We start from the raw sequence: 72,089 nt of genomic DNA on the forward strand, positions 1-72,089 counted from the left end.
CTTACTTGGCCAGAGTTTACTAATCAAATGACTGTCTTACTTGGATTCAGTCTGGAGCCTCTGTCAGAGAGAATCCTTCCACTTGGCTTTTGGGCAAACAAAGCTACATTAGAGCTTTCCCAAGCAGGACAGAGAAATGCCACCTTCTCTACCTAAGTCTTCTATCAGATCCTAGGAATTTTTCTCTCCAGATTTGCAGTTTGCTGGAATTTAGGCTGAAGAATTGATCTACCCTTGACATACTTGAGTGCGATACAGCTCCTATCATGTTCTCTTTAGGTTTGTGACGTTTTCGATTCTTCAGTGCCAAAGCTAGCAGTTGACCAGGTCAAAAGTGCCTAAAGATTGTAAAAAAGCTTAGGAGAAGAGGGGATCATAGCCTTTGCATAGCTCAGTCAAGCACTTAAATATACATTAGCACTTTTTGTACAACAGTCGTGTGGTAGGAAACCACTTTATCAAAAAAGGTGTCTCAGGTATCTCAGGCTTGCAAACCAGCATTCTGCAACTCCACACCTCCAAGGGTTTGAGTCAGTGGAAGGTTTCAGACACAGATGAGTAACATTCCTAACTCAAAGCTCTGTCTTAGCTGCATTCTGAAAAGTACTAAATGTGGAGAAAAAAGATTCTGTTAATACTGAAACAAGGTGAAAATTACCCATAATACTACATTAAAAACACAAGTCACATGAGGCAAGAAGTGAAAATCTTCCGGTCCTTTTGATACACCCCAGAGGTAACCGTGTATTTGGTGTGTGTGCTGTGGAAATCTTTCCCTGTGCTTATTGACACGTCACTATACTGCATAAAACATACTCAATTTTTATTTTACACAAAAATAGAATTACCCTGTACGTGATATATTTTTTTCATATAACTGACATTCTAGGCCATTAAGTAATTCTTTAATGCTCACATGGTTGCTTTGACCCTTCTGAGGGTAAGAGGGGTTTTGAGGAGAGAGCACTAGACCTTGGATCTCTGCTAACAGTTTCCTTACTTTTTATGACAATTCCTGCCCTCTCACAGGATTGGTGAGAGAATCAAATATGAAAAGAAGCAAGTAGCATAGAAAATTTGTACTCAGTTTTGCTTGTCTTAAGTCTCCATCTGCTGGCTCTATTTGGCCAATAGTCTGTCTGATAACTACTTCCTGAAGCTTGTCCGTAACGATTTTTTTTTTTTTTTTTTTTTTTGGTGGGGCATGGGAGTAATTTGGGCTGTTATTTAAATAACAGTTATTTTTAAGCTTTCTGACAAATACGTTTATATGGCAAACAACACGGTCATTGTGGAGGAAAATGGGTCTATAGCTACTGACAGAGCAAGCAAGAAAGGTCATCTAAAATGGCATAGTTTAGATTTCCCAAACACAAAACGTGAAGACTCCGTAAACACTTATGTAACCTAGAACTGGAAGAATACTTGAATTTCAACTCCAGGAAAAGGAGATGGACCTTGGAGTTAAAACGGAACTTTGTTCCCAGCACCACCACTTCCAAGCTTTGTGAACTTGGGCAAACGCTTAGGTAACAGCTGAGCCTCACCTTCTTCATCTATAAAATGGAGATAATACCTACCTCTCAGGGTTGTGAGGAGGATGAGATGAAAACACATATCAACATCCTGGTAGACATTCTTCTGAATCCCTTTTATGGGGATGATACTTGTGAAACGTGCATCTATCCTTCCAAACCATACGTACTTAATTTTACACCCTTTGCTTCCTGAAGAGAAAAAACATGATGAATCTTGGAGGGTGGTGGTTATTGTTATTTTGTCTATGGAGAAAAGCAGTATCAGTAAGTTCTTTTTTCCTCAACTGGATTAAGCTCCTTGGAAAGAAGAAACCATACTTCATGCATCTTTTAATCTTTCATATTATCTAGTATTTTTGTATATGGTAAATGCTCAGTATTTTTTTTTTTTTTTAATGAAAGCTTCTTTCTTTATGGCTGTGTTGGGTCTTAGTTTCTGTGCGAGGGCTTTCTCTAGTTGTGATGAGCGGGGGCCACTCTTCATCGCGGTGCATGGGCCTCTCACTGTCACGGCCTCTCCCTTTGTGGAACACAAGCTCCAAATGCGCAGGCTCAGTAGTTGTGGCTCACGGGCCCAGTTGCTCCATGGCACGTGGGATCTTCCCAGACCAGGGCTCGAACCCGTGACCCCTGCGTTGGCAGGCAGATTCCCAACCACTGCACCACAAGGGAAGCCCTCAGAGTATTTTAACATGGGCTGGACTGTTCAACTTCATCCCCTTCACCCACCTTCTGTCCGCTATACATGAGCGAGGTGGTTACGTGGCAGCTATGGGCCCGAAAGTATCAATGTTTTGCATTATTTCCCCTTGGCCTCAAGATGCGAAGGAACATGATCATTAAGTAAAAAGTATCTGCTATAATAACTTTGGGGTAGAGTGAGGTTAGGTTACCCTTAAGGATTTGGATTATCTTTAGAACTTTAGTATTTGATCTAATGCAGCTTAAGTATCTGCTCTTAAGTCCTTAACAGAATTGGGTTTATAGACCTGTGCAGTAAGGAGATAAGGGTTTTTATATACATCGAGTATCTCTAGAAATGCTAGCACTGCTTAGAACAGAGGAGAGAGCAGTTCTTCCAGGGAGGATTGAAGGTTTTACAGGAGGCAAAACCCCCAAACTAACACATTTAGCATCTAAACGAAATACCGCCAATGCTGGTGTAATAACCTTGGGGTGGGTATTTTAATCTCCGTTTTGATAGAGGAGTCATCTGAGGCTCACAGAGGTTAGCCACTTTATTTTTTTTGGTGAGAAGATAAAGGGTCTTTGTTTTTATTTCCACTGCCTCCGAGCAGGCTTATTCCATTTAGAGCATTACTTCTCTCCCCTTCTAGGGCACTGCATCAGAGCATGAGGGACAGAACAAAGAACCAGCCAAGAAGAAAAGGAAAAAGAAGTGAAATGCCTGAGTTAATGTGAACTTTGGGGCTTCTGCTTGCTTTTTACCCAACAAGCAACAATGCCCCCTTGTCCTACAGCCTGCACCAACGTTGGCATCTTGGTTCTGAACTCAATTGCACCGTCAATTAGAGGCAATCATTCTTGGCAAGTCCTGCTACTGAAAAATGGCTGGCCTTAGGCAAGCCCTTTTGTAAAAAGCACGGCTGAAAGCCTGAGTTTAGGAGCCTGCACCGCCCCGATGAAACTCCACGGGAGCAAATACAGAGCCTCCAGGCAGAGCTACCATCCAGGCTGGCTTCATTTTTCCAGGGAGCCTTTGGTGAGTTCAATTATCTGGTAAATATCCAGTGCTTCCCCCTCGGGAATCCCGTATCTGCTTTCCATCCCAGTTGGGTTGGAAGGGGTTTTACAATCCATGGTCACTTCCTTCCTGAGGCACCGGTCAATATCGGCTGTACTGAAGAAGGCGACTGACTGGGGGCAAGTCATTCAGACCCAGCTTGTAGGCAAACATGCACCTGGTCAAGAGGCTGGCGATCTGCAGGGCGAGGGCAGCACAGTAGCAGTCCTCCTCCCGCACCAGGTAGCGAACCTCATCATGGGTGCTGATGCAGAAGCACCCATCGATGGCGAACACCTCAAACAGCCACTTCATGGCCACAAGCATGAGGTGTAAGTAGTCCGCGGCGGAGCTTTGCACCGCTCGATTCACACAGCTGGTCATAAACGCCCCCCTGGACAGCAGAGGGCTCCAGGGCTCGGCTGCTGCAGCAGCCCAGCACCGGGGTACTGGTGTGTCAGACATCGCAATGCTCTCCAGCTTATTGAACGTTTCTGACTCTGTGTCCCCCATCCAGGCTTATTCAGCAACCTCCTCCCACTTCTTCCATTGTGATTTCCTAGAAGCTTCTCTGGATCTTGCGTAGATCCAGCAGGGAAACCAAGCCGTCCTCCATCCTGTCCACAGGGAGGTCCAACTCCCTCACCAGCCACTCGCCCTCATCTAACAGCCGATAGCTGCAGTGGCCCTTGGTGACTGCATACATCTGTCGGGCCTTCTCAGCTGCCTCCTGCCGCGTGAGCCAGTGGTTGAACTGCATTAGGAGGCGCTCAGCGAAGGGCTGCCCCCCCCCATAGATGCAGCCATAGTTGAAGACCTTGGTGTGCTCATGGGTGATGCCCACTGTGGCAGCTCTCTTGCTGTGTAGATTGGTGCCCCTGCTCTTCCTGCCCTGCAGTGTCATCCACCCAAAGGCCGTGCAGCCATGCACTCCAGCAAAGTGGGCGTCTCCAAGCACAGCTGCAATCCACAGCGCCTGTGAGCCCACGTCAGCACCCACGAGGGCGTAGCTGGGTGGGACCTGCACCATGGCCTTCAACTCACTGCCTACTCGGTCAGGTCGGGCGTTGCTGGCAATGAGCCAGGTGGGCTCTACAGCCCACGTGATGGGCTGTAGATGGTGATGGTGCCAGCGGTCACCCCCTGGGGCAGGATGGCCCCATAGCGGCCTTCCTCATCATAGTTTGGGTGCCTGGTCACAGCACGGGGCAGAGCTGACCTGGGCAGCCACACCACCATCTGGGACCTGATACATTTATGGGCATTCCTACAAAAAGAAATCATTTTGTTGATTTCCAAGGCACGGGGCCCACTGGCAACTCCTGGGCCAGCCTGCAGGGTGCCGTCCGCCATCTTGGGCAGGAAGTCTTTGGCGAAGGGGCTGCCAGCATTGCAGCTGTTACCATCCTTGTGAGGCAGCTTGAAGAACCAGCAGCCGGGGATATCCACATCATTGTAGGGTCCGTTGCCATGGTGATAAGCTGGCTGGCTGGCTTTTGGGCCACCAGCAGCAGTCAGAGCTAGGAACTGACCTGGAACTGCCACTCGCAAGTTCTCCATCCTGGCCTCGGCCTCCACTTCTAAGCGGCCCATTTCTCCCACCGTCTGCCACATGGCGCTGCTGTCAGTGAGCAGGAACTCCTCAGCCAGGTCTGCCTCCTGCGGCTCCAGCTGCTACTTCCCCTGTTCAAGACAGTGCTTCCTGTACAGGGACTCGATGGCTATGTAGGGGCAGGCGCCCCCAGGGTCGGCCACTTTTACCAAAGGGTTCTGGGATTGGAAGCCAGGTCTACTGGCTTTGGAGTCCAAATAGCCAGGAACTGTCCACGCTATTGCACTGCTGTGAAAAATAAACAGTCCTGCACAGGCAGGGGAAGGGAGAGGGAAAGAGGTCAACAGCAAGGAGGACTGCAGCAGTGGGCCAGTTGGGCTCCAGGATGGGAGGGGGTTGTAGGGCAGAGACGGATGGAGTGGTGGGAGAGGAAGTTGTGAGACACCAGTCCGATTGTGAAGTGCCTTACGGACCCTGTAGACAGACTTGGCATGCAGATGTTAAGCATACACGGTGATTTTTAGAAAAATGGAAGTTCAGCAGGTTTTAATTGTCTAGATAATTTCTCAAAGTGTGGTTTTATGTATTTTTAAATCAATCACCTGGAGTGCTTGTTTTAAATGCACAGTATTGCCCCGCCCCACACTGTACGATGAACTCAAATCTGTATGTCTAATAGGCCTCTCAGATCATTCTGATGCACCCTGGAGCTGAAGGATTTGAGAAGTGTTTCCTAATGGGTAGTAGGGTGATCAATTTCTGCTGATTTTATACTGACTAGGAAAGTTCTGCAGACAGCTGAAATTATGTTCTTATGTTGTTTACCTAAGAGGGAGGTGGAGCCTGTGTTGGAAAGGACAGCTATTAACAGTAGATTAAAAGTATATTCTTCCAGGGCTTCCCTGGTGGCGCAGTGGTTAAGAATCTGCCTGCCAATGCAGGGGACACGGGTTCGAGCCCTGGTCCGGGAAGATCCCACATGCTGTGGAGCAACTAAGCCCATGCGCCACAACTACAGAGCCTGCGCTCTAGAGCCCATGAGCCACAACTACTGAAGCCCGCACACCAAGAGCCTGTGCTCCACAACAAGAGAAGCCACCGCAATGAGAAGTCCATGCACCGCAATGAAGAGTAGCCCCTGCTCACCACAACTAGAGAAAGCCCACACGCAGCAACAAAGACCCAACACAGCCAAAAATAAAATAAATTTTTTAAAAAGTATATTCTTCCATATTAAAGTGAATATTGTCTCTCCCAAATTACAGACCCATTTTTAACCTTAGACATTCTTTTAAAACTGCCGCTCTGGACTTCCCTGGTGGCGCAGTGGTTGAGAATCTGCCTGCCAATGCAGGGGACACAGGTTCGAGCCCTGGTCTGGGAGGATCCCACATGCCGCGGAGCAACTGGGCCCGTGAGCCACAATTACTGAGCCTGCGCGTCTGGAGCCCGTGCTCTGCAACAAGAGAGGCTGCGACAGTGAGAGGCCCGCGCACCGCGATGAAGAGTGGCCCCAACTTGCCGCAACTAGAGAAAGCCCTCGCACAGAGACGAAGACCCAACACAGCCATAAATAAATAAATAAAATTAAAAAAAAACCCCTGCCACTCTGCTTCCCAAGCTTTGGACTGGGTCTCTCTTAAACACTTTCCTCGAGGAACAAAGTAGTTTTAGGCACAGCTGATCATCACAGTTGTCTTATTTCATTTCATTAGGGAAATGTTTAAGAGTAAGATTTTCATAGTGTTCCTTGCTTCATCCACCTTTGAATGCAAAGAAAAGAACTCCAGGGCTAAATCGTAAATGTCTTTATGAATCAGCAGAGATTACACCTCCTATCGAAGTATAATCTTCAAAAGATCAAACTTGACTGTTATACATATATAATGAGTATTAGTCAAATTTATTCACCTCCTTAATGAGGAAACTGATAAGATGGCAAAGCTGGTTTGAAGCAGAATCGGAGGAACAGGAATTATGCAGTCTACCAGGAAGGGTGTTTTGAAATGAGTGTGCTGAGTGATCTGAGCCCTCCAAAGTGAATAGCAAAGTCAGGCATGTAGCTCAGCGAGTCTCAAAGTTTTGTCCTCAGTATCCCTTAATACTCTTAAAAACTGAGGATCCCTGGGGCTTCCCTGGTGGCGCAGTGGTTGAGAATCTGCCTGCTAATGCAGGGGACACGGGTTCGAGCCCTGGTCTGGGAGGATCCCACATGCCGCAGAGCAACTAGGCCTGTGAGCCACAACTACTGAGCCTGCGTGTCTGGAGCCTGTGCTCCGCAACAAGAGAGGCCGCGACAGTGAGAGGCTCATGCACCGCGATGAAGAGTGGCCCCCGCTTGCCACAACTAGAGAAAGCCCTCGCACAAGAAACGAAGACCCAACACAGCAAAAATAAATAAAAAAAAAAAAAAACTGAGGATCCCAATGATCTATCAATATTAACCTTATTAGAAACTAAAACACAAATGTTTAAGTATTCGTTATCGTGGACCCTTGAACAAGGTGAGGGTTAGGGTTACCCACCCTTCCCACAGTCAAAACTCCAGGAATAGCTTTACCGTCCGCCCTTTGTCTTGGGTTCTACATCTCTGGGTCCAACCAACCATGGATCATGTAGCACAGCAGTTGGTATCTAAGGGAAAATATCCGTTTATAAGTTGACCTGCGCAGTTCAAACCCGTGTGTTCAAGGGTCAACTGTATTTTAAAAATAAAAATAACAAGCCCATTATATGTTAACATTTTTTAATGAAAAATAACTTCAGATATATTTTGAGAAAAAAGGCATTGTTTTACACTTTTGCAAATAGAACACTTAATTGGCTTATCAGAAGACAGCTGAATCCTGATATCAATTTCTGCGTTCATAGGTTGCAATATGTTGTTTTTGGTTGAAGTATATGAGGAAAATTTGGCCTCACAGAGTTATGTAGTTGGAAAGGGAGGACCTTACAAAATCCCTAAAGTGTCTTGGGAACCCTCAGCGGTCCTTAGATTACACTTTGAGAACCACTGCCCTAGATTAAGAAATACCCTGGCAGGCATGTTAAACAAAGCACCAGTATGACCTTGAAAGGACATGCTGTAACTGTCTTTTGGTTATTTCCAAGTTTTGGATGATTTTTCTTAATACTTCAAGGCCTATGTCATGCTCCTGTCACCAGAAACAGACTGGGTCAGACAGACCAAATTCCACTTGTGAACAGTGGGAATTGGGACTATATTGTAAACTCATTTCTTTAAACAATCCCCCTAAATAAAAACATCTTTTTTTCCTTTCATTATAAAATGCAAGAAATTTAGAAGATATAAAAACCAATTATCTTGAATACTTTGAACTTCTTGGAGATAAACACTGATACCTTCTTCCTTTTTTTTTTTTTTTTTTTACCTTCTTCCTTTTTTTGTTTTAACTTTTTATTTTATATTGGAGTATCGCCAATTAACAACGTTGTGATAGTTTCAGGTGCACAGCAAAGTGACTCAGCCATACATACACATGTATCCATTCACCCCCAAACTCCCCTCCCATCCAGGCTGCCACATAACATTGAGAAGAGTTCCCTGTGCTATACAGTAGGTCCTTGTTGGTTATTCATTTCCTTTTCTTTTTTTTTTTTCTTTTGTTTGTTTGTTTTTGTATGCAGACCTCTCACTGTTGTGGCCTCTCCCGTTGCAGAGCACAGGCTCCGGACGCGCAGGCCCAGCGGCCATGGCTCACGGGCCCAGCCGCTGCGCAGCACGTGGGATCTTCCAGGACCGGGGCACGAACCCATGTCCCCTGCATCGGCAGGCGGACTCTCAACCACTGCGCCACCAGGGAAGCCCGGTTATTCATTTTCTAAAAGTTCCCCAGGTGATTCTATTGTGCACTTAGGACTGAGAACCGCTACCTATCCTAACCCCATTTTCTTTTTCTCTTTTCTTAACATCTTTACTGGAGTATAATTGCTTTACAATGTTGTGTTAGTTTCTGCTGTATAACACAGTGAGTCAGCTATACGTATACATATATCCCCATATCCCCTCCCTCTTGCCTCTCCCTCCCACCCTCCGTATCCCACCCCTCTAGGTGGTCACAAAGCACCGAGCTTATCTCCCTGTGCTATGCAGCTGCTACTCTCTCACTTCATCCCAGTTTACCCCTCCCCCTCCCCGTGTCCTCAAGTCCATTCTCTACGTCTGCGTCTTTATTCCTGTCCTGCCCCTACGTTCTTCAGAACTTTTTTTTTTTTTTAGGTTTCATATATATGTGTTAGCATACAGTATTCGTTTTTCTCTTTCTGACTTACTTCACTCTGTGTGACAGACTCTAGGTCCATCCACCTCACTACAAATAACTCCCATTTCTTTTTATGGCTGAGTAATATTCCATTGTATATATGTGCCACATCTTCTTTATCCATTCCTCTGTTCATGGGCATTTAGGTTGCTTCCATGTCCTGGCTATTGTAAATACTGCTGCAATGAACTTTGGAGTGCATGTGTCTTTTTGAATTAAGCACGGGAGTGGGATTGCTGGGTCACATGGTAGTTCTAATTTCAGTTTTTTAAGGAACCTCCATACTGTTCTCCATAGAGTTTTTTTACATATAAGACATTTTGTAGTATTTCTGGTCTTTACAACAGTGCTTGAAAGTTTTCAAGGATGACAAAGCTGAGGCTGAGAGAGGCAAAGCAAACTGCCTTGGGCACACAGCTACTGACTTTTTCTATTCTAATCAGACGTCTTAGTTCTCAGATAGAATCCTCTCTAGCTAGTCTACGTGGGAAGGGATTCACAAAGGCTATTAGAAATTTGTGGAATTTCTGGAGAAGCTAGGTTGAGCTTCTCGGAACAACTCTCAGAACCACACCTCAGATCTGACCATGTAACGGAGCCCAGCCAAAACACATGGACTCTGCTGTGGACGCTGGAGACAGTCCCGTCACCACTTGACTTCAGAACTGGCTGCCTTTGCTGGCCTGGACCTTCTCTGTTTTCTCAGAAAATTCACTTTCAAAACAAAGTCTTACACATGTATATCTGATTGGTAGACTCTAACACACCTGTTGTGTTAATTTCAAAATTTCAATGTATTTTTAAAAAGTTATTCCAGATGAGGGAGGTAGGATTTATACTTGGAGAATTATCCAAGCGAGAAGAAGCTGTTTGAAAGATTCGGGGTAGGGACAGATGTCCACCGCAGTCACCCTCTGGAGGCCCAACATCAATGTACACCCTCCCTGCATCCTTAAGTCTCTAGCCTGCAGAACACAATGCAACAATCCCTTACACAAAATATGCTACTCTGTCCTCAAAAGGGGAAGCCCCAAATTTCAGTTGATTGCATTCAGCTCCATATTCAGAATTTTGATGTTCGTTCTTCTAATTTAAACACACTCTTTTCTTAATGCCCTGTTAGCCATGGATAAATTGTAAAATAAATCCACAGAGGCTATATACACTATATATCTGGGGAAGGGAGAGGGGAAAAATTTAACATATATTCTTATATAACGTAACTCACCTGAAAGGGGAAATATAAGGCTATAGTTGATATTTACCCACTCCATGTTACCTTTGCCCTCAGCCACAACTTGGTCTGTCTTTACCTGGTGGAGTGACCCTAACCTTCATTCCTGAGCATTTTAGTTCTTGGTGGCCCTCTACTTCTCTAAGGTTGCTCTAGTCCTGCTAACTTGCAGCATTCCGTGGGGAGGTACAAGGAGGACCCCTCAGTTTGTGAACATTGCTTCGGCCTGTCTAAGGAAGCCACTCCTATTTTCCCTAACACCCAAGATCAACGGCCTCAGCTGAAACGGTCAGCACTCCCCACTGCACCCCATCTTATTTGCTGGTTTAGTGGCGTGGTGCAAGGAACCTGAAATGGCCAAGTGCCAGTCTCAACTGGTAGAAAGATTCCCCTGGTGGAAACATTTCTCTTTCGACATTTTCTATATCACATCCATTGGCACTTAATTATCTTCCCTTTAGAACTGTTCTGCATACCCTGATTTTTTGAGTCATCGGAGAAGCCTAACCTTCAGGGTAGGTATGGAGGTATATCAAATGTCTAAATCTTAGCCCTAACGTGACTTCTTTCGTATTCAATAAATCCACCCCCAACTAAGGAAGATGCCTATTATTTTTGTCCTTGCCTTCACTAGTGTTTGAGAGATATACGGATAATGACTAGAGGGCTGGTAGCAGCAGGTGTCTCTGGAGAAAGGGATGAAAGAGATAACACAGCGAATTTTATGATATCTCAACCAGTCCTCCATCTTGGAAATAATCATATGGTCTTTTAACCTTGTGGCTTTTAGATCCTAAGCTCTCAAAGATTTATTTCTTGGCAGTAAGCAACATTTAGAAAATCTATCTTTATTGTTAAGTCTGAATATTCCAATTTATTATTTTGTTTAGCCCAGTGGAATTATTAGAGGACGTCAGTCATGCCCAATTGCCACCAGTTTATTTCAAACACTTATGAACAGAGAATTGCAAAATATCTTTTTTTCCCCTTGGGCCTATACGCGCTTGGTATTATGCTTATGCAAACAGAGTATATAAGCACAACTTCCTTTCCTGTATGTGCAGGCATTCGGCACATATTAGTGTCATGCCTGCTGCATTCCAGCTACACTCCATTCTGGAGACACAGTGGTGAAGCCCAGGCACGGTCTTTTTGCCATAGCCTTTCTATTCTAGTAAGGGGTGCTGGTACATACCACGTCTGGCTCTGTCTCCTGCTGCTAAATTAGGATGGCCTGTCATTTACCCAGAATACAGCAGGGGGCAGATAAAGCCCATCTTTCAAAATCATTTGCGGCAGCCCAACATTTTAGATGGCAGCAGACTAGAATTGTCACTTCAGTTTTTGAAGGAAGCTAGAATCTGGTTTTGCATTTTGCTCATTGCTTATCCGACTTCCGGTATCTCTGGTATCAAATCTGGGAAAAAGCCAAACTGCAGGTACATTTTCTCTTTCAGAGTAAATATATTTGGGAAATAGCTGTGAGGGACGCTTGCTAAGTAAAGGAATTCTACTCTGAATGCTTTCAAAAATAAAGACTATTCAATGGATTTAACATTAATTCAATTTAATATTTTCTATAAATTTGAATTTTCATTTAAGTATTTGCTTAAGTTGAACTGTAGCTGTGTTTTGATTTTTGCTGAGAGGATGGGTAAAAAGACCATCCTCATTAGCTAATCTTATTCCTATTTCAGAAATAGTAGCCACTCCTACATCCTTTCGGAGTGAATTAAGAGGAAATGTTAGAAATGTAGAGAAAGCAAATGCATGCGCGCGCGCGCGTGCGTGCGTGCGTGCGTGTGTGTGTGTGTGTGTGTTTGACATACTGTTATGGCCACAAGAATGGCATCAGAGGGGCAGAAGAAAGGAAAGGACCAAGGATGTGGGGTGTTGCATTTTGGGCAAAGGCGTCGAGAGAATATCCTAATTTTGGACTTTTTAATGGTATGTTAGGTTTGCTGGGTCCTTTAAAGCAATAAGTATTCAGCTGAGCTGTGAAGCTAGACATTGGAATTTCCTATGAAAAGGAAAATCTGAGCTAAAGAGAGGAGAGTTACCTGAGCAGATACCTTTTATCAACCAGCACCTTACTGGATCTTTTATTAATCTATGGTTTCCCTGGGCCTCCTGTTCTATTACTCTCTACGGGACAAACACAGGAAAACTACACCAACTCCCTCTGGCAAAGGCTCCTTAGAGAGCCAGTGGGTGAGTAGAGGTGGGAGGGGAGAGGGCTAAATCAATTTCTAGTGAATCTGAGAGCCAATCAAATCTTATTATTCTGTTGAATTATTTCTCTTCTCCTGTACATAGTAAGTTCTGTGGGACAGGGTCATGTTTATCTCGTTCACCACTGACTTTCCTGTGACCATGACATTTTTCATACACCAGTGCTTTAGAAGCAAAAATAACAGCCCTCCCACTGACCTCATTAAGAAAAGACTAAAGAGATTAAGAAACGTGGGTAATCCCAGCCATGAGTTATTTGGAAATTGTGTGTGTGTATGTGTGTGTGAGAGATTTCCAATCATCTGTCCCTGTTCACCTATGAATATGATGAAATGCAGAGGTACTGAGTAAGAATAGCTAAGGAGTTCTGAAATGCCTTCGAAGTTGACCTAATATTGTAGATTCCTTCAATTAGAAGGGCCTTACCCTGCCCCACCCATCCAGTTCAGGAATTCTGCAACGTCCCTAAAGGGAAGTCACCTTATTCTGCTGGAACACTCACCAAATCTTGAAGTAGTGATTCCATTACGAGAAAGCTCTTCTTCCTTTTTCTTTCTTTTTCTTTCTTTCTTTCCTTGTTTTTTTTTTTTTTTTTTTTTGGCAAGGGGTGTTTAAAAAATGTAGAAAAGAATGTAATGACTTTCACATGCCCACTGTCTAAGAATAAACAAGTACTAATGTTTTGTCCTTTTGGTCTCAGCTGTCCACTGTTGGGAAATAGTTCTCCATGGGTCTCTCACCTTTTTGTGCATTTGCGAGTGAACTACTGGGCCATCTTTTCCAGGGTGTTTGGATGGTGAACGACTGTGGAAGGTAGAGATGGTGGTTCCCTTCAGAATAAAGGGCAGGTTACTTATGACCTTGGAAGACAGAGTGTGTCTCGCAATGGAGCAAATGGCAGGTATGCTTAGTGCCCATTGTGAAATTATCAGGTTCCTTAAACCCAGGGTTCTTCTCTCCTGTAGTCCAACCACTGCATGTGCAGGTGTCATCTGGTCCTCTTCACATTGCCCTTAGGAAATTGGCACCAAAACGCTGATCTGTCTCTGCTGCTATTGCTGTGAGTAACAAGCTGCCTTTTGTCTCTGATCCAGGAGTTTCGTGCCAGCATCCATGAAACTGCTGTAGGTTACTATTTAAACCATCATAGGCCAGAGAAACAGGTGGAAATAGCTCCCAAGTAATATCAATATTAAAACTTGATGAGGATAGAAAAAGAAAACTAGAAAATTTCACTTATGAATGTAGAAGCTAAGATACTAAACAAAAATTAGTAAGCACAATCCAGTGAAAGTTACAAAAAGAATGAAAGGAAATTAAGCCCATGTTTATTTCAGGTTTATATAGTTTGAAATTTGGAAATTCATCAAAAAAATTTACTGTGTTAGATTGAAAGAGAAAAAACCTGTATTATTATAGCAGTAGAAAGTAAAAGCATTTGATAAAATCTAGCAACAATTACTGATAAAAATTCCATGTAAGTTAGGGATAGAATAAACCTTTTTAAACACGCTGATGACTGTATCAAACTATGAAATAGAGAAGCCATTTTAAAATCTGGAACAAATAGCATTGACCACTTGTATCATTATTTAGTGTTGTTTTGGAAGTTTCAAATAATGCAATAGGACAATAAAATATGTAAAATGTTGGAGAAAAACCAGTCACAAAGAGGCGGTATGAGCCAAGGAAAGATTAGGAACTTGAGACGCACAGACGTGGATCAGAATCTCACTTTGGCTCCATTTTATCTGTGGAACTTTGGGCAAGCTATTTAATTTTTTACAATTCAATTTTCTCTTCAGTGAAATAGGCATAATAATAATTTTTGGAGATCCTGCATGGATTAAATTCCCTGCTGTCTTGCTTTTTTTTTAATATTTATTTACTGGGACTTCCCTGGTGGTCCAGTGGGTAAGAATCCGCACTCCCAATGCAGGGGGCCTGGGTTCGATCCCTGTTTGGGGAACTAGATGCCACATGCATGCTGCAACTAAGAGTCTGCATGCCGCAACTAAACATGTCGCAGCGAAGATCTCGAGTGCCTAAATATTTATTTATTTAGGCTGCGCCAGTCTTAGTTGCAGCACTCAGGATCTAGGCCCCTGACCAGGGATCGAACCCAGGCCCCCTGCATTGGGAGTGCGGATTCTTACCCACTGGACCACCAGGGAAGTCCTCCTGTGGTCTTGTTAAAGGGCCCAGCTCAGTGCCTGACACATGTTCGGTGTTCCACAAATGTTAATTCCTTCTGACACTTTCAACCTCTGAGAATTTGAAAAAGAATAAGGATTTGGATGTCTGCGAAGCCTGTCACAATAGCAACCCCTGTGATTAAGAATAAAACCAGTATAGAGATGCCTAGTTCTTTTTGTTCAAGCTTCTTCCAGATACCTGAGAACTTTCAACAGTGGCAACCCAAATTGATGATTCTGCCTCTTACAGAAGAAAATCAATAAACATTAGCTCCTCTGAAGCAGACAAATTACAGGAACAACAAGTTCCACGGTGTTTCATACTCTTATGACAAACACCATCCAAGTTCCTGGACGAGGAATCTTTTCTTACCAGGATCCCACTGGCCAGTCCCAAAGTGGGCTTTGTCTCCCTCTCTTGGTTTTGTCACTTTGCTCATAGGATTTGTTTGCCCTTTTGCCTATTGTGAGCTTGCCTTCTCCTGGTTTGGTAAGTTCCCAGCACTTCAGAGGCAGGCCATGTCCACGGAGAGTCCTGGGAGGCCTCCTGATCTGGCCACAGCGATAACAATGAAGGTTTATTTCTCTGGAATATTTTTAAAGCCTATGGCTCAGTCTTCTCTGCTCATCTGAGAGAAGTATCTTTGAGTCAGCTTAGGGAGACACCACTCCCACTGTCAACTCTGGGATTTAGGGTCTGTCCTGGGCCACAAAAGAGCCTTCAGACCTACCCCTGCCTCAGGCAAGTCCTCATGTATGAGCTGGGCCCCATGTTCCAATCTGAATATGTTGTCCTCAGGCAGTTCTATTAGGAGTAGGGGTGCAGGGAATGTGAGGTTGGGGCACTGGTGGAGAAAGTTGGGCTGCTCTGGACATGTAGAGAAAGGTATAACTTGGGCTTGAGAGCAAAGGAAACAAGTCATGAAACTGACTCTGTGGCTCGATCATCTTTATTTATTTGTTTGCTTGTTTGTTTATTTATGTATTTGGCTGCGCTGGGTCTTAGTTGCAGCATGCGGGATCTTTAGTTGCAGGATGCAAGATCTTTTTTAGTTGTGGCATGTGGAATCTTTAGCTGTGGCATGAGGGCTCTTAGTTGTGGCATGCAGGGTCTAGTTCCCTGGCCAGGGATCGAACCCGGGCCCCCTGCATTGGGAGCACAGAGTCTTAACCACTGGACTACCAGGGAAGTCCCTGGATCATATTTATACATCACAGAAACGTCACTGGACTTGATAGCTGAGATAGCTCAGGCTCAGAGGGGTTAGGTGATTTGCCCAACACTGCACAGCACTGGAATCAAGACTGGATCCAGATCCTCTGACTCCTGGTCCAGTGCTCACTCCTTTCACTCAAGGTCCTGCTCGCCCCAGGTTTTGGTGATGCAGCAGGTAGGACTCAGCACATTAGCGGAGCGCTTGGAGACTTGGTTTGGTCACCACCTCAACACCTGGTGTGGTCACACTCTTCAGATCCTAAAGCCTTCAAGGCTGGGGTGATGGGGTGGGACAGGAAAGGGGAGGAGGAGAAGCAGGAGGGATTGGAGGACCTGTCAGGCGGCAGGGAAGGCTGGGGCTCAGAACTCTAGGTGATGTGCCAGAGGATGTCTGACTCATAGACAGCAGGGTGGGGTGTAGAGGATAGCCAGACAGACCCTCACTGTGCCTCCAGCAGGCCCATAGTTTAGGGAGGGCACAAAAGATGTGGAAGATCCTCTCTCTGCTAGCAGGACCTCTTCTGAGGTGGAATTGGCAGTGCTGGAAATTCCTGCCCAGGGTAGGCCCAGCTGCGTAGACCCTACTGCATGGCCGTGTCCAGTAGGTTAACAGGGCCATCCCTGGGCAGTGACATGAATTTGACCTTGGGGAAGGGAACCCAGGGCAGCATCCTTTCCCTTCATACATCTACTTCCCTTTTGACTGGCTTCCCTCTTTTTTTTTTTTTTTATTTTTTTGCGGTACACGGGCCTCTCACTGTTGTGACCTCTCCCGTTGCGGAGTACAGGCTCCGGATGCGCAGGCTCATCGGCCATGGCTCACGGGCCCAGCCGCTCCGTGGCATGTGGGATCTTCCCGGACCGGGGCACGAACCCGTGTCCCCTGCATCGGCAGGCGGACTCTCAACCACTGTGCCACCAGGGAAGCCCTGGCTTCCCTCTTGACCCACACCCCTGCTTTTTGCTGCCAAATGAGTGGTGAGGGCTGTGACGATAGTCACAGAGGATCACAGGCAGTTTTCAGGGTGTGCATTCACACCCTTTCCCGTCATTAGGAAACATGCAGTTTCTCTGAGATTCGACTCACCACGTTTCTTGCTCTTGCCTTCTTTCTCTTGAAGCATGGGGCCATCTGGGTTCATTTCTGCTGTAGTAGAAACATAGACGCCACCTCTTTACCGTAAGAAAATCAACACCGTGGACGTGATGACCAATGGCAGCTGATGCTGAGGCTCAGAGCTGGGGAGGCCACAGGACTGATGGCACCTGAAGAGGACGCATCCCACGGCGGGCCGTAGCTTCCTGGCACCCACCTCTAACCGTCATGGAAGCCTGCAGTCACCAGCTCTTTCTATTTTTTTAAGAGAAGCTGAAAATCTAAATTGAAAAACTTCGGCACAAAATTGGCACAAAATTTCTCAAAGATACAGATAGAACGAGCAAAACATGATTTGATTTGAAAGCGGGTTCGTTTGTAACTTCTGAGCTACCTGTTCTTTAAAAAAAATTCCTCCCAGGTATTTCACCTCTGGGCCTCTTCCTCAAAACCCATAATTTTAGTCTATTCTGAGACAACATCAGACAACCTGAATCGAGGGACAGTGTATGACATACCTGACCAGTAATTTTCACAATGGTCAAGGTCATGATAAACAAGGAAACACAGAAAAACGGTCACAGATTGGAAGAGACGAAGGAGACATGATGACTGCATGCCATGTGGGATTCTGGAACATTAATGGAGAAATGGGTGAAATCTGACTAATGTCTGGAGTGTAGCTGATGTCAGGGTACCAATGTTAATTTCTTAACTTGGACAAATGAAGCGCGGTCAGGAAAGATGTTATCATTAGTGGACACTGGGCTTAGGGTATATGGGAAATGTTGGCACTACATTTGCAACTTTTCTGTAAATCTAAATTTATTCCAAAATCAAAAGCTTATTAAAAAGAAAAAGTCCCTTCCAGGCCTGAGATAACCTCTGGTTGTTATGGTTCAGAAAATGAAGCCAGGTTTCTAATGTCGAAACAAATGCTGTCCCACTGGTGTTCTCCCTCCCGCCCTGTGAAGTGTACTTAGTACAGTGTCAAGTTCTACTATCATTTTCTTTCAGATCAAATGGGATCAAGGACTCCTAAAATGGGCCTGCGGCTTAGCCCAGAAGCATGCAGGTGATCAGGCAACTTTACAAAATGGTGTCTCTCTTTCTACCAGAAAGAGAAACTCTGTTTAATGGCCACACACACTGCTGTGCTCCCACTCTACCTGCTCTACAGTGACTGGAGTTTGAAATTCAGAGGCAGAGTTCTAGGTGCACTCCCAGGACTGACATTTGCCTGAGGATACGGTGGTTGGACCTGCCAGCCAGGCTGTGCCACTGCATCACTTTCTAAATGGCTTCTGGCATTGTGTAGTAGGATCCAAGGAGAGCCCCCTCCTTTCTAAGAAAACATTTTCAGCATCAGGAACATTGGGGAGAGAGAGAGAGGGGCTGAAGTGAGCTGTCAGAGAGAGGAAGGGGCCAGCATGGGAGTGAGAAACCTTGACAAATATTTTCATCTCTGTAGAGGAGTCAAGTTTCTCCAAACGAGTGGTTCCTCCAACTCCACAGGAATTGTATAACTCTGCAGTGTTCCCAGGCAATTATTCCTGCTTGCAAATCTGAGCCTCCCCTTTCAGGATCCAAACAAGTGACCACAAATCAAAGAGAGCTTGGACTCATTCCACTAATAGCATGGAAAGCCATTAGCCGAAGTTGTTTGAAAAGGGAAGTGGCTCAGATATCTCTGGTCTCACAAGAAAAGCTTCTGTAATATCAGATTATGGTTACCAAATGGCTTAGGGACTGAGGCATCATGTTTCTCATAACGAGAGGTTATTTATTGCACCATTGAACCAACACTCTCCCTTGCTCACTTGCACAAGATATGATGAAGAGTCCTTTCAAGTTGAATTAAGTTTAAATGGAAAAGTAACACACATGCTCCCAGCTAATGCTTGGGTTTAGCTCTGGTGGTGTGGGCAGAGAGGGTAGAGGGCTCCCTCTGTGGGTGGTCCCGGGGGCTCTGCAAGGCTCTCTTTGCCCCGGTCTCTAATGCTTGAAGTTGAACTCATGGGGATCATTCCTGTTTCCAAGAGAGTCTTTGTCACAAATGTTGAGAATCTGGGCTGTTCACGATCATTAACCTAACAGGGGCCCCCACTTTCTTTGGGGAACTATTTCTCCCAGTCCCCCTTCCCTGTGGTTCTGAGGGGCTGCCAATCCCAGAACTCCACGCTCTTGGCCAGGGCTTAGGCGTGTACCCATCCCTTGGGCCACAGTGATTGGTTCAGGGATGGCAGAATCTGGGCCAATCAGAGGCCCTGTTCTAAGAGCTAGTGGTGAAGTCATCCTAACTCAGGGAGGTTGGAGGGATGTTTGGGAATCTAGAGCCCCCCAGGCTATGTTTTCAGTCACGCAGAGAAAATCCGTCTTCACTGGAGTAATAAAGACGAGTAGCGGTAAGGAGAGCGGGGAGCGGAGAGAGAGGGGAGGCGGGGAGAGAGGGGAGGCGGAGAGAGGGGAGGCGGGGAGAGAGGGGAGGCGGGGAGAGAGGGGAGGCGGGGAGAGAGGGGTCTTCATGGCGTCGAGGCCCAATTCTAGGCATCGAAAGGCCAGACATGTGTCTGGATGCTCCAGGAGCTTTACAACGAAGCTGCATCTTAATTAAGCTTGTTTGTACTGGGCTTCTACCACTCTCAAGAGAGAACATTCTAACGCTTTCATCAATGTGCCCATCTTCCACGGCTTTCCATAAACACCATTCCTGCAAGAGCAAGAGAAGGCTGCCTGCCGGCCTGGCTTTACAGTCTCAGAGGGCACACCGTAGGCGGGCTCCGAGATGTCAGGGGCCCCAGCTGGTCAAGATGGAAGGGAGATAAAATCAAAACACCTGGGCTCCATAGATGCGAAAGCGGAGGGCTTTTCTTCCTGGGGTTTCATCCGTTTTGTTCATTGGGTTTTCTGGTAAGATTGTTTTGAAGAAAGGACTCTGCAGCTAGAATAGTTTTACGTTCACCCTCTTAGAGGATCTTTACCTGCCTCTCCAGGGCTAATGTTCTTTATGGTTTCACTTTCCTAGTCCCCTGGCCTGGGCATGATTCACGTTACAGGCCTAAGAGCTTGCTATGTTCACGGGCGGGGTAGGCCCAGGCCCAGGGGATGCGAGCTCCCACCCAGGCCCTCCCGGCGGCGTCCGTTTCTGTCCCGACTCTGCAGGCCCCCGCTGAGATAAGCCTGGAGTAAGTCAGTCTTGTGGAGTTTCCGCCTCAGCTGGCCATTCTCATCCTTGGATGCCCCATCCCAGTCGGAAGGGTATGTGTGGGCGCCCCGGGTGGTCTGCGATTCCGGACTCCTGGAACAATCCGGTGGGAAGGTGGCCGCTGGCCAGCCCAGGTGCCCTGAGGCCCCCGCAAGCCGGAGAGCCTGCTGTGAGTGCGGCAGGATGTCAGGCCGGAGGGGGAGGCCAGAGGACAGAGGGAAGCCTGTGGGGTGGAGAATAATAAACTCCTTCATGGCTCTGGAGGCTCGCCGAGACTGACGTTCAATTATAAATAATCCCAGGATTTGTTCAAAGCTCACCAGCAGCCCTGAGCGCCCTACAGCTGGGCAGAGCAGCCCACGTAACTTTTCAGGTCTCAGGGGTGTGACAACCTCCCTGATGGCCTTTGCAGTGATGCTGGGGGGAGTGGGTGGGTGCGTCTGAGAACACAACTGAGAGACATTTATCGAACTGAAATCGAAGTTCCCACCACGCATGTTTACTGAGTTTTTGTGCAGGTGTGTTAAAGAACTCTGCGCTTTCAGTGGAGAACTTTTAATTTGTACAGCTAATCTTTTAATTTTATTTTATCTTTTTATATTTATTTTTTAACATCTTTATTGGAGTATAATTGCTTTACAATGGTGTGTTACTTTCTGCTGTATAACAAAGTGAATCAGCTATACGTATACATATATCCCCATATCTCTTCCCTCTTGCGTCTCCCACCCTCCCTATCCCACCCCTCTGGGTGGTCACAGAGCACCGAGCTGATCTCCCCGTGCGATGCAGCTGATTCCCACTAGCTATCTATTTTACATTTGGTAGTGTACAGCTAGTCTTTATTGAGCACCTACATACATATTCTGAGCTAGGCATTGGGGTGGACGGGGAGGCAGAGAAAAATATGTCCTTGCGCCTGAGTGGGAGAAGCAAAGATGAGGTGAAGATAATTGCTAGAATCCTGGCCTTGCTTAGATGCTCTAGGATGGTTCTGGGAGCAATGAGGGAGGCCTGGAGGGGCCATTGCATTTGAACTGGTTCCTTTTTTTTTTTTTGGCCACGCTGGGCAGCTTTCGGGATGTTAGTTCCCCAACCAGGATCGAACCTGGGCCCCCTTCAGTGAAAGCGCCGAGTCCTAATTACTGGACAGCCAGGGAATTCCCTTGAACTGGTTCTTGCAAGAGCATGAGGAGAACTGGGCGGAGGACTGAATTCTGAGTCCTGGTGAGGAAGCTCAGGAAGTGAGTGAGAATCCTGAAGTCCAGCACACTGGAGCCGGTGGACAGAAAGAGCCCGGCCAGAGCGAGGGGTCTGGTGGGAGGGCTGCGTAGCAGAGGTGCGATCCAGGCAGGGCCAGAGGGTCAGGGGTGGAGCCTGACGCTATCCCCCCAGCATGGAAGCCAGAGGCTGTGAGCTTGTTTGTAAACCCTGTGGCTGGTGGTAGCTGGAAAGGACGTTTCCCAAGAAAGTATGAGCAGCCTGAAAGCTGAGAGAGGGTGTGATGGCCCCTGAAGAGGCCCTTTTCCCTTCTACGCAACCCCAGTCCCAATTGGCTTTGTCACTGCATGCTAGCCGTGGCCTGGGCCAAAACGTTTTGAAAGAAGTAGTTTTCAGGCAACATCAAGAAATCCCAGAAAACATATCATTCGAAGAAAATGTACTTCTAGAGTTTTAATGAAGGTGGAGGGAAGGCCGGGTGGAGTTCAAAACCATGTTTCCCCTCAAAGGAATGAAATGGTACATGGTGTCCTTTCAAACATTGCTGTGTTTTGGGAATGACGTGGGCTCTAGGGATGTAGGGGAGGGTAAAAATATCTCACTGTAATTTGAGGGAAAGTGTCCATTTTCTTCTTATTCCCTGTAGAAGTGAAAACAAAATGTGTGTGCATGTGCCTGTGCATGTGTGTGTGTGTGTGTGTGTGTGTGTGTGTGTGTGTGGTGCCGGCTGGAATATCATATGACGTGACATCTGATAAAAGACTCCTGTTACATGTGTTATTCGATCAGTTGCCAGCAAAGTAATTGTTAAATCTTTCAAAATCAGCATTTCCGAGCCTCACAGCAAGGATTTTACCAGAAAAACAGGAAAAGACTTCACATCTTTCCCAATTCAGTCCTCCTAGCACTCTCTTCATTCCCCTACTGTTTTTTCTTCATAGAAAAGAAGACATTTGTCCAAGGGAGGAAGATTCAGGACACTGCATCAGGACTTCCTGTTCTCCCCTAAACCCCACCTTGAACGATTCATTTCTTAAGTATCCATTTTATTTTATTTTATTATTATTTTTAATTTATTGATAGCTAGTGGGAAGCAGCCACATAGCACAGGGAGATCAGCTCGGTGCTCTGTGACCACCTAGAGGGATGGGATAGGGAGGGTGGGAGGGAGGGAGACGCAAGAGGGAGGAGATATGGGGATATATGTATAGGTATAACTGATTCACTTTGTTATACAGCAGAAACTAACACACCATTGTAAAGCAATTATACTCCAATAAAGATGTTAAAAAAATTTATTGGAGTATAGTTGATTTACGATGTTGTGTTAGTTTCTGTTGTACAGCAAAGTGAAGCAGTTATAAATATACATATATCCACTCTTTTTTAAGCTTCTTTTCCCATATAGGTCATTACAGAGTATCGAGAAGAGTTCCTTGTGCTATACAGCATTTCCCAAACTTTTAAAAGCCTTATGGACTTACTACAAGCCTAACATTCCCAAGAACAGAACACATGTCTGTTGAAAGTCCCCAGGTGCCCAGGGTTGGCAGGACACAATTGGTGGTGTAAGATATTGTCTGGCCATTAAATGTGTGGGAGTGATGCCTAGCGGGGGAATCAAGGATGGTCAGAATGTGGCCAAAATACGCAGAGCTGCAAAGAATGCTGGGAGCTTGGCTCCACTGCCCTTGAACCCTGGAGACAAGGCTGGCTCTGGGAACCCTCAGATCATGTGGGAGCCGGTGGGCATCAGGAAACCTGGACAAGGACAGATCGGGAGATGTGGGTCCCTCTGGATTTAGCGTGTTTCAGTAAACCCCTAGCTCACTCCTCAAGGTCTGAAGATGGATGAAGTTCCTCCCAACCTACCCTTCTCTTTTCATTTCCTGAGCAAGATGTCACTTCACTTCTCTGGGCCTCATCTTCCTTGTCCAGTGAAGGGATTGAGCTAGATAATCTGTAGGGTCTTTTCAGCACTAACCTCCTATGCAGGGCTGGCTACCTAATTTGTTGGGCCAAGTGCACAGTGAAAATGCAAGACCCTTGTTCAAAAATGAGGGGAAAAGTGCCATTAAATGTCCTAAAATATAAAGCTTTTCCTTTCTCCTGTGTTGTCTTTCGACTTACGATTTTTTTATTTACTAGTTAATGTTTTTGTAAGTAAAGTTAAAATTTAATATTATTAGCGTGAATTTTACCATTCATCCTTATATTGTGCAATGTTTTAAGTTATTAAATATAAGAGCATTTAACTTATATGCACAATCACTGAAATTACACAATTCATATTTTGTAGCTCACACATGCAGATATATTTGGTCTTTACCAGAACAGTAGAAACACTGCGCACGATGAGCTCAGCTCTTTTCACTTTACTTCTTCTTTTTTTAAAGATAAATTTATTTATCTATTTATTTATTTATTTTTGGCTGCATTGGGTCTTAGTTGCTGCACGCGGGCATTCTCTAGTTGTGGTGAGCAGGGGCTACTCTTTGTTGCGGTGCGCGGCCCTCTCATTGCAGTGGCTTCTCTTGTTGTGGAACACGGGCTCTAGGCACGTGGACTTAAGTAGTTGTGGCTTACGGGCCCTAGAGCGCAGGCTCAGTAGTTGTGGCACACGGGCTTAGTTGCTCTGCGGCATGTGGGATCTTCCCGGACCAGGGCTCGAACCCGTGTCCCCTGCACTGGCAGGTGGATTCTTAACCATTGCGCCACCAGGGAAGTACCTCACTTTACTTCTGATATGCACACATTCTACCTACACTCTCACCTTCCTGATGAGTAAGGAAGGACTGAAAGGAAAAGAACTATGGAAGTGCCTTATCTCTCCCCTTCCTTCTGCGTCACCATTTTCAGCGTAAATGGTGGACTAATGCAGGCAAGTAACATATGTAAGAAAGCAAAAATCTAATACAGGAAAATATCACCTGCTTCTATAAAAAGAAATTAAAAAGGAACCACCATAACATCCTGTAATGTACAAAGATATTATAAGAGGAAAGAAGGAAAGGGACAGGAAAAACAAATATCAAGGAAAGTACAAGCTCCAGAAAAATGTTACAGTCTAGCTGATAAAATCATGACATTAAAACAACATTACACACTCATTAGAATGGCCAAAATTCGAAACACTGACAGTACAGAATGCTGAACGGGGTGTGGAGCAACAGGAACTCTCATTCATTGCTGATGGGAATGCAAAGTGGTACAGCCATTTTTTAAAAATTTTTATTGAAGTATAGTTGATTTACAATGTTGTGCTAATTTCTGCTCTACAGCAAGGTGACTCAGTTAGCTACAGCCACTTTGGAAGACAGTTGGTCAGTTTCACACGATTCAGCAATTGTGCCCCTTGGTATTTACCCAAATGAGTTGAAAACGCATGTCTACACAAAAACCTGCACACTGATGTTTATAGAAGATTTTTTCATAATTGCCAAAACTTGGGAGCAATGAAGACATCCTTCAGTAGGTGAATGGATGTGGTACATCCCAACAATGGAAAGTTATTCAGTGCTAAAAGGAAATGGACAATTAAGCGATGAAGAGATTTAGAGGAACCTTAAATGCATATTATTACTTAGTGAAAGAAGTCAATCTGAAAAGACTACATATTGTATGATTCCAACTATGACATTCTGGAAAATGCAGAACTGCGGTGAGAGTAAAAAATAGATCTGTGGTTGCCAGGGGCTAGTGAGCAGGGAGGGATGAATAGATGGAACACAGTGGATTTCTAGGGTGGTGGAACTATTCTGTATGATACTATTATGGTGGATACATGCCATCATTCATTTGTCAAAACACACAGAATGTACAACACCAACAGTGACCCCTAATGTAAACTAAGGACGTTGAGTGATAATGATGTGTCAGGGTGGGTTCCTCAACTGTAACAAATGTGCCACTCTGGTTGCGGATGTTGACGGTGGGGAGGCCACGCATGTGTGAGCGCAGGGGGTATAAGGGAACTCTCTGTACTTTCCACTCGATTTTGCTGTGGACCTAAAACTTCTCTAAAAAATAGAGTCTATTTTAAACAATTATGACAAAACATTTTGGAATTAATTTCAAGAGTAATCAAGAGCCCAAGGTAGAGATACAAAAGATTGGGGGAAACATGGTGCAATGACAAAAGTTGCTGAAATGTAAACAGGTGTAAGTGACCAAATAAAATTCACAGGAAGTTAGAGCCTTTAAGAGCCTTTGCTGAGTTAGAGCAGGAGGCTGCCAAGTCCCCACAAACGAGGATCCTGACTCAGCCTTCTGGTGAAAGGAAAGGTCTGGGAAAACCAGGGGAGGAAGAATAATGATACTTGAATTAGGTTGATCTGCTTTTGGATTCTTGCATCCACAGTGAAAACAAGGCCACGTCAGTCTCCTGGAAGATAGACGATCTTGTGGAGGAGACCCGAGGGACTCCAGTTACCAGCTAGCCAACCATTCAGCTTCTTGCCTAACCAACCCACAGCGACCACCAATGTACAACAGAACTTAGCCAACACTGTGAAAGCATCCTAAATTGCTGATGCCCAGAATTTTAAGCTTAACGTGTTTCTATTATCTTAACACTCTGTATTTCGGGGCAGTTTATTCCACAGCAAGAGTAACTGGTTCAACTCTGCAGCTGCGGACTTCTTATCACAACTCACATGGCTTCAGCCTTTGCATCTGTAATGTGTGGGTAAAATCAACGTGAGGTTGTAATCATATTAACAAATGAACGTTTAAAACATATAGAACATAGTAGGGTTCCAACAATATTTTAAGTGAATGAATAAAAGGTGAGTATTCAATAAACCTTTTCCAAAAAAAGAAAAAGTATAATGATGATGATACCTGAGGGGACTTTCACCACACAGACTTCTGGGACTGGGGAAACCCGAGGTTCAGGGAAGCCATCAGTGAAGTAAGATGGAAAATGCTTGCCTTGCCAGGAACTTACAGGACTGGGATCAGCCAGGCTGTTATTGCAGATCTAATGGAAGAGAAAGTGCTTCCACTGCTCATTCCGCAGCCAAACCACAGATCCTGGCAACTCCTTGCCTCTGAGGCAACAAAGACACATTCACAGGGCTTGGCTTCTTTCTTCTGAAATCTACACCTCAAGCTACAGAAGTCAGTCACGCGAGGCTGGCCTGCTGGGACCAGCTGGGAAACCCATCCATGGCTACTGCTGAGATCTCTGGCCTCCCTTCCCTCAGATGCCTCCTCCCGTGTGCCCACATGTGAGTTCCGGGAATGCCTGCTAATGACAGGACTGACGGTTTCTTCTGTTTTGCTTCCAGGAATTTTTTTTCTTTTTGGTTTGAAGCTCTTGAACCAGGAGAGAGAATTACCTTTTACCACTTGAGAGACACCTTGTGGACAATCCGTCAGGAATTCCGTAATATCCAGTGAACAGATATTTTGAGAGCCAACAAATTGTCAGGCCTTGTTTCATGTCTTAGAGAGGCAAAGATAAAGAAGATTAGAGCTTCCTTTTCTTTTTATTAGCCACCAGACCAAAGGAATGGCTGGGGACTTGGTGCAAGGTGGAAGTGTCAGAAGAGTTGGATGTGGCTCCTGCCTCTGCCGGGTGATCACGGAACAGTCGCCTACGGTTGCTGAGCCTCAGCTTCCTCAGCTGTAAAGTTAGTGATGGGCCTAGATGACCTCGCTGCCCTGTCTACCTCTAACGTTAGATGTTGGCAAGCCTGTGGGCACCAGCAAAATCATCAGTTACTGGAAGAATCTTTCTTTTTTTGCGGTACGCGGGCCTCTCACTGTTGTGACCTCTCCCGTTGCGGAGCACAGGCTCCGGACGCACAGGCTCAGCGGCCATGGCTCACGGGCCCAGCCGCTCCGCGGCATGTGGGATCTTCCCGGACCGGGGCACGAACCCGTGTCCCCTGCATCGGCAGGCGGACTTTCAACCACTGCGCCACCAGGGAAGCCCTACTGGAAGAATCTTGTTTCCATGTTCTCCGAAAAGCCTGGCCACCTGATTTTTCCTTTTATAATTATTATGTCATAGTTGATATTGGCAAAAGAATGTAACTATCACACAGGTAATGATGAACAAGAATAGCAACAGGAAGATCTGTGGGCCTTAGAGATCACAGCCAATACCATTGCTTCAGCCTGTGGGCTCCTTTCCTGTACCACGCCCTGCCTACCCCAAGAAGTGACCAGCATTCTGAATTTTATTTCTATAAACTCCTGGTTTTAAAAAGTAAGCCCATATATATACAACATGAAATAATATACTATTTAATTTTGCTTGCTTTATAAAAATGATATTATACTATACCATACCCAGTCTTCTTTTCACTTGCTTTTTTTCACTCAGTATTAATGTTTCTAAGGTTCACCCATGTGGCAAGGAGTTCATTATTTTCGCTATGGTATGTAACATTTTATTGCACAAGTATGAATAAATAACTGTTCTCATTCTCCAGCTACTTTGGACAAGGGTTGTCTGGTTGTTATTGCAATATTGCTGTGAATGTTCCTATACATAAATTCTGTGCAAATGCTTCTCTAGAGTTTATACTGAGAAAGAAGTAGAATCAAACGAACCTTAGGCACGTGTGCAAGAGTTTCTCTAGGGTAGAATTACTAGGCTATAAAGTATGTGAACGTTCAATTTATGTTTTCCAAAGGAGTTGGTCTAGTTTAGACTCCTGTCAACAGTGTATAAAAATTCCGATTGACTCACACCCTCTCCAAGATTTTGACAGTGTCCAACTTCTTAATTTTTGCCAACCCAGTGGGCGAAAAGTGGTATCTCACTGGTGTCTTACTTTGTCTCCCTGATTACTAATGAGATTGAGTGTTCTTTGATGTATTTATGGACGACTCAAGTTTACTACTCTGTGAACTACCTGTTTCTGTCTTTTGCCCATTTTTCTACTGGGCTGTTGGCTTTGTATTTATTCATTTAATTATTGGACTTTGAAGATTAAAAGAAATCCTCTTTACATATGTTTTATTGGTCATACATATTGCAAATATCTTTTCCTGGTTTGTGGCTTTTCTGATCACTTTCATCACGGATCTATTGTGAAACAGAAATTCTTACTTTGAAAGAGGCCAAATTTATAATTTTTTTTCTTTTGTAGTTTGTACTTTCATGTTTTAAGAAATCTTTGCCACCGTGAGGTCCTAAAGATACTCTCCTACATTTTCTTCAAATATTTTCGAGTTTTGCCTTTTACATCTGAGTCTGAAGACCCACCAGGATTTGATTTTTCTGTATCGTGTGAAGCAGGATCTGATTACAGGGTTTTGTTTTTTTTTTCCATATAGTAACCAGTGGATCCTGTACCATTTACTGAAGAATTCGTTGTTTCCTTAGTGATCTGCAGTGCCTCCTCCGTCATATCTCAAGCACCCACCCCCATCTCCTCTTTCTGTCGCTGTTTCTGGGTTCTCTAGTCTATTCCAGTGAGCAGTTTGTCTATATCTGTGCCAGCAAACACTGTCTGCATTACTTCAGCTTTGTAATAAGTCTTGATATTTCTCTTCAGGAGTGCCTTGTTTACTCTTAGATCTTGGCTTCCCCACATACATTTGAGAATTATTGGTCCAATTCCTCAACAATTCTATCTGAATTTTTTTACAGGCACTGTGTCCAATCATTAGAGCAGTTTGGGGAGAAGTGCATATGTATGAGGTTTCCAAAAGATTATATTATGGTCCTTGAATAGCTGATGGTCTAGTGGGGAAGACAGACACAGACACATTGGTATAAAACCATGTGGTAAATATTATATAAACATGAAACAGAGGAGGAGCTAGGGAAAGTGTTATAGAGAAGATAACATATGTGAAGGCTCTCAGTGAACAAAGATTCTGTATTCTGGCTTCAGATGTAAAAGTCTGTCTATCCCATTTTGTCAGACCCCCTCAGGAGATAACCACCAAGGTTACCCTCATTGAAACCCTAGAAATTTTGTGATGGTTGCACGGTGGGATCAGTTTGCCCTGGACTTAAACCCAAACGAGTATGCCCCATCCCTTCTTTTCTCTGTATCCAAACCTGGACATCAGCACATGGTATCTCTTTCAGTATTATGTTCACCCCACAGCCTACGTGTTGGTTACCTTCATAGGTCTGACTTGTCTTTCCCAGAGAGACCTGCTTAGGGTCTCTTCAGTCTTTTTATGAAGCCGATTTGTTTTACAACTCAGTTTTACAAGTTCAACTTTGCATAGCTTTGCCTTCTAGACCATGTTTTCCTGGTGGTACGTCAAAAATCAATTAGTACAGAGCCCTGAGTGCCTATTGGGCTAGGCAGTTTCAGGGCATGCAGAGCCAAGGGATATGGGGTCAGGCAGACCTGGGTTTGAGTCTTGGGTCTTTATTAGCTGGGTGACTTGGGCCAACCATTTAATTTTCCTGATTACGTGGTTCTTTGGGTATAACAAAAGATGATAATTCTGGGTTCAGATAATATATTTAAAGGATCTTGTACATATAATTTTTTTTTTTTTTTTTGCGGTACGCGGGCCTCTCACTGTTGTGGCCTCTCCCGTTGCGGAACACAGGCTCCGGACGCGCAGGCTCAGTGGCCATGGCTCACGGGCCCAGCCGCTCTGCGGCATGTGGGATCTTCCAGGACCGGGGCACGAACCCGTGTCCCCTGCATCGGCAGGCGGACTCTCAACCACTGTGCCACCAGGGAAGCCCATGTACATATAATATTTTAATCAAAGGAAGAACAAAAAAAACTGTTAGTTTCAAAAAACTAGAACAGAGCTGCGGTGCTGGGGCGGGGCGGAGGTGCCGACTATCCCCATGGCGGCTGCGCCGGAGCCCGGGGAGCCCCGGACGGGGAAGGTAGAGTTAGGTCCTGTGACGTTGGAGTAGGAGGATTTATCTTGGTGACCTTAGGACGCTGGTTCCATTGTAGGTATAATTATGCAAAGCTAAGAATCCAGGAAAGACTTGCCAGAGAAGGAATTAAAAACAAGATTTTATATGAAAGTACCCACCTTGATCCTGAAAGAAAACAACAGCGGCAGCAACAGCAATTGAGCAGTCTTGAGCACAGAAAACCCAGACGCAACTCACTTCCGTGTGAACAAAGCTGAGATCAACTATAGAAAGCATTTTATGTACCAATAAGGCTTTCAATCAAGTAAATAAAGTATGTGTAAATTGTAGTCTTTTTTACACGTGTATGAATATTTACAAACTTATTCTGGCCCTGTATCTACTGTCAGTATAGCACATAGTGGACTCGTACTTAAAATAAACCTCGTGTTTAACATGCTTAGAAAAAAAACAAACAAAAAACTAGAATAGAAGATGATAACTTGCTTCTGAGATAATTTTTTCCTCAGAGGAGCATATGAAGTAGTGGGAGGTAAGACCCTCCAAGAGGACATGTACTAAGGGAAAAGCACATGCTAATAAGGTCCAAAAATTCACATTGACACTCTGCTTTGATCCAGAAAAGATTGAAGATACCACATAAAATAGATAAATGAAAGCAAAGTAACAACTTAGAAGTAATGAAAAAGCAAAGCAAAATCAAGGGTGAGGCTTACAGTGAAGGTGGTAAGGAGGAAGTGCAGAAAAATGCACACCAGAGAGTCCATTCCACACACTTGCCTTAAGGGGGCACATATTCCATGCTAAGCTTTCCAGTGGCCCCAGCAATAGTCATAGTGACAACTTACAGATAACTACGGGGAATGCCAAGTACAGGAGAAGGATCAGCACGGAGACAGGCTGGATAGGGAAGGCGCCTTGACATTAATGAGGTTTGAGCCGGGTTTTGATGGACATCGGAGCTATGGATTCCAGAGGGAGCCACCCAAGCAAAGTATAAAGGAGGAGAATAAAGAGGTCGTCCTGGGGTGTAGGGATCCTTTTGACTGGTCTCAAGGTAGGGCAGGCAGACGACTGAGGTCTTTAATACCAGCCTTTAGATTTCACACAAAAGAGAGCCCTAGCTCTCCCTGATGAGAAAATGACCTGATGGGAGTGGTATTTGGAGGAAATTACCCTGGCACCACACAGCTGCAATTTTCCCCTTTGCAAATTATAATTCATCACGGGCATTTAGGAAAACGCTGTCATGCATGTCTCTCCTGATATGGTTCACATCTGGCTCTGCCATTGGCAATACAAAGTATTTAGGAAATCTGTGCAGCATTAGTGTCTAATAACCTTTACTTTAAATACAGTGAAGCCGACCACAAACTTAGAAATAGCACCCATTCCTCCAGAGTAATTTATTCCAGGTTCTCTATGTGACTGAGGAAATCCCTTGCTGTGGCTGCAAGTCTGGACACTGGCATGAGTGTTGAAAACCAGGGAGGTTGAAACTAATCTTAGAAATAAGAGTAAACTGAGTGACTTTCACTTTCAGTTTGCTTTCCTTGCACGTATAAAGTTTTGAGAGTTTGAAATGGCTCTAGACTGAACAGCATTCTACATAAAACAGTACAATCGCCAGGATTTTCTTTTTAAAAGAAAGTTGTATTTTGTAGCATGTGGACATCATGATCACTTCAAATGTTTGGATTTTAAATTTAGGCTTGAAGTTTGGCTGAACAGATTTTTCCTCTGTTGTATTTTGAGGGACTAAGGAGCTCCTTCAGTCCTTAGAAGAAATAAAATTAATAGCTTCTTAGTTGTTCAATGACAGAAATGCATAGAAGGTAGGAACTAGTACCATAGGGGGTAGGAAAATATCTGAGGGAGCACACACTTTCTCAGCCCAAGAAGAGCTCTGGGCAAAACTGTAGGCAATCTCTTCTTGACCCCAATTCGTTGTAATCCATGTGCAATCCATCCTCTGGGACAGCTGTTATGAGGCTATGCAGGCTATGTGGGGAAAGCGTGTCCTTGCTAAACTTTTGAAGGAGAAGGGGAAAGAGCAAGGCTTTATTGCTCTGACAGTCATGAATTCATATAATCCAACTGGTTGTTTTCTTTGGAGGCCATTCCCAGCTGACTCTTGTGAAGCAAGTTGAATTTGTTGAAGGGGGAGCAGTAAGATGAACCACAGACCCATCTTCCTTGATTTGTCCGTAACTCTCAGCTGGGAAGAGAATTTCATTTGTCAGGGACAGAAACCCTTGGGAAAGACAGTCCTGATGAAAGGGTCTAGATTTTTAATTCTTCCACGCCTATGTGGATTGCTCCAGTTGGGATGGTCTCTGTAGGGAAGTGTAAGTAAAATCTGGAAGGGAAACAGAAGGTGTAGAGTTTTGTTAAGTCAATTTTTCTTAATGAAGTTCATTCATTCACTTACTTAACAAATATTTGAGAGTCTTCTGGGTACTAGCTGCTGTGCTTGGTGCTGAAGGTACTAGGGGATATAGAGACAAAGAAGAAAATCATGGCACATGAATCACTGATGTGACATATGGCAGAGTAACACTTCTCAAAGTGTGTAACAAATGATGATGCCCATTCCGTAAAATTCTCTTGCCCCCACCCAAACAAACAAAGTAGAGAGGGTGATTTTTTTCTCAAATAAATTTGGGAAATACTGTATACTCTGTTTTGGAGTTACATATTGTATCATAGAATAAAAAGGGCTTTGATAGGTTCTGCTCTCAATAACTGTGCTCTTCTTTGTTTGATCTAGCATTTGTCAAAAGCCTCTAACCATGGAAATCCACCTACTGATACCTGGGGGACTAGTTTTCTGTGAAACACCCTTTGGAAATCACGGGTAGAGGAAACTCAGTGGAAATTATCAAGTGTTAAAAACTCTCAGGATCACAAAGCTGGCTGTGGTTAGTGGTGGTCAAGGGTTGCTGCCACTCAGTGAAATCCACTGCAGAAGCCACTGGGCTTGTCCTCTGGGGCCACCAAAGACAGATCTGTGTAGTACCAGGGCTCTCGCTGTGTACTTTCCCTGCAAGAAATGACCTTTCTCTACCCACCCACTCACCCCACTCCAATTCGTATGTTTTCACAATCCTGGCTCCAAATTCACCTTTGCCTGAGAGTATTCTGTAAAGTGGCATCTTTAGAATAAAAGAAAAATTACTTTTATTATTTTATTTTCTTATTACAACGGCAAAGCATGCGTATCATAGAAACACTACGAAATGAGATGAACCAGTAAAAGGAAATAAAGCCCGTCCAGAAATAACTACTGTTAATGTCTTAGTGACCATCCTCTCAAAGCTCTCCTCCACTCCTGACACACACACACACACACACACACACACACACACACACACACGTATCAAAATGGGATAATTTGACCTTGTTCACTTAGTACTCTACTGCGATGGGGCCGTCTTCTTCTCATTGAACTTGCCATGCCAACACAGAGAGTGACACTCTGCAAGCGTCCAATAAATATGTGATGAACGAATGGCCAATCCTAAGGTCTCTTCTAGCTCTGAACCCGTTTGATCTTTGTCATTCTTTTACTCTGTGAATCTTCCATGCATCCTCAACTTACCCTGTACTGGTTTTTTTAAAAATTAGGAGACTTCAGTTTTTAGAACAGTTTTCAATTTACACAAAAATTGGGCAGATAATACAGAGAGTCCCCATATGCAGTCCCTCCCCACCAAAACCGTTTCCCTATTATTAACATCTCATTAGTGTGGAACATGTGGTACTGTCAGTTTGTTTTGTTTTGTTTTGTTTTGAACCACTCTGATAGATGTGTATTAGCAGCTCACTGTTGCAATTCCCTAATGATACATGATGTCATCTTTTCATGTATTATTTAAAGTCTGTATTTTTATTTAGTGAGGGGTGTGTTCAGATATTTTGCCTATTTTTTAATTGGGTTGTTCATTTCTTATTGTTGAGTTTTATGTGTTCTTTGTATATCCAGTGATAATTTCACTGGATACAGAACTCTAGGTTGATGACTTTTCCTTCAATACTTTAAATATTTCACTCCATTCTTTTCTTGCCTGCATGTATTCTGAAGAGAAGTCCAATGTAATTTTTTTTTTTTTTTTGCGGTACGCGGGCCTCTCACTGTTGCGGCCTCTCCCGTTGCGGAGCACAGGCTCCGGACGCGCAGGCTCAGCGGCCATGGCTTACGGGCCCAGCCGCTCTGCGGCATGTGGGATCCTCCCAGACCGGGGCACGAACCCGTGTCCCCTGTATCGGCAGGCAGACTCTCAAACACTGCGCCACCAGGGAAGCCCCCAATGTAATTTTTATCTTTGATCTTCTACAGATCAGGTTTCTTTTTTTCTTAAAAAATTTTTTTCTCTTTGGCTTTCTGTAGTTTGATATAGATTTTTTTGGTATTTATTCTCCTTGGTATTCTCTGAGCTTCTCTGGATCTGTGGTTTGGTCTCTGTCATTAATTTTGAGACTTTTTCAGCCATTACTACTTCAAATATGTCTTCTGCTCCTTTCTCTCTTTCTTCTTCTTCTAGCATTTCCACTTCACATTTGTTCTACCTTTTGTACTTGTTCCACAGTTCCTTGGTATTCTGTTCCATTTAAAAAAATCATTCTTTCTCTTTGCCTTTCTTTTTAGAGATGACATATCTTCAAGCTCACTGATTCCTTTTAGTTTCCATTGCTCTGTTTACATTACCCATCTGTTCTTGCATGTTGTCTCATTTTCCTGAGAGCCCTTAACATATTAATCATAGTTGTTTTAAATTCGCTATCTCATAATTCCAAAAACTATGTTATGCCTGAGTCTCTTATGCTTCTTTTGTCTCTTCAGACTATGTTTTCTAGAATGTCATCTCCTTTTTTTGCTGAAAGCTGGACATGATATATTGGGTAAAGAAACTGAGATAATTAGGCTTTTAGCATGAGCTGTGCTATGTTTAATGTCTTCTGCCACTGTAGGTGCCAGAGGCTCCATTTTCTTCTGGTTTCCTTGTTGTTTTTCCTTCTCGTGTTGTCTTTATGTCTCCCTAAGCACTTCTTAAATAGAATCTGTGTCTTGCAGCTCTTGGTTGTATGCCACTGTAATTGTAGTGGAGCCCTGCTGGTGTAGTGATTGGATGTGGGTGGGGGAAGGTGTTTTATAATTTTATGATTAAATGTCAGGTTTTTAGTGGGCCTGAGTCCCTGGGCTGTGGTCTTCAGAAATGTTCCTTAGCCTTTTCCCTCCCCTTATATGAGACAAGAAGACTAGAGGGGGTTAGAGGTGGCTAATTTCCCTTTTCTTAGGTTGATTTCTTTTTTTTTTTAATTAATTTTTTATTTTTATTTATTTTTGGCTGCATTGGGTCTTCATTACTGCGTGTGGGCTTTCTCTAGTTGTGGTGACTGGGGCTACTCTTTGTTGCAGTGCGTGGGCTTCTCATTGCGGTGGCTTCTCTTGTTGCGGAGCAAGGGCTCTAGGCACGTGGGCTTCAGTAGTTGTGGCACATGGGCTCAGTAGTTGCGGCTCACGGGCTCTAGAGTGCAGGCTCAGTAGTTGTGATGCACGGGCTTAGTTGCTCCACGGCATGTGGGTCTTCACGGACCAGGGCTTGAACCCGTGTCCCCTGCATTGGCAGGCAGATTCTTAACTACTGCGTCATGAGGGAAGCCCTCTTAGGTCAATTTCTGTTAGAGTACAGGTCTTACTTATGGAGAATGCTCTGGACTTACGTCACAAGGGTTACTTTTCCCCTGGTATAATTAAAAATTGTTACTTCCCTCCTCCCTCTGCTGGGAACAGGAGGGAATTGTCCTCCAATCTTCACTGTGAGAACCTGGTAGGAATCTTTGAGGTAAAAACCATGAAAAGGTAGCCTAACCTCCTTCCCCCAAAATCTGCCCCCAACCCCCAACAGGCTTTCTAAATCTCAAATTGTCCACACTCAGCCTCCATTAATTCCTCAAAATTACCATTAAAGTGTTCCTACTGGTCACTGCTTCTAGTGGCTTCTGCTTTAGGTAAGCTGATCTCAGCTTTCAGTTTCCATATGCACCTGTCTCTCCAGATTTCAAGATGGTAGTTTGTCCTGTGATTTAAATTCTCTGATGTTCCTAAGAAAAGTTGTTGGTTTTCAATTTGCTTAGTTTTTTTTCTTGTTGTGAGTACAGGACTGATGACTTTCAAGCTCTTTAAATGTCAGAGTTTGAACCAGAAGGTCCTCTAGATTTTCACTTGATTCACTTAATGGTCATTTATTGAGCACTACCTGTTGCTAGGACATTATACTTAATCTAGTGTGGGACACAGGCATAGCCAGTCCGAGCCTCTATCCTCAGGGACCATCTGAGGTTATTTTCTTTCTTTTTTTATAAATTTATTTATTTATTATTTTATTTTATTGGCTGCATTGGATCTTCGTTGCTGCACACGGGCTTTCTCTAGTTGCGGCGAGCGGGTGCTACTCTTCGTTGCGGTGCATGGGCTTCTCATTGCAGTGGCTCCTCTTGTTGCGGAGCACGGGCTCTAGGAACGTGGGCTTCAGTATTTGTGGCTTGTGGGCTCTAGAGCGCAGGCTCAGTAGTTGTGGTGCAGGGGCTTAGCTGCTCCTCGGCACGTGGGATCTTCCCAGACCAGGGGTCGAACCTGCGTCCCCTGCACTGGCAGACAGATTCTTAATCACTGCGCCACCAGAGAAGTCCCTGAGGTTATTTTCATGGTGTATACTTTGTCTCTCAAACTGGGCCAAGGTTCCCCATTCCTGGTCTGTGTGTTTATATTCTGGCTTCCTCAGGCAAGTTTTTCTCAAACAAGTCCATAGATCTACATTCTCAAGAGCTCAACAGTTCTCCAAGAACACTTTAAAATTTCATGTTACCATTTTAATTATAACATAAAATTTAGGATAGTTTAAGGATATTCTAGAACAGGGGTTGGCAAATTATGGCCCACGGACCATGGACCAATCTGGCCCTCTACCTGTTTATTTGTATAACAAGTTTTATTTTTATTTATTTTAAAAAATATTTACTTATTTGGTTGTACCAGGTCTTAGTTGCAACATGTGGGCTCCTTAGTTGCAGCAGGCGGGTTGTGGCATGTGGGTTTCTTAGTTGTGGCATGTGAAATATTAGTTGAGGCACACATGTGGGATCTAGTTTCCTGACCAGGGATCGAACCCAGGCCCCCTGCATTGGGAGCGCAGAGTCTTATCCACTGCGCCACCAAGGAAGTCCCTGTATAGCAAGTTTTATTGAAGCACAGCTATGCTCATTTGTTTATGTAATGTTTATGGCTGTTTTCATGCTACAATGGTGGAGCTGAAAATAGTGGAGAAAGTGTATGGCTCACGATGCCTAAAATATTTACCATCTGGTACTTTACAGAAAGAGTTCACTACCTTTGCTCTAGAAGATCTTTAGTTGATCATGATCACATGATATCAGCATCAGTGCTTGTGTCTATGCTCATGAGGTCAAATGAAGATTTCAAATTAGGTTTTTTTGGAATTTGAAAGTAAAAAATTGAAGAGTGAATTGGATAAGCACATGAGAAATTTGAGAACAAATCATGCAACGTGCAAAAGAACCTGCCCTGAAGTAGACAGAACCGGATTCATGTTGGGGGCCCATGTGTGTGTCTGTGTATGTGCTGACTTGCTGCAGCTCAATAACGACAGCTGTAGTGGTCATGGCAATGACCACATTAAAAAACCCTTTTAATTCCATTTCTAATTTCTGTCCCAGAAATAATGAAGTTGATATCCATTTCATGCTGCTTCCAGTAATATCACAATGCTAATTTGTCTTCAGTAGAAGACAATCATCTTTACATAATTAGCAGGTAACACCTTATTAAAATCAGCATTGGAGAATTGCCTGCTGACAGAGTTTTCCTTAAGTGTGAGATCTCAATATCCTAAACCAGCAATACCATATCCTAATCCAGTTATACCATTTTGTACAATATACTTATGTGTATTCTGGGCAGGAATTCCAGACTCTCCCTCTCAAGGAATTTCAGACTCTCCCTCTACCTTATAGGCCCATGACCCTGGGTGTTATCATTCTGCCTGCTCCTGTCTTGGGGCCGTCAGGGATACCTGGATGGGCTCTACAAGCACCCCTACCCCTACCCTAACCAAGAGCCTGCCCTTGAGGCAGTCTCTGTTCTAGACTCTCCTTCCTTCTTGTTGAGATTCTTTTTGGTGTCCTTTCTTGACTCCTCTCTTAACAGACAACCTCTGTTAAAACCCATTGTGTTACACAGGTCTAATATCATTGATCTTCTCGAGGGAACAGGTGTTAAGTCTTGGTCAGTTTCCTCCTTAGAAGTATCTTGGGTCCATTAACATTTCCCATCTCCTTCCCCCAGAGCTCTGTACCAAGCAGTGTGCTTTGGGAACAGCAGTCCTTGTGACGCCACAAAAATACCCTGTTACATTTTTCACCCAAGACAACAGGGACTCTCAGGAGTCCACTGCGTGTGAAGGATAAACCCTGAGGAAGACTCTGGGTAGTGAAGTCAGAGTAGTGCAGACATTCTTCTCACCCCTTTTACAGGTACAGAAGCCAGGAGAAGTCAGTTGTGTGCTTCTGTCCTTCTGTGGGATGTGAGGGTCCTAATGTACAATTTAGCTAGATGCGATTTGAAGACATTTTTTAAAAAGAGCATAAAGTGCTCTAAGGCAATGTTCATTTCTGGCTTTTTTTGTTACAGCCTTATTGAGATATAATTCACAGACTCGATTAAAGTGTACAATTCGATGGTTTTAGTATAGGCACAGAGTTGTGCATCACCACAATCAATTTTTGAGCATTTCATCAACTCAAAACTAAATTCCATATCCGCTAGCTGTCATACTTCAGTTTCTCCATTCCTCTTGCTAAGCTAAGTGTGACACTAAGCTAATTTACTTTTGTCTCTCTATATTTATTTATTCTGGACAATTCATATAAATGGAATATTATAATATGTGTTTTGTTATGTGTGACTTCTCCCTTTCACTTAGCGTATTGTTTTCAAGGTTTGTCTATGTTATAGTATGTATCAGTACTTCATTCTTCTGTATGGCCAAAGAAAATTCCATTGTACGGATATAACTCATTTTGTTTATCCATTCATCACTTGGTGGACATTTGGGTTGTTTCCACCTTTTGGCTATTGTAAATAATGCCACTATAAACATTTATGTACAAGTTTTTGTGTAGATACATGGGTTTAATTCTGGATTCTCAATTGTATTTCATTCGTCTATATAGCTGTCCTTCTGCCAGTAACACACTGTATTGATTACTGTTGATCATGAATTTAAAAATCAGGATGTGTAAGTCCTCCAAATTTGTTCTCTGTTAAGTTTGTCTTGGCTGTTCTGGTTTCCTTTGTTTCCATGTGAATTTTTAGCATTCAGCTGGGTTTCTGATAGAGATTGCATTGAATCTGTAGATCATTTTGGGGGCTATTGCTGTCTAAACCATATTAAGTCTTCCAGTCCATAAACATGGATGTTTTCTCATTGATTTAGATCTTATAAATTCTCTCAACGATGTCTTATAGTTTGCAGAATATAAGTTCCCCTGCTGAGAGCTCAACATGCATGAGACACATCAACGGTATAATTCCTCAACCACATGGCCTTTCCTCCCATGTGGTCTAGAGAGTACAGACCATAACTTAATTCCAGTTTTCTTCTCTACTTTGCACAGAGGAAGTGCTCAATATGGATTTGTTGAAAAAATAACTAAGGAACGAATAAATTCCTCACTTTGCTTCCTGTGCCCTGGAAGTAAGAGCAGCAGGATCCTTTTCAGTTCGTGAACAATCACATCGCACAAAGCAGATGCTGGCTCGTAGCAGATGTGCTTCCAATATAGATGTACTGATGTGCTGCTTCTGGAGTCCTTCATTTTGACCAAAAAAAAAAAAGAGTCCTTGTTTATATCCACAGTCTTTCCCTGGGAGGAGCCACCTCTACAAGGGTCTCCAGATAAGGAGGGGAGGTTGCCCCTGAACCCCAGGCTTTTACAATTCCATGCAGTTTTGCGTGCACAGTCCTGTCTGCTGAGCAGGGCTGGGACAGCACAGAGAAGGTCCCAGGATGCTGTGGCATGCAGACCCACAGATGTGCGATCGTCTCAAACCACGAAGCCTCTCAGAAAATGGGTGTGGGGTTTGCAGGCTTGGTCAGATGCACAACCAGAGCTTTTGTCTTCAGTCTCCTACCAAACCTTTGCCTTCCTCTGGCCAGTCCACCCCATCTTTGGCCCCCAGGCAGCCATCCCTGATCTCCGGACCTCAGCCCCCTTTCTAACCCTACCCGAGCTCTCCTCCCTGAGAAAGGGCCCCAGAGAGGGTTTGCTCCACCTCCTTCTAAACGTTCAAAATCAGTTAAACAAATGGAACAGATATTAGTAAATAACTGAGTGTTTTTGTAATAAAGGATAAAGGGAAAAAATGTGTTCTTCCACCCACCCCACAACATGGTTCCTGGTTCCTCAGCACCAAACCAGCAGTCGCTGAGTTGAGCCCTGTGGAGTACTGGGAACTAGATCTTAAAGAAGACAGGGAGAATCTTTGTGGGAACAGTGCAGGAAGCACCCACTCTGGATGCCAACCCCAGCCCAGTGCCTGTGGGACCTTAGGCAAGTTAAGGTGAGTTAATCAAGTCAATTAACTCCCATGCCAACCGTTCCTTATCCTTAGAGGAAGGAACACCTGCCTCACCTAGTCTTCTGTTAGGATTATATGAACTAACATATGGACAGTACTGGCACGTGGTGAACTCAATCACTGTTATTTTCTTTTCCTTTCATGGAGGTACTGAGGATGGCAAAGAGACCGTAACTCAGAGTCGGACACAGGCAGAAACTGGACAAATATTTATGAAATTCCCAGCAAGTACAGGAGCCCAGGGTCTGGTGGAGGATGCAGACGAGCACACAGGCAATTGGAGACAGGGTAATAGTGACCGTACTATGAGTAAGATTGGGTGCTTGTGAGGTCATGGAAGGGGCACCTACTCTTGGTGGTACAGGGAAGGTACCTATAAACCTAGGTCAGAGGATTAACACGAATTACTTGGGCAAAGTGTATGGGACAGTATATTGGACAGAAGAAACCATAAGTGTAAGTAAGTACCTGGAAGTGAGAAATCCTTATGCATTAATGGACTGTTGGTAATAAAAATAACAATAATAGCAACATTTGTTGTGGACCTACTGTGTCCTAAGCATGCTGCAAAATTCTGTATATACACTGTGTTATTAATTTGCACAGCTCTTTGAGCAATGTATTATTAGGTGTACAGATAAAGAAATTGAGATTCAGAATGATGAAGGAATCTCTGTAAGATCGCAGAGCTGACGGGTGGTGGTAGATGCTTTCATCGACTCGTTGGGTACCGGAGCCAGTGCTCTCTCCTAACCTCTGTACAGAGCTGCCTTTAGTAACTGGCTGTGGCTGAGAAAGAGCTTTCTGAGGATGCTGGGGTGGCCATCGCTCCAAGCAAGGCTGTGAAATCAACAGTTAGATGAACAAAACAGATCTCACTCCGCCTTTCACCCGACTTGGCCATTTTGCAGATGCCCCTTAGGTCAGTGCAAATCACTCCCATGTTTGACTAAAGAGCAACTCTCAAGGACATTTCCTGTTAGAGGTGTGTTGGGAAAGGCTGCCTCACAAGGTGGGCACTGCCCAGCTCCAGGGGGCTCCAGGCACATTGTGAATGGCACTCTAGGGCTTTGCAGAGTGTCAGCCTTGTGAAATTCAAGTCACCTGGCATGCTAGGATTTATTGAGAAAGTGAATTATTGGCACGATTTTGGAGTTCATCTGTTTTTCAGAGTTTTGTAGAAACACGTGTTTTGCAATAGAGTTTGGCTCAGTTCAGGGCCTAGTAATGAAGTTAGGTGAATTGTGGGGAGCGCTGGGGGAGATAGTTCCCATAACTTAAGTAAAAATATTTTCAGTCTTCAAATGAGAAGTACACTTGACAGACATAGAAAACAATTGATGCTTACAGAGTTTCATCTATCTTGACATCTTACACTATTAAATTTCCTGCCACTATCTTAAAAAATAAAGACTCATTGTGAGCACATGAAAAGATGTTCAACATTACTAGCCATCAGGGAAGGGCAAATCAAAATCACAATGAGGTACTACTTTGTATCCACTAGGACGGCTATGATCAAAAGGACAAATAATAACAAGTGTTGGCAAAAATGTGGAGAGATTGGAACCTTCATATCCTGCTGGTGGGAATGTGAAATGGTGTAGCTGTTTTGAAAGTCTGGCAGCTCCTCAAAATGTTAAATATAGAGTTACCATAGGTTAAACATAGAACTACTCCCAGGTACATATCCAGAAGAAATGAAAATACAGGTCCACAAAAAAACCAAAAAACTTGTACATGTTTTTAATGTTCAATTATGTTCGGAGCAGCATTATTCAAAATAGCTGAAACATGGACACAATCTAAGTGTCCTTCAACTGATGAATGGCTAAACAAAACATGGTGTATCTATACAACGGAATATTATCTTTCAATAAAAAGAAATGAACTAATGATGAACCCTGAAAACATGCTAAGTGGAAAAAGCTAGTCGCAAAGGATTCTCTATTATGTGATTCCATTTATATGAAATGTCCAGAATAGGTAAATCTGTGCAGACAGAAATTAGATTGGAGGTTGCCTGAGGCTGCATGTGAGGTGGGGAGAAATGGGGAGTGACTGCTAATGAGAGCAGGGTTTCTTTTGGGGATGATGAAAATGTTTTATTTTTTTAATTAATTTATTTTTTCCTTTAAAAATATTTTCTTTTTTTTAACATCTTTATTGGAGTATAATTGGTTTACAATGTTGTGTTAGTTTCTGCTGTATAACACAGTGAATCAGCTATATGTATACATATATCCCCATATCCCCTGCCTCTTGCATCTCCCTCCCACCCTCCCTATCCCACCCCTCTAGGTGGTCACAAAGCACCGAGCTGATCTCCCTGTGCTATGCGGCTGCTTCCCACTAGCCATCTATTTTACATTAGGTAGTGTATATATGTCAATGCTACTCTCTCACTTCTTCCCAGTTTACCCTTCCCCCTCCTCGTGTCCTCAAGTCCATTCTCTATGTCTGCGTCTTTATTCCTGTCCTGCCCCTAGGTTCTTCAGAACCGTTTATTTTTTTTAGATTCCAAGGAGGCAAGAATATACAATGGAGAAAAGACAGCCTCTTCAATAAGTGGTGCTGGGAAAACTGGACAGCTACACGTAAAAGAATGAAATTAGAACACTCCCTAACACCATACACAAAAATAAACTCAAAATGGATTAAAGACCTAAATGTAAGGCCAGACACTATAAATCTCTTAGGGGAGAACATAGGCAGAACACTCTATGACATAAATCACAGCAAGATCCTTTTTGACCCACCTCCTAGAGAAATGGAAATAAAACCAAAAATAACAAATGAGACCTAATGAAACTTAAAAGCTTTTGCACAGCAAAGATGAAAATGTTTTAATATTGACTGTGGTGATAGTTGTAAACCTCTGTGAATATATTAAAACCATTGAGTTGTATTCTTTCAATGGGTGACTTATATAAAGTTATTTTAAGAAACAACCATTAAGGGACTTCCCTGGTGGTCCAGTGGTTGGGACTCCGTGCTTTCACTGCAGGGGGCATGGGTTCGAGCGCTGTGGCCAAAAAAAGAAAATAAAGAAACAACCCTTATGGGCAGTGGTGGGGTGTCATGGGCTTATGGGCAGATTTTCCTCTCTACTCCAAATCCATTCCAGCCCCAATGGGCAGGTGCAATAAGGGATCCATATTTACCAGATGAGAAAGCCAGACACAGTGAGACCATGGAGCTTCTCCGAGCTCACACAGCTTTGCAGAAGGTCTGTTAGGCATCAAGGTCTTCAAGCGACCAGTGCAGGCACATTTGACAGACCTGTGGTTTTCAAGCCATACTCTACAGAGCCTCTTTGGGGGACCCCATTGGTGGGACAGTGGGTTCGGGTGGACATGAGGAGTAGGGTTCTGATCAGGTGAACTCTAGTCTCCTACTTGGTTTGAATCAAAGCACTTCTGGGTTTAAATTGACATATTGGGCTTGCACATATGCCTTCTTTGAAAAAAAAGCAAAGTTTCTCTGCCAAAATCCATTGCCCTTAACTCCGTGGTTCTCAGATTGCAAAGACAGTAAACTGAACACTTTCCTCGACCTCAGCACCCAAAGTGCTGATTTATCTTTAGAAAAATGTCCATAATTCAAACAAAAAGTGATAACTCAGGCTGCCAAGCTCTTGTTGCTCTGGTGGTGTTTCTCTGCTGAGGAATGCACCCAAAAGGTATCTGTTTCAACAATAATTGCCAATGAACGAGTGAGAAATATTGCTCTTGGCCAAAATATAGTCTGTTGCTAGAAAACAATACAGCTAAAGCGTTTATGAAATTATCAAAAAACACTGTCACTTAAGAATAATATTGTACAGGATGTCCTCGTCCCCAGAAACACTCCCATCGTCATCCAAGACTGCCTTTAGAAGCAAACGTTGTTTCCCAACAAAATCTAGGTTTGTTCGCGATTTGTCTTAACAAGGAATGACGTAAGTTTACCAGACAAAAGAGTTCCATTTCTTGTTCCCTATGTTTAATCTGCACGGACAGAAAGCTGTAAATATCATAAGTGGTTGTTACCGGCTGGCTTCGGAGGGGCCCCGTTCGTTAAAGACCATGGTTCGCTGGTTTCTTGTGTGTCTTCCAAGGACCAAGATGCTTGCTCGTCATCACTATGAGGTCTGGCAAACAAAAGCCGGATTCCCAGGAGTCTGTGTGGAAGGATGATGTGACCTTTGACCTCCACTAGCAAGGCCCGGAGGGAAAGAGGCAAAGTCAGGCTCCGGTAACGTTTAATGACAGATCTTGTTAGGGTTAAAAAAACAGCTCTGGCGTCCAGCTGGGACTTCAGCTGGGGAGGTGCTCAGAGGGCCTTCAGAAACAGCCATGGGGCCCCACGAACAGCTGCCCTGGGTGCCCGCTAAGCAGTCTTCCTGAGCCTGCTCCTGCTGAGAACCCCACCCCCAGTCAGTGTGAGTCAGGGGGGAGAACCATTCAGTTTTTTCCCTATTGCCACCAGCAAGTATCACCCCTCTGGATGCTATGGTGAGGTTCTGACAGCAGCAAGGCACAGATCCTGGTTTTTCTCGTATAAAAATAAATATCTAGAAAGCGGGCTGAGATTAGTGCCCTTATAAAAGAGACCCCAGAGAGTTCTCTAGCCTCTTCTACCATGTGAAGCTACAGTGAGAAGACAGCTGTTTATAACCCAGGAAATGGGCTCTCACTGGAACCAAACCATGCTGGCACTGTGATCTTGGAATTCCAGTCTCTAGAACTGTGAGAAATAAATTTCTCTTGTGGATAAGATGGCAAGTCTATGGTATTTTTGTTCTAGCAGCCCGAGCTGACTAAGACAACACCTTACATAAATGTTTTCAGCGGGGTGTGATTAACGTTTAACTTGCAGGTTGAATGGTGTGAGATGAAGGTCTAGGATGTAGCACTACCTTGAAATATTCAAACTTCAGGTTGAGAGAATCATGCCATAAACAGAAGGCCTTCATTATCTTCACTTTTGAATAATTGCTCTCTGCCATCATATGTGTTTTTGGCACTTCTGAATAGATATTAATGACCCCTCTTTTTCATGCAGAAAAGAGAAAGTGGCGTGGCTTGCCCTAGACATCTCCAGATTTGGCACTATGGTCCTCATTAATGCTTGCAGCAATTCGGAATTTTCTGCCAAGATTTGAGCATCCCAAGACCTGGCATCTGCTGCCCCCTGAAGCAGATCCATGGCTCTTGATTCATCCTTGGGTGCAGTGACTCTGGGAAATAAGGATGGCTCCGTGGAAATAAACATAAAGAGAAGGGTAAAACTCCAGCAAAAGTTGAAAATGTAGTGAGGTGAACTGAAGATGTTCCAGCGGACCTGTGATTCCAGAGGAAGTGTGATATGGGAGCAGGCCTGTAGGTGCACATCCATTTTCTGATATTTGGGGATTCTTGAAGGTTTGGATATGTTATCCTCAGTATCAAGTGTTTGTTACAAAAAAGAGTGTGACATAAGAAATGCTTTTTAAGACAATTATTGATTCACATGCACTTGTAAGAAATAATACTGAGAGATCCCATGTGCCCTTTCCTCAGTTTCTCCCAAAGGTAACATCTTGAAAACTATAATGCAATCCTATTACCAGGACACTGACAGTGACACAGTCAAGATGCAGAACATTTCCATCACCACGAGGATCCCTCATGTTGCCCCTTTATAGCCACACACACTTCCCTCTCACCCTCACCCCCTCCTTAGTCCCAGGCAACCACTAATTTGTTCACCGTTTCTATAATTTTGTAGTTTCAGAATGGTGTATAAATGGAATCACACAGTATGTAACTTTTAGGGATTGGCTTTTTCCACTCAACATGATTCTCTGGAGATTCATCCAGGTTGTTGTGGGTATCAGTAGTGTATTCTTTTTTTATTTCTGAGTAGTATTCCATCATATGGATGTACCACAGTTGTTGTTGTTTTTTAAAGCAGTCATCCATTGAAGGATATCTGAGTTGTTTCCAGTTTGGGGCTATTATGAATAAAGCTCCTATAAACACTTGTATACAGGCCTTTGTGTGAACATAAGCCTTCATTTCTTTGGGATAAACGCCCAAGAGTGCGATTGCTGAGGTTTATGATAGATTAGTTTTTACAAGAAAACTAAGTGTTTAGTTTCTTAGAAACCGTCCAGTTGTCTTCCAGAGTGGCTGTACCATTTTACGTTCCCACGAGCGTGAGTCATCTAGCTTCTCCACGTGCTTGCCAGCGTTTGGCGTCATTGCTGTTTTTTATGTTAGCTATTCTGATAGGTGTGTAGTGACACCCCATGTGTGACTTACTTTCAACCTGTCTATAGGATGTTTGAAGTGAGTTTCTTGTAGACAGATTACAGTTGGGTCATGTTTTTTAATCTACTCTGCCAATCTCTTTTAATCGGTGTATTTAAACCATTTACATTTCATGGAATTATTGATGTTTTAGGGCTTAAATGTGCCATTTTGTTTTCTGCTTATTCTCTCTGTTTTTCATGTCTTTGTTTTCATTTTCTTGCATTTTGAGATGCTTGAATATTCTAAAGAATTCTATATTGATTTATATATAGTATTTTTTTTGTTGTTTTTGTTTCTTGTGGTACACGGGCCTCTCACTGTTGTGGCCTCTCCCGTTGCGGAGCACAGGCTCCGGACGCGCAGGCCCAGCGGCCATGGCTCACGGGCCCAGCCGCCCCGCGGCATGTGGGATCCTCCCGGATCGGGGCACGAACCCGCGTCCCCTGCATCGGCAGGCGGACTCTCAACCACTGCGCCACCAGGGAAGCCCTATATGTAGTATTTTAAAGTATCTCTCTTTTAAAGTGGCTTGTTCTAGGTGTTCCATTATGTATATATAACGCATCACAGGCTACTAGTGTCATCTTACCAGTTTGAGTGAAGTATTGAAACTTTACTTCCATTTATGTCCCTTTACCTTCTTATAATATAATTGCCTTAAATATTTTCTGTATGTACATCTAGAACTTCATCAGACAGTGTTATAATTTTTCTCCAAATATCAAACAATTTAGAAAACTCAAAAGAAGGAAAATCTATTATATTTACCCACATTTTTACTTACTGAGTTCTTCCTGCCTTCCTGATGTTCCAAGTTTCCTTTTTTTCCCCATCTCCCTTTTGTTAAGAAGACTTCCTTTATCTATCCATTAGTATAGGTCTTTGAGCAACAAATTCTGTTTTCCTTCATCTGAGAGTGTCTTATTTTTCCCTTCATTCCTGAAAGACATCTTCATTGGATATAGGATTCTGTGTTGACAATTCTTTTCTTTCTACACTTGAAATATATTGTAACACTTTCTTTTGGCCTTCATGATTTTTGAAGAGAGAAATGTGTGCTGTCATCCTAATTATTTCCTCCCTATAGATAAAATGTCAGTTTTCTCTGGCTGCTTTTAAGGTTGTTTTTTTTTGTCTTTATTTTTCAGAAGTGGGTTTGTGTCTTTTGCCAAATCATATGCATTTTATCCCTTGGGCAGCCAATCAGTGGCCCACTGGAAAAGAAACTTGAGATGGAACCGCTGAGTTGGTGTTTTGTGGACAATCGTCTAGGGCTCTTCTCTCCTTCCTGGGTGGGTTTTGTTGGGGAGGCTTCTTAAACTGAGAAACAGGAACTCTTCCCAAGCATCATTTCTGTAGGATAGTTATGGCTGCTTTCAAACTTCTAGGCAACTGAGAAAACCAATGATTCTTTCTGGGCCACATGCCTGGAGGTCTCTGCCTAATGGGAAACCTGGCCAACCTCTGGCCTCCACCCTCCTGGCTGGAATGTGAGTGAATGGACACTTGGGAACTGAAGAGGTTGACAGTAGTGTTGCGCTAGAAAGCTGGAGGATCCACTTGTGGCCTTTTGGGCACTGGTTGCTCATCGCTGGTTCACTCTTTCTGAAATCTATTTTCTCACCATACTTTGGAATCTTCTGCCCTCCCCCTGCCATTACTCTGCTAACATCTCAAGTCCTAACTACTAAATCAAACAGCCTTTTCTCACACTTTTCTCATCCTCCTGGAGCTCTCCGGATCACTGGCCGTTAGCCACTGTTCAGATGCATTAACCCAATGAGGTAATGTCCATTTGTAGCCCCATTTTTACAGACAAGGAAATGGAGGATTTGAACCCAGAAACTCTGACTCCAAAGCCCATGCTCTTAACCACTGTGCTGCATTTTTAAAAAATTTTTATTTTATTAAAAAAATTTTTTTTGGCCGTACCACGTGGCTTGTGGGATCTTAGTTCCCTGACCAGGGATCAAACCTGGGCCCACAGCAGTGAAAGCACCAAGTCCTAACCCCTGGACCGCCAGGGAATTCTCTGTCCTGCATCTGCAGTTGCTGATCAGCTGCCCCTCTTCTCTCTATGAAGCATTCTTCTGGGTTGGCTTAAGTGCATTCATTTCTTTATCCTTTTCTATCTGTTTTCTTCTCTATTTTTCTTTTTCCAACACCTATGGGTAAACATTCCCCAAGATTCTTTCTTTAGTTTTCTCTCTCCTTTCTCTTTATCATTATCTATGACTATTGTAATGAGTGACAAATGCATTTATCTCCAGTAACATCCTGTCAACTCCTAACATAGATCCACATTTCCTCCTTGTTTAATATCTGTATTTCCGCAAAAGTTATCATTTCTAATTCTGACTGCATCATCTAACCCCCAAACTTGCTTTTTGTAGGAATACATTTTTTATTAATGTATAACAGAAGTTTATTCACACTCAAGGAATTTTCACAGAGGGAACACACCATTGTAACCAGCACCAAGATCAGGAAACAGAACATTACCAGCACCCCCAGATATGCCCCTCCTGCCCGCTTCTAGTCACTACCCCAAATAAACACCCCCAAATAACGACTATCCTGATTTTTAACACAATAGATTCGTTTTTTCTGTTTTTGAACTTAAATGGAATCATATTTATGTATTTTGTGACTGTCTTTTTTCATTCAGCATCATCTTTATAATATCATTCCAAGTTGTTACATGTAGAGATAGTTTATTCATTCTCATTAATAAATAATATTCCATTATGCAAATATACCGTATTTCTTAAAATCCATTCTGTTGTTAAAAGGCATTTGGGTAGTTTCCAGTTTCAGGCTGTTATATGAATAATGCTGCTTTAAACATTCTTGTAAGTTTTTTTGGTGGACATATGCTTTTCTCTTCTGTTCTGCTTAGGAATGGAATTGCTGGGACTCTGGATACGTGTTCATTTTTAGTAGATATTGCTGAACAGTTTTCCAAAGTGGCTATACCAATACCAACTGACCTTTCTACCAGCAATGTATGAAAATCCAATTGGTCCACACTTTTGCCAATATTTGGTATTGGCTGGTTTTTTTTTTAATTTTAGTTATTTCTGGTAGGTGTGCAATGTTATCTCATTAAGGCTTTAATTTATATCTCCCCAGTGACTAATGAAATTAAGCAACTTTTCATATGTTTACTGCCCATTTGCAAAGCATCCTGTGAAGTACCTATTCATGTCTTTCTGTCCATTTTTCTATTGGGTTGTTTGTTTTTTTCATATTGATTTGTACCAGTTCTTTATATATCCTGGAGATGATTCCTTTGTTAGATATTTCAACCACTCTGTGGTTTGCTTTCCATTCTCTTAATGGTGTTTTTTGGATGAACAGAACTGTTAATTTTTTTTTTTTTTTCCTGTACGCGGGCCTCTCACTGTTGTGGCCTCTCCCGTTGCGGAGCACAGACTCCGGACGCGCAGGCTCAGTGGCCATGGCTCACGGGCCCAGCCGCTCCGCAGCATGTGGGATCTTCCCGGACCGGGGCACGAACCCGTGTCCCCTGCATCGGCAGGCGGACTCTCAACCGCTGCGCCACCAGGGAAGCCCAGAACTGTTAATTTTAATGTAATCCAAATATTCACTTTCCCCCTTTCTTGTTATCACGCCTTTTATCCTGTTCAAATGTCCTTTTATTCTTGACTTCTGTATTTCTAATAATGGTCTTTCCATTTTTCCAGTCCAGCAAGTTTGCCATTTTGGAGTCCCTTTGATTTGTTTCTCTCCTCTAGTCCAATTTAATTAGTCACTATATTAATTTGATGCTACCTTAAAATCAATTCTTACAGACCTGTCATTCTTTCAGCCACCATCTCTGTTCAGGCCCCACTTAGCTCATCACAAAAGCTTCTAAGTCACTCTTCCCACCTCTCAGCTCTCCTTTGGCCATATCGCTGCCATAGTAATCCTGCTTACACACAACACGATATCACTCCTTGGCTCAAGACACACCAAAGTACCCTAATGTATTCAGAATGAAGTCCAAACTCCTTGCCTGCTATCCAAGACCTTCCAGGATCTGACCTTCCTTGCTCACACGTGCTTTCACACAACCTGTGCTCCACTAATGATGCACTATTTGCTGTTGTTCTCAACGCTCCTGCTTTCTTTCTCTGTGCTATTATATCCAGAGCTTCTTTATCTCCAGCAGCTTTTCCTGGTGAGATGCCACCATCCTTCTAGGCTCAGCTTAAGCACTATTTTCTCTATGAGATTTTTCCACGACCCTCTCTTATAATACCATATTTGCTTCTAGTTATTGCTATCTTGTGCTATAGTTATCTGTGTATGTTTTGTTTCCAATTCTAGATTATAAGATTCTGGAGGATAGGGACTCTGTCTTATTCATCTTTTTATCTCTCTACGGGGCATTCCACTGGGTCTTTCACATAATGAATGAAAAAAGGCAGTCACAAAATACATAAATATGATTCCATTTACGTTCAAAAACAGAAAAAACTAATCTATTGTGTTAACATATATCAACATATATTGATTCATTTATTTATTATTAATAAGAAATTAGTAAGAAAGTAATAATAATGACTACAATTTATTGCATATAATGGTAAGTACTAAACGTGCATTATCTCAAATATGATGGAGTTTAGAGGATTAAATGAGATATTGAAAGTAAAGACCTTGAAACGTAGTAAGAACTCAGTAAGTGGTAGCAGTTATTATTATTCTTATTCCTATTTAATGGGTGAGAAAATTAAGCAGGTAGGTATTAAGTCACTTGCTCAATGTTGCATAGCCAAGTGGAGTTGGGACTTGAGCCCAGGTGTCTATTTTTGCCTAGTTTCTTTTATTCAGCATAGTGATTTTGAGATCCAGCCATGTTGTTGTATGTATTGCTAATTCATCCCTTTAATTGATGAGTAGTACTCCACTGTATGGATAGACTATAATTTACTAACCCGTTAACCTGTTGATATTTGGATTGTTTCCAATTTTTCGCTTTTACAAATAAACCTGCTAAGAACATTCATGCATAATCTTTGTGTAAATATATGTTTTTATTTCTTTTGGTTAAATACCTAGGAGTGAAATGGCTTTGTCACATGATAGGTGTATATTCAACTTTTAAGAAGATGCCAAATTGTTTTGGCAGTGCTCATATCATTTTATATTCCTATCATCAGGGTATAAGGGTTTCAATTCCTTAACATATTCACTCATTTCATATTCATTCATTTGGTGATACGTTCAGTCTTTTTAATCTTAGTCAAACTAATGGGTGTGTAGTGGTATCACACTGTGGTTTTAATTTGCATTGTTATACATATGTCACAACTGATGACTAACGATATTGAACATCTTTTCATGTATTTATTGGCTATTTACATCTATTCTTTGGTGAGGAGTCAGTTCATATCATTTTTTTAAAAATAAATTTATTTATTTATTTATTTTTGGCTGTGTTGGGTCTTCGTTGCTGCGAGCAGTCTTTGTCTAGTTGCGGCAAGCGGGGGCTACTCTTCGTTGCGGTGCCTGGGCTTCTCATTGCGGTGGCTTCTCTTGTTGCAGAGCGTGGGCTCTAGGCGCGCAGGCTCAGTAGTTGTGGCTCACGGGATCTAGAGCTCAGGCTCAGTAGTTGTGGTGCATGGGCTTAGTTGCTCTGTGGCGTGTGGGATCTTCCCGGACCAGGGCTTGAACCCTTGTTCCCTGCATTGGAAGGCAGATTCTCAACCACTGCGCTACCAGGGAAGCCCCAGGCTGGTATACTTTTAATATTTTAACTATCGAGGCAAGATAGTACCCAAAGATTCTTGCCTCCCGAGAGTCACACCCATAGGTAGTCCCCTCCCACATCGAATTGGGCTGCCCTGTGTAATCACTAGGATATTGTGGATATGATGGTACATGACTTCTGAGGCTACGACATGGAAGTTCCATCTTTCTCTCTCTTGGATTATTGCTCTGGGGGAAGCTAGCTGCCATGTCCTGAAGACACTCACTCAGCTCTACGGAGAGGCTGAGCGGCAAGGAACTGTGCCCTCTGTAATACAGCAGGCACTAATTTGCCAGACATGTGAGTGAGCCAGCTTGAAAGTGAATCCTCCAGCCCCAGACAAGCCTCCGCATGATATCACAGCCCTGGTCGTCATCTTGACTGCAACCTTATGAGGTTGCCCACAGAGACTATGTGGGATAATAAAAGTTAATTGTTGTTTGAGCCACTGTGCTTTGTGTTAATTTGTTATGAGGCAATTGATAACTAGTACAACTAGTTAGGAAAGCTTGAGAATTTTTTTCCTAAATGTTATTATAAAAACCCTTGTATAGGGCTTCCCTGGTGGCGCAGTGGTTGAGAGTCCGCCTGCCGATGCAGGGGACACGAATCGTGCCCCGGTCCGGGAGGATCCCACATGCCGCGGAGCGGCTGGGCCCGTGAGCCATGGCCGCTGAGCCTGCGCGTCCGGAGCCTGTGCTCCGCAACGGGAGAGGCCACAACAGTGAGAGGCCTGCATACAGCAAAAAAAAAAACCCCCAAAACAAAAACAAAAACCCTTGTATAATCTTCTTTAACGCAGTGATAAGTTCTTTTTATGAGATGATGTGACTATTTTTGCAAGACATGAGTGATTCTTATCATTTTAAATGAGGTGGCAAATGAGCAGGTATTACTTCTGGTTTTGCTGGAGAAAAAGCTGAGATGAACAGTCTGAGATGCATCCTCATCAGGAGATAGGGGCAGGGCATCCATAAAAGTGGTCTCTTTTCAAAGTCCCAGGCACTAAATGAAGACCCAGAGAACTTCAGGGTTTCTTCTGTGAAATGTCTCTGTCTCAGAAAATGTTGGACAAAGCAAACAAAAATCTGATTCCATTTCTCCATTGTGCCATGGAAGCGTTCTGATGTGGCAAAAAATCCTTCCTTTGTGCCGCATATCAGCATTGAGGATGATTAAGGTGTAGACCCTTGTGGGACTTTCATTTAATTACTCATGAAGCTCCACAGACTCTCACCCACAGAACAGTGGGGTGGTTTTGTCGAGTGTTCAAGACCTAAATTTGCCGTTGGCTCACCCCCAGCGCAGTCATGCGATTAGTCACGCAAGGAGTCACAAAACCCCTTGGCCATAAAGAAATCCTAGCTGACGGCCCCACCAGTGCTCTTTTCCCAAAACATGTCTCTGGAAACTAAACTCAAACATGCGTGTCAATTTGGACTTATTTTTCGTGTTTGTTTTTCCCAAAGCGTGGACCATGTCGGAGAAGATGGAGACACCTTCACGGCCTGTTAGTCACATCTCACCAAAGCTTCTCAATGGGCTGTCAGACAAGAAAGGAGCCTCATGTAGCCACCTTAATCAGCATCCCCCATCTGTGAGGTCACTGGGATATTTCAAACAATTTTCAGCTCTCATTAGTTGAGCGTGTTCCACAGGCAAGTCCTTATCTTTTGTAACTTTTGCTGCCACATCCTGAGAAAGCCTCTCTGCTGAATGACACGTTCCCCCTGGGTCAACCCCCAGTAATGAGTCACCAGTTGATGTGCCCTTTGCACTCACTAGCAGTATATGTTGATATTAACCTTTTGTGTTGTGAGATGTCGCTTTTACCTTTGGCTTCTGCCATGTAAGTCTCATTATTTCTAATAGGCTGTGGCAATTAGGGTCTTGGGGCTGTTGATCACAGCCATTCGGAGCAGGGAAGGGGCGCTAGGGGAGAACAGTTGCTTTTTCTTTACGTGAACAATGTGATCATAGCTCAGCCCAAATCTGCACACAGCGAGGCAGTGGTGGACCTCCAACCATGGATGGGAAACTCCTCGTCGAGTCCCTTCACATGTTCTCTCCTCGAACTAGCTTCTGGCTATTTTCAAACCCCTTTTGTGCAGGATGACACGCGTGGCAGAAATTTCAGCGCATTGGATTTGGCCTAATAGGGAATTCATTAAACAGAATTATTTGGGAAAGAAATGGGTGCGTTCAAAGAGGCCTTTTTTTTTTTTCCTTTCTTTCAAAGATAGTTGGCTGGAAAAGGAAAAGGGTGACACTGACAACCAGCCATCTTGGGTGGTTCATGGGGGCCTCTGAGGAGGCAGCATGGAGCTCAAGTTACCCAGGAAGGCCCCTCGGACTTGTGATTGGGAAATCTTGACTCCTGATGGAATTCCACGGTAGTGAGAATCTGGTGGGCCTCTCATGGCTGTAGGTAGGTTAAGAAGCTGCTCCTTCAAGGTCAGAACGATACCCAGGGGGTAAGGGGATGAATGGGGAAAAAGTCCACAGTAAAGTAGGGACAGAAGGAAACCAAAAATAACTAAAAGCATAATAGAGAGTCAGCATTCACATTCTCTCCAGTTCTTTGACCTGAAGTGCTTTCTACATTTTAAGGAAAACAAAACAAAATTAAGCCTGCATTTTATGCTTCAGACAAGATGAGACTGAAGTCTCAGGGGCAACAACTCAGAAGAAAGATTTTAGCTTCTTTGTAGGCAGTGGAGCTTGAATGTTTTACATCAGGATAAGATTTTTCCAAATGAATGCAAGAAAAAGCCCCTATATTAATCTGACTGTTTACGAAAATAACACTTGGGAAAGCCCCTCCAATAAATTAAGGACATGCAATGTCAGAGACCCTAGGGCCTGCTGCTGAAATAATCACTCTTGGTGATGCAGCAGTATGGCCTGTTTCTGAGAGCCCCTTGCTGATTTATTCTTTGCTCTGAAAAATGACACATTTAAAATGTAAGTTTGTTTCAGTTGGATTGGTCCACAGTATAAACGTATGGCAGTTGTGAGGTGAAGAGTTCAAAATGTATGACCAATAATAACTGAAACTTAATTCTTCCTTGAATAAGTATAATAAGAAGTCTCCAGAAGAAAGCCAGAAGAAGTTCTCTTTCTCTTTTTTTCCTTTCTTCCTTCTTTCCTTCCACAAACATTTAACCTGCTTGTTCTATGAGTAGGTGTTGGGCTGGGAGCTGTTGACAATCACTAGTGAATGAAGCCTAGCCTTATTCCCAGAGGACTTCAAATGGCAAAAATGGACTGAGGGTGCCAACTTCAGGCAACACAGAAAGAATGATACAAAGAATGGACAGGACAATAAGATACCAGAAGAGAGGTAAGAGTACGAGTTAGCGCCAGGCTCTGAGGTCCTATACCTTATTATCATACTCTTTTCTGCGATATGCGGGCCTCTCCCTGTTGCGGCCTCTCCCGTTGCGGAGCACAGGCTCCGGACGCGCAGGCTCAGCGGCCATGACTCACGGGCCCAGCCGCTCCGCGGCATGTGGGATCTTCCCGGACCGGGGCCCGAACCCGCGTCCCCTGCATCGGCAGGCGGACTCTCAACCACTTCGCCACCAGGGAAGCCCTATGCCTTCTTATTTGCATTCATAAAGTGCTTTTTCCAGACTACTTTCTCTGTTCCCCATCCCCCCATCACAACTCCATTGTTGGGAAATTGGCGTGTGACCCACATCCAGGGACAGGATACAATTGAGATTTTAGGGGAGTTTAAAGGCGCTTATATATTTATGTTGTTGACTCTTTGGTTTTTCTTTCTTGCATCGTTTTCCTCCCACTTGGAGTCCTACTCCCCAGGCCTCTGGAGCAGTACAAAGGGCATGCAGCTGCTTCACATGGGGGAGCGTCTTGTTCTGGGAAGGCCAGGCAGGAATAGGATAGGGCACAGGGAATGATGATTTGGAGCAGCTGCTGTCAGCCTCAGGGAGAAGAGCTCTCTTTCCTCTCGTTTCCTGGGTTCATCGTTCCTTCCTTTTCCAAGTTGTTAAGACCATAGCGCGCTGCCCCACCCCCGCCAAGGTGAGAGTGTGAACCATAGGGAAGAGGCCAAGTTGGCTACTATGCTGCTGTTGATCTGGGCTGTTCAAGCCTTCTGGGCAACAGCAGTCCTCCCTGTTTACATGTCTGGCCCACATCAGCACGGCTAGGGCTCAGGCCCTAGGTCCAGTTGGCAGCAAGGAATTTACATCATTTTGGAGCCATCTGTCTTCATAATTCCCCCACGCGCCTTTGGAAGCAGTTGATGGATTAAAAAAAATGTGGATTTGGAGTTCTCCTCTGACTCTCTAGCTCTTTACATTTTGAAAATGCAACCCAAGTCTTTGTAATTTATCGCACATCCACACAGAGACTATTGACTCTGTCAGAACAGCATTACAAGAAGGGATGCTCCTTACTTGGGTTTGCTCACTTTGAACACCAGAGTCTTAATTACGATTGTTCTATCTGGTCCAGATTATCTATCTATCTATCTATCTATGTATCTACCTACTTACCTACCTGTCATCTATCATCATCATCAATCTATCCTAGTTTGCTAGGGCTGCCATAGCAAATTACCATAGACCAAGTGGCCTAAACAACAGAAACTTATTTTCTCACAGTTCTGTAGGCCAGAAGTCTGAGATCAAGGTTGATTTCTTCTCAGGACTCTCTCCTTGGCTTGTAAGTGGCCGCTTTCTCTCTGTGTGTATCTGTGTCTCAACCTCTTATTCTTATAAGGACACTAGTCATTTTAGATTAGGGCTCGCCCGAAGGACCTCATTGTAAGCTAATTACCTCTTTAAAGATCCTATCTCCAAATGCAGTCATATTCTAAGGTACTGGGGTTAAGACTCCAACATATGAATTTTGAGGGGACACAATTCAGCTCATAATGCTTTCTATCCCTCCATCTACCTTCCCATCTCTTCCACCCATTATCTATCTATCTATCTATACAGTCATCTCTCTCTCTATCACAATAGCTGAAGGGGACTTGAGAAGATAACAAAAATGATTGCGAATGACTGAACCTATGAACAATTAACAGATGAGAAAACTGAAGCTCAAAGAAGGCAAGTGACTTTCCCAGGGTAACACACCCAGTATCTGGTGGAAGCTGCACTCAATCCTATATTTTTAGTCTTTAAATCCAGCATTTGTTCCCTACAATGTTGTAAGTCTTGGAATAGCTATTGAAATTTTCCCCTCTTATATCTCCCATTAGGATCACATAAGTGACACTTATTAAGAAAAAATTTCTAAGTTCAAGAAGAGAGGACATGTGGGAGTGGGTGAATTACGGAGCTGGAGCTGGAAAGAATTCAGTGGCGTGACTGTGCTACTCATACTGTTGTCAGCTGTAATTCAACAAGAGCTCTTATAGAGAAATTTCTTAATTTATGACACAGAGAATTTAAAGTTACCCCCCAGGTACTATGTCCATAAATGGCCAAATTATATGGGACCTTTTTCTTTGGTATGTTTATAGTTAGCTTGGGTCAATATACAAGGTTGAAGTATTTTTTCAGAAAATAAAATTATGTATGTTATGGTAAACTACTATTTGGAAATAAACTCGGTGGTGAACGAGCTCTTCACAGCCACACGGGGACGATGGATGGCAGCAAAGAGGTGATCAGCCCTCTGACCTTGGAAGAACTCTAAGGAAGAATGCTGGCACCTTACAGGAGGACATCATTTTCTCTGTAGCTCTTCCCACAATTAACATCTGTTCTTTAGAGACCATAAGACGTTTTTCAGTTTAATTTCAAACTACTTCTGACAACTGACAGAATTTCACAGTTTTACAACCTGATCAGCAGTCTAGGCTTTCAATTATTTGATGACTTGAGTATTTCATGAAGAAGTATTTTATTTTATTTTATTTTTTTTAAACCTACCCACTTAAAAATTATTTATTTATTTGGCTGCATTGGGTCTTTGTTGCTGCGCATGGCTTTTCTCTAGTTGCGGTGAGTGGGGGCTACTCTTCGTTGCGGTGAGCAGGCTTCTCATTGCGGTGGCTTCTCTTGTTACAGAGCACGGGCTCTAAGTGCCCAGGCTTCAGTAGTTGTGGCACACGGGCTCAGTAGTTGTGGCTCGCGGGCTCTAGAGCACAGGCTCAGTAGTTGTGGCGCATGGGCTTAGATGCTCCGTGGCATGTGGGATCTTCCCGGATGAGGGCTCAAACCCCTGTTTCCTATACTGGCAGGCGGATTCTTAACCACTGCACCACCAGGGAAGCCCTGAAGAAGTATTTTAGATAGAACGTTCACATTCACTTGTATTTCAACCAGATGGTTGCACGGGCAAAATTCAGTGGTGCAGCATCTCGCAGTGAACAGATTCAACCTGACAGTGGGTAAACATTTGATCCCTGGGTTTCAAGTTTTAAAGTTTCAAAGTGAAAAATAAGTCTTGTATTGAAATGACTGATTGTGGAATCTAAAGGGCCTGTGAGCATGCAAAGGTGAGAGAAAGTAGGGTGTTTAGGGCAAGGAGGGAGGTTGTTTGGGGGTAAAGAAGATAACTTCTAAGGGACGGGCAGAGGAATGCAGGACACTAAGGCGTCTGGGCTAGATTTCATTCTGAGTCAGCACTGGTTGGCTTCATCTGAGTCCTGGGGCAGAGGTGCAGCTCACAGAACTGAATTTGTGGTTATGCAAAATCTCTGAGACTTTGGGAGGACCTAAGCCCTGCTTAGGATTATTGATTCAGAGAATGATCTAGGTGTTTGTGTGTGTGTAGAAGGTGTATGCTCTCTGTCTGCAGAGGTAGGTCAGTGACATATGGTTTGGGTTCCCTGTGACTCCAGGCAGCCAACAGCAGGAAACAAGTCCTGGAGTGAGGGTGGCAGTAGTGGGGACCCCAAAGTAAGAAAGCATATTCTTCTGACTCTCCTCACTTGATTGTGTGGGACAATCCAAATGTTTCCCCAGTTGTTTCTGGGAGTCCCAAAGAGGTATCTCCTGAGTCTTCTCAAATTATCTCAGTCCTACCTGGACCCACCTTCTGCCCTTTTCTCTACCTCTGAATCCATTTGGTAATGTTGTCCAAGAAGCCACATGAAGACTGCATTCCAGTGGGTGGTGGCTGAGAGGACTTGTGTAAGAACACACCTAAGTTCCAGGGGAGACTCCCAGGGGGGCTTGGGGAGGCTTTAGGGTCAGGGCCAGCGGAGAAGCGTGCTGTGCATCTATCTGTGCAACACAGGCAACCTGTCACTTATTGCACATATCGTCACTTACTCTGCATATCATTCAAGGCCCTGGGAGGGTAAATCGGGAAACGACACCAACAACAAAACTAAAATAAAGAGACAAACAAAACAGAAACTTTGATTTTGTAATAACCTATAAGGGAAAAGAATCTGAAAAAGAATATATATACACACACACACACACACACACACACACACACGTATATATGACTGAATCACTGTGCTGTACATCTGAAACTAACATGACATTGTAAATCAACCATATTTCAATAAAATAAAACAAACAAACAAACCAGAGACTTCCCTCATGGTGCAGTGGTTAAGAATCTGCCTGCCAATGCAGGGGACACGGCTTTGAGCCCTGGTCCAGGAAGATCCCACATGCTGTGGAGCAACTAAGCCCGTGCACCACAACTACTGAGCCTGCGCTCTAGAGCCCGTGTGCCACGACTACTGAGCCCGAGTGCCACAACTACTGAAGCCTGCGCACCTAGAGCCTGTGTCCTGCAACGAGAAGCCACCGCAATGAGAAGCCCGTGCACCACAACAAAGAGTAACCCCCGCTCGCCGCAACTAGAGAAAGCCCACGCACAGCAACAAAGATCCAATGCAGCCAAAAACAATAAATAAATAAATTTAAAAAGCGAAACAAAACAAAAACCAACAACTTTGAAACATGGCTCCTGTTCTCCAGGAGCACACAATCCCAATGGGGGCGCACACACACACACACACACACCAGGGCAACATGAGTATGTGTGCAAATAATGGTGCTAGAGTCTCTCTGACATTACGTCCTGTGGGGCCATGTCAGGAACGACTCCATGGAAGAGGTGAGATTTTTGTGATGGGAACCATACTTTGAAGGATGAGTAAAATGTGGACAAGTTCAATTGCGAGGAGGAGAAGCTCCCTAGCAGAGAAATGGATGTGACAGAGACATGCATGAGGAAAAGTGAAAGCCAAGTTTGGGGGCAGTAGAAAGATCAGTTTGCCAGGAGTGGACGGTCAGTGTAGACAGTCCACAAAGCTAAGGCTGGCAGGTAGATGAGAGTCACGTCATGGAGGGTTTAAAGGAAGATAGAAGGATTGGGGATTTTATTCTGCAGGCGCTGGGGAGCCACCAAATGTTTCCAAAAAGGCAAGAGATATATCCACTGGAGATTGTAATAAAGTTAATCTAATAGAGGAGTTTAATATGCTCCTATGTGGGAAGAAGTTGGGCGGGTGATGAGTTAGAAGCCTTTAGCAATAGTCCAGGTGTGGGCTAATAAAGATATGCTAAGGTGATGGTGGAATATAAGGGAACATATTTAGGAAGAATTGTCAAAGTAAGACCATTCAGCAAATATTTTCTGAACATCTGTTACATGCTAAGCATAGACTAAAAACTAGAGAGTCCTAGGAGCAAGGCGGATAAACCCTGCTGTTGAGGAGCCTACACCCCAACGTGTGGAACACAGAAACACACAAAGAAATGAAATAGATAATATCCCATAACTATAGATACCAAGGAATCACTTAGGATGATTTCAAGTTACAAAATATCCAACTACAAGTGGCCTAAAGGATAATCACTCACACACACACACACACACACACACACACACGTTCCCAAACAAGAAACAACCCAGAGAGGGCCATTCCAGAGATGGTTAATCCATAGACCCAACAGTGTAACTGAAGACCTAGCTCTTCCATCCACTGCACGGCCACCCTTAGGATGTTGGCTTCCTCCTTGGGGTTATCTCTCATGAACCAGTTTGGTTCCTGTAGCTCCAAGTACCACCTCTTCACATAGTTATGTCCAAAACAGGAATGGTTGCTTCTCCTCATTGCATCTCTTATGACCATTGCTATGGATTGAATTATGCCCTCACCAAATTCGTATGTTGATGCCCTAACCCTAATGGGGGTGGTATTTGGAAACGGGAACTTTGGGAGGTACTTAGGGTTAGATGAGGTCATGAGGCTGCGGCCCTCAGGATGGGATTAGTGCCCTTATAAGAATAAACACCAGAGAGCTTGCTTTCTCTCTGTCTCCCTTCATGTGTACAGAGAAGAGGTCAAGTGAGCACACAGTGAGATGGTGGTTGAGAAGCCTCACTGGGAACCAAACCAGCTGGCACCTTGATCTTGGAATTCTCAGCTGTTAGAATCTTGAGAAAATAAATTTCTATTATGTAAGCCACCTGATCCATGGTATTTTGTTATGGCAGCCCCAGCAGACTAAGACAATCAGAGGCCTCACCACAGACTTCCTCTTACTGCTTGTCCAGGAGTTTATTTTACGCCCATGTTGAAATCAATCATGGGTCAGAGGAGTGAAATGACTATACTGGATTTAGACTAGTCATTCTTCTGCCCCCAGGTCAGGGTTGGGTTCATTTTCTCTGAACACACAGGATGGATAAACACCCCAAACAAGCAGGAGTCTCTATGAAGAAGAAAGAGATGGAAGACGGGAACAGCTGTGAAGAAACCACGAGTGGTTAAGGGCTGTGGAGAAGATAATGTGGGTGGTAGAATGATGGTGTATTAGTTTCCTAGGGCTGCTGTAATAAATTTTCACAAGCTTGGTGGCTTGAAACAATAGGATGTTCTCTCATATTTCAGGAGGCCAGAAGTCTGAAATCAAGATGTCGACAGGGTCACACTCTATCAAAAAGCTCTAGGAGAGACTCTCTCCTTGCCCCTTCTAGCTCCTGGTGGCTCCTGGTGTTCCTTGGTCTGTGGCAGCATCACTCCAGTCTCTGCCTCCATCTTTACATGACCTTCTCTCTGTGTCTCTGTGTGTACTTTTCTGTCTCCTACAAGGATGCACTCATTGGATTTAAGGCTCATCTTAGTATGATCTTATCTCAATAGTTACCTTAATTACATCTGTTCCAAACAAGGTCACATTCTGAGATTCTGGTTAGACATGAATTCTGGGGGGACACTTTCAACCTACTACAGATGCTGCGTGACTGGGGCTGAGCACAGAACTTTTTTTAAAATTTATTTATTTATTTATTTATTTTTGGCTGTGTTGGCTGTGCGATGGCTTTCTCTAGTTGTGGCAAGCAGGGGCCACTCTTCATCGTGGTGTGCGGGCCTCTCACTATCGCGGCCTCTCTTGTTGCGGAGCAAAGGCTCAGACACGCAGGCTCAGTAGTTGTGGCTCATGGGCCCAGCTGCTCCGCGGCATGTGGGATCTTCCCAGACCCGGGCTCGAACCCGTGTCCCCTGCATTGGCAGGCAGATTCTCAACCACTGCACCACCAGGGAAGCCCCAGAACTGCTTTAATTGAGGCAACAAGAGAAGGCTTATTGGAGAAAGAGTATTTGAGTTGAGACCCAAAGATGAGGAGGAAGCTATCTGAAGCTCTGGGATAAACAAGCAGAAGGGACAGCAAGAGCGAAGACCCTAAGATGAGAATACGTGCAGTGTTTAGAAAGAATGGCAGCTTCTGTCTCTCTGTGATGTGAATTTCCTCACTAGAAATGGTGGTAAAGCAATTTCCTTTCATTTATGCCTAAAGAAACCAAAGAGGAGATAACTGTGTAACTGAATCCACTTAATTTGCCTGATGTGTTTGCTAAGGTCAAGGCTGTACTGTTGATTAGCAAGAATTCAGCTGAAATTATTTGAATCTTACTGAAGCCCCATGTAATAGACCAAATGATTTCACAATTCTCTTCCTTTGGTAAAATGTGTTCTTCAGAGATTAGAAGTCCAGTATTCAAACTCTCTTTGGTTCCTTTATCGGAATTCTCTGACAGACGAGACACACATTTGGAGCAGCAGGAGGGCAGTGGGATTTATTTAGTGGAAAGAGTCAAGAAATTTGGATTCTAAATTCCAGCTTTAACAGTGTCCAGCTATGTCCTTTGGGTAAGTCTCTTGACCTCTCTAGGCTTCAGTTTACTCATCTGTAAGGGGAGGTTGGACCAGGTTATCCCAGGGGTGGGAGAGGGTGGGGCTCTTCCAACTCAAGCTATCTGTGCTTCATACAAGGCCCCAGGAGCTGTCCTCTGGCCCTCTTGGGAGCTGCTCAGAGTTAATTAACACACTCAGCTCTTGGGCAGGCCAAGGCTCTGAGTGCAGTGTTGTTTGTAAGACCAATATTCATGAGAGTACAGTGGAATATACCTTCACTTAAACTCTTGACCACTGACATGGGGCCCAATTTCAGAGTATGGACTTACAAAGGCTTTACTCTCTACACCTTTCCCCCCTTGAGAATCTGCTCTGTCCCACTGGTTTTTCACACCTACCTTCTATAGGGCCCTCTGAGATTGGGAAGGAAAACCAGGCTCTGCAGCCCAAAGACCAGGACTTTTTGAATAAGAAGATTGTTCACAGCTGTGTGTTTACCGGCTTAACCAGCTCAGCTTCTTCCAGTTTTTCATGTAATTATTTTGGCTGTATGTGCTGAGGAATACTGCAGCCTGACTCTTAAATTCACATGAATATTGCCTTACATGGAAATCCTAAACATGTTTTTATTCCATCCTTTAAGATTCTACTGAGCAGAGTTCGAAGCATCTTTTTCTCACTCTGTACAGAAGCGATAAGGTCCTTTGCCCACAGGCGATGGGAAGACCAACTCATCCTGGTTGGCCCCGGACTATCCTGGTTTGAAAATGGAAAGTCCTGCCTCCTGGAAACCCTCTCAGTCTTCAGCAAACCGGGCAGTTGGCACCGTATAGTGGTGCAGTGGGGCTGCTTGGAGTCAAAGAAAGAACTTGGAGGAGTAAAGAAGCAAATTGGAGATGAAGCGTTAATCCTGATAAAAAGAAACGCAGCTCTGGGAAGGAACCAGGTGGCCAGGTGCTGCCATCAAGGAAGCTGTGAGCCCCACGGCTCTCCTCTCCTGAGGACAAAGCTGTGTAACCTTGTCCTGAGGAGCCAGTGTCTCTGGGGGCCTCCGCCTCACTGCCCGACTGGGAAACGACCTACCTTTAGGCTTTCTAGGAATATTCACTCTATTTTTCTAGAACAAGGAATAGCAACATAACACATTGTATCAGGAAAATCAGTATGAATTCCTACCCTAAAAAACATCTTCTTTGCCTCTGTCACAGAACAGGCCCCAAGCAGCAATGGCCAAGGGCCTAGCGCTTCTCCCCTCTACAACGCACCAGCGAGAAGCTTGGATTGTCATTTCTAATACTATTCTTTTATGAATGCTCAAAGCAATCAGAATTTCTTGGAAGTTAGTTGATTCCAGTTTTGGGACAGGAAAAACAGTCAGGCTTGAAACATCTCATTGCTGTGCTCTAAAAACAAGGATCTTTCAAGACTATCAGAGCAATGCTTGAGGAATTTCTATTAGCCTAGATGTGCAGGTGTGAACATCAACTAATAAAACCAGTTATGGCAAATTGGTACAGGGTGAGTGTGTGAAAGGCTATGAGTTCATAATAATACTCCAAAATAATACATGCATAAAAATATAGTTATAAAAGAAAGGTGAACAGAAGAGTATATTACCATATGTAGGTATTATTTTTAAAAATATTAAATACATGTCTGTTTTAAAGTATTGACTTGTATTTGTTCCTCTCTGCCCAAGCAGGAGAGAATAAACACAGGGACCTGGGGGTCAGCAAGGTGTCCCTGAAAAAGTAGAACCTGTTCCAAGAACAGAAAGGACTCATCAGCCTCTGTGATCATGTTTAATGATGAGGTAGGAAGGGGTTAGTGAACAGGAGCGCTCCAGGATGTGTTCCACACTGATGAATTATCCAATATCCTAGAGAGGGGAGGTAATCTTTCCTTTTTTCAGAGATGGAATCTCAAGATGGGCCCACCAATGAGAATAAACTACTAATAAAGAAGACAGTCATTTTTAATAAAGCTAACAGACAAGGGACATATATCAAAGTCATAGAGGGACCCACTAATATATCCAGTCATGTAAATTTAATGACCACCTTATTCCTGAGAAAAAAGTCACACAAAAATGAAAATCTATCTGAAAGTGAGGGACATAGCAGTGCCGTGCTGTGATAAGAGGAGCATGTTAGTTATCTACAGGCACACCGCATTTTATTGCACTTTGCAAATGATGCATTTTTTAATGAATAGAAAGTTTCTGGCAACCGGCGTTGAGCAAGTCTATGGGCGCCATTTTTCCAACAGCATTTGCTCACTTCGTGTCTCTGTGTCACATTTTGGTAATTCTTGTAATATGTCAAACCCTTCACCAGCAAAAGGATTATGACTCATTGAAGGCTCAGACAGTGGTCATCATTTTTTAGCAATAAATTAAGGCATGTACAATGTTGTTTTAGACATCATGCTATTGCATACTTAATAGACTACAGTATAAAGTAAACGTAACTTTTCTATGCACTGGGAAACCAAAAACCCCGTGAGATTCATTTGATTGTGACTGTCTGGAACCAAACCCACAATATCTCTGAGGTATGCTTCTATTGCTGCGTAACAAACTTCCCCAAAGCTTAGTGGAAAGGGAAGAATGAGAGGAGCCAGAGGGAGAAAACCACATGTCTGGTGTGGCAGCAGAAATATTACCTACCAAGAAATAAGGAGGTCCAACGCTTCAGATATTTAAAGGTGGGACAGGAGAGTGGCTCCCAGACACAAGTAATTTTAAAGCTCCCCAGGTGATTGCATTGTGCACCAGGGCTTGAGAAGCACTGTTGTAGAGTGTGACTTGCCAATCTGAATCTACTTTAGTCACAGTAAATGTGGTTAGTGGTGGCGGGGGAGTGTTATTAACATTTATTGAGCCCCAGTTATGAATCAGTTTCCAAGTGAGGAATTTCACATGTAATTTCTCTTACTCCTCACAACAGCTCCAGGAAGCAGACAGTGAGTCAGTATTATCACTATTTCACAGAGGAGAAAATAAAAGAAGATTCGGTAAATCAGACTGTCATAAACAAGGCTTGACTCGTATACCGTATCAAGCAGTATTAACAAAGGCCCCGAAGAGAAAAGGATCTTAACAATAAAGCAGATAAAAGATAAAAGAAGAGCTGGTTTGGTAGATTTAAACCTAAGCTTGAAGTGGATTGAAATAGATGAAGCACTACTCTTGATATTTCTAACTGCGTAGAGTCTGTGTCGTGAAATTTGGCCAAGAGGAGAAATGGCACGTGCTGGACTACAGCGAGCCGGCCAGCAAGGGTTGGTGCGAGGCAGGGGAGGGGGGAAGGTCTGGTTCCCAAGGCTGGGGATGTAAATGTGGAGCCCTTTCCCCTTCTTTGCCGCGTGGTGGCAGTGCAGAGGGGCCCATACGCACAAAGAGAACATGGCGGGAACAGACACTATTGGGCGTTGAGTAACTTTGCATGATAGGAGCAGAGAGGCTGGGAAGATGAAGCTGGGAAGGAAGGCTCAGGACATGCAGATTTCAGAGACTGGGGAGGCCAGGCCAGTGAGGACAGAAATGAGCCTATGGAACACCTCAGCCCCTGCTCCAGGAGGCAAACAGGCTATTTTCAAGTGGGCAGAAACAGGGGGTCTGGTTTTCTGGGATTGCTGTTGTCAGCAGTTAACAGAAAATATTTTAATTTAATATTAATAATTTATTTTAATTTTAAAATAATTTAATATTAATAATTTAAATATTTAATATTTTAAAGCAAATAAACTTATGGTTAACAAAGGGGAAAGTGGGGGAGGGATAAATTAGGAGTTTGGAATTAGCAGATACCAACTACTATATATAAAATAGATAAACAACAAGGTCCTACTGTACAGCACAGGGAGCTACATTAAATATCCTGTAATAAACCATAATGGAAAAGAATAATATATATTATTTTAGATACTCAATATATGTGTATATACCTATATATCCGAATCACTTTGCTGTACACCAGAAACTAACACAGCATTGCAAATCAACTACACTTCAGTAAAAAAAAAAATTAAGCAAATATGCATGTGCCCACACATCCATGCACACACGTTCATTCCTAAATACACACTGAACTTCTTTCCTGCAAAAGTGAACTTTATTCACTCAGAGAGTAACATGGTAGCATTCCCTTCTTGCAACAGCTGCATGTTCACCTTAGAATACAAAGCAGTTGATCATGCTAGACCCACGCTAGCTTTCCCTCTTCTGAACATATGGCCTCATTCACACGTCATTTACAGGGAATCATGTGGCTGTGTCTCTCCTCATGGGGCTTCAAGATCATGTCCCTTGGGGCCATTTCTTCTTTCTGCTAATTCACAAGGCAGTTTGAGCCATACTGGGAAATGACATGAGAAAGACTTCAGAAACCACTGGTGCCCAAAGAATTGGTTGGAGTCAGGAGCCAAGACAAACATGGAATGATGGCTATGGTGCCAGGTACCAGATGAAAACAAATGAAAGCAAACCAACCATAAAATCAACCTCCCATTCTTGAATGGTGCCTCAGAGGCCACGGAATAGTGGCTCTGGCTTCCCGAAAAAGAAACCCTTCACCAAGTAAGAACTGCCCGTGTCAGAAGCTGCAAGATGCTCTTCCCCACGTGGGGTCATTATCAGGAGGCTAAGCCTGGGACCAGAGCACCTCTTACCTCTATGATACTGGGCTTGGGAACCAAACGTAATACATAAATACATACATATTAATGTGTTTTGAATCTAAGATACTTGTGGTCAAATATTTCTCAGAAGCATGTACCAGTGGTTGCTAAAGACTTCCTTAGGCAATGGTGTAGGAAAAAAAACAACAACTGGGTAGTTTAGAGTCATTTTTAAGTAATTATCAAAGGTATACCAAGCCTTGCCACACCACTCATCATTGATGTCAGAGTGACAAGAGGCTTCATATTGTAGGGTCACCAATCAACAAGCCAGCCCACAACTGAAGTGAGGGGAAAAGGCCCCAGCACACAGCCGCCTCAGACTTTACTTGGCTTTAGAGAATGCTGCCTAAAATGTATCTCAGGGGAAAGACTTGGCTGCATTTGCCTAGAGTTTGAGCCTAATGACTCTGATTACTTTTCTTTCCCTTTAACATATTTGTTAAGCCCCTGCTCCCTTTTCTCAATACTGTGGTGAGTGTGGAGATTCTGATTTCTGTATAATATATTTTTGAAACTTTGAGCAAACCACTTAGTCATTGTATCTAACACAAAAGCTATAAACTTGATATGGAGAAAAAGAGAGAGATTTAGACAACCAATGTGTCATAGACATTTTTGGTTGGTCCTGTATCTTCTATCATTTTCTTCTTTATAGCCCTCATTTCAGTTTGGGGATCCATTTGGCTCTATGAAATCTGATTCCAGGGGTGAAGCATGTGACCCAGATCAGCATAGTTGACTCCCTGGTCATTGTGATTGGTTCTGGGTGGACAGGTGAGTAAGCAGATCTGATCGGAGTAAGTCTCAAGACTTTTACTTGGAATTCCAGAACAAATATCTGCTCTCCTTCCTGCTGGATATGAATGAGTAAGCCCACAGCCCAGGGACCTGTTCACACTCATCTTGGAGCCACCCAGGATGTTGAGCAGAGACTAGACCAAAAGAAACTAGGTACTTAGTGACATTGTCGAGTTGCTGAACCAAGTGTCACATGAAGCTTCTGGACTTTAAAGCTATATGAGCCTATAGATTTCTTTATTTGTGCAAGTCAAATTGGGTTGGGTTTTCTATCACTTGCAACGGAAAGATTTCTAGCTTTTGCACAGGACAATTGAACGATCACAGGGCAGAAAGAACCAAGAGACCAAAGAGTTGGTATTAGTGTGTATTTCATGCCAACTGGCTGTGAAACCTTCAACGAGTCTTTATGCTCTCCACTCTGGGCCTCAGTTTTGTCTCTGAAATATCGGTACATAGAGGAAGTAGAAAGTTGGGCTTGGTGTCTCCTTTAAGATATGTCCCAGCTTTAAGATTCTTTGAGTTCAACCCTCTTCTTAATTCATTGCCAACTGGCTCCTACTCCTGGTTTGCTGTTTCTGTCAATGATTGCATCACACTCCCAGCTCTCTGGATAGAAACCTTGATGTCATCCCTGTATCCCATCCACCTCTCTTCTTTTTTATTTTTTAAAAAATATTTACTTATTTATTTGGTTGCACTGGGTCTTAGTTGCGGCAGGAGGGTTCCTTAGTTGCGGCTCGTGGGCTCCTTAGTTGCGGCTTGAGGGCTCCTTAGTTGTGACATGCGAACTCTTAGTTGTGGCATGCATGTGGGATCTAGTTCCCTGGCCAGGGATCGAACCTGGGCTTCCTGCATTGGGAGTGCAAAGTCTTAACCACTGAGCCACCAGGGAAGTCCTTCCACCTCTCTTCGTTATGCTCTATATCTGCTCAGTTATCAGGGCTTCTCAGTTCTTCTTCCTAAGCATCCCTTCTGCCTTGATCTGCTCCCTACATCTCCCCAGAGCGTCTACTCCCTTGAATCCATCTTCCTACTCTTGCTGGATTAATAGCCTCAAACAGACTTTTAGAACTTTACTGGATGCCCCATTAATGGAAATATGAAGCCTATATCGCTCAGCATGGCGTTCCATGTGGTCCATTCACTGCAGCCATTTTAGCTCTTTAACTTGGATTACCTACAGGTTCAACTGAAACATAAGAACAGAAAGTCTTTTTGAGGGTGAAAAGTTTATGCATGAACTGTGTTGATAGTCCCTTCCAAGGACTTTTGCAAGAAGTGTTGGCATCTGAGAGTAAATCTGTGGCTGGACCCAAGCTGTGGGGCATATATGCTGGTGAATACCAGACCTATCACCCTTAGAGCTAACAACTCTGGGCCTTCATAAACTTGCTCAGAACTGTGCGTCCTAGGAAAATGTGAATCTCTTTCAGAAGTTAAATGTATTTATTAAGGCAATATGTATCTTGCATGTGGTCCACTCTGAAATGGTGGCTTTTTAAAACATGTGTGACTTTAGCATAACCAAAACAGGTATTAGTTAATGTCTAACTGCTCTACTCTTTAAAACATATATTAATATATTAATATACTAAGTATATACTTTGTTGAGACACTCTGTAGTAGGAAGCCATGGGAATAGTGACTGTTGACTTATTGTAACCTTGGAATTACTGCTGGATTGAGAGGAGAGAGTCTCTATTTGACTTTTTTTTTTTTTTAATAACAGAAACCCTGGCCCATGAAGGCCTGGGAATGTGCTGAGGCGGCCTTGTTTTTCTCCTATTTCCGGTGACAGGGCACTCCTCCCCACGAGTCCTTGCCAAGCCCTTATGAATGTTGAGTCAAAACATTTTGAATATGAGCTCATCACATATGAAAAGGGTTTAAACAACAGCTCAACATGTAAATGTACTATGGGCTTTTTTAGTCCATGTTTCAGTTCAAATTTCCTGAAGCTTGGAAAACTGCATGTAGTTTGTACAATATCTCAGCATTCCCCCTCTGAACTGAAGTAAGGCAGTTGGCTTTCTGCTATAGACTAAACAAATGGATAAAGGTTCCTTTGAAGGAGTCATGTAGATAGTGTTCTATAGCTCTAGGCATTGTCTGTTTAACTGACTGACTTTGGGTGGATTTATATATACAGTGGCCTGTTGTGCTGAATTGGTGGTCAAAATAAGAATTAACATTTCCTTAAAACCACCTCATCTGGCCAGTTTTCATTTCAGCTGGAAATCAAGTCAGTGTGACATCTTAAAGAAGAACTAGATACAGTTATTGTCTCGTCCTTTATTTTCATGGAGGGAAGCAGGATCTGGAAGTGAATTAGGCTTCTTTTAGGACTTAGGGTCAGGGGAAACCAGGTGAGGGTGTACGAAGAAGACAAGAATGGCTTGGGAAGGGAGGATGGGGAGCTGAATTGTGAGTGGCTGCTTTGTCATGTCATAGACTGGATATCAGCACCTACTTG

General features: G+C 43.6%; 1 non-coding gene and 1 pseudogene across 1 annotated transcript; both read right to left on the reverse strand.

Annotated features, from left to right (window-relative positions):
• Positions 1–2,775: 2,775 nt before the first annotated feature.
• On the reverse strand, positions 2,776–17,136 carry LOC101282039 (DNA polymerase subunit gamma-1-like; annotated as a pseudogene).
• Positions 15,895–15,967, reverse strand: TRNAG-CCC (transfer RNA glycine (anticodon CCC)). Its single transcript has one exon. It is a non-coding gene; the product is annotated as a tRNA-Gly (tRNA).
• Positions 17,137–72,089: the final 54,953 nt, after the last annotated feature.

This window comes from Orcinus orca, chromosome 13 (assembly GCF_937001465.1).
Source record: "Orcinus orca chromosome 13, mOrcOrc1.1, whole genome shotgun sequence".
Lineage (NCBI taxonomy): Eukaryota > Metazoa > Chordata > Mammalia > Artiodactyla > Delphinidae > Orcinus > Orcinus orca.